The following is a 72,089-nucleotide window of genomic DNA, read 5'->3' as shown; positions in this document are numbered from 1 at the left end:
TCTTTCTTTCTACTTTATTGTATAAAAATGTATCGAGTTACCTTCTCTTTTTTTACCTCAATGTTCCCAAGTTCCTCAACTTGGGAACTAGATCTTTTCCCTACACGCTCACCGCTATTAGGTAAGTGCTGTAGATATAATAAATAGCTCTAAGGGCACCTTTAATCCGGTCTACGCGGGGTATCCCCATGTTTCGTTCGCTAATGAACTCGTCCAGGGATACCTCGGGTCGAAGAGGGGGTGGTTTTAGTGTTGGTAGGTGACCTGGCAGGGATGTCCGTAGGGGGCCTTCTGTCACTTAGTTTTGACACCGTGCCGTCGGCGTATGTCTCTGGTTTGGTTGAATCCAACAGTACTAGGGACACCTTCCCTAGTCGATTTACGAATCTTTCCACCTCATTCCAAAAAAAAAGGTCTCAAATATGTAAACACACTCGGGACAATGGACACACTGGGAAGACTCAGGTAGTATAGTTGCAAACGGAATAGATCGTAGATGTCAAATAAACTTCATTTTAAAGTAAAATAGTGGCTTATTCACAAATTAATAAAATAGTAGGGGAGAGTTGGATAAAACGGGATAGTCGGATAAAACGGGATACCTAGCCTAGAGACCCAACTAGGGGTGCTATCAATCGAACAACGACGGAAACTTGTTATTAGTCGTCATTTAAACATTCTCAGTTCGTTTTACCTCGATGCCACTATTTGATAAAAAGTTGTTGTGTTTAGAATTGTTTGACTATATTTTTTTGATACTTTGTACTTTTAAGTGCGTTGTTTTCTACATTATACTGCCTACATATATAAAAATATAATTTCGGTGACTATTACATTTAATTAAGCAGTCATTAACGAATATTCTCATGTGTAGTCTACCTAATTTTACTTTCACATTTAGGCAGCAGCCATTTTTGTTTTGAAAAATGTCTGAGTTTGACAAAACGGGACACTTATAAGTTGGATAAAATGGGATACAGTTTCTTATGTCCCGTTTTATCTACCTATTTATTTGTTGGCCTATTAATTTTTTAAATAGAGATATTAAACGTTTTCTCATACAGCAGAGAAGAACAACATATTTTTATGTGACTTTTGTTCTGATATAAGTACCTAGTCCTAAATAAAAGGTCTTATTTCCCATTTTGCCATAAAATATAAAAATCGCCTATTTTTAAGTTTCTGACTACTGAAGATATTATTCTTCCAAGAGTAAATCTTACTATATAGTTTAATGTCTAGTTAATTTAGACATAAATTAAGTTTTAGATAATTTTATACAATAAATTAAATATTATAAACCTATCCCGTTTTATCCAACCGTGGTTGGATAAAATGGGATGTGTAGGACTTTAATAAATATATTTTTTAGTATTTTCCAGTTAATAAAAATAGCTAAAGATATATGTTTTGTGTGCTGCAATAAATGTTATACCTATAAAAAATAATATTATGATAATTTCTTTAACATATTCTCCGTAGTAAAAGTAAACAATAATGGTATCCCGTTTTGTCCAACTCTCCCCTATACAGAACAATTAGACCGTCCTATATCGTCGCCCCCGCTAGCGAAATTATTCCGATTCGATTTTTTTGCACAAAAACAGGTCCTTATAACATATCTACAGGGTGCCGGGCGGTGCCGTGGTCGAAAAATTGTTTAAACAATTTTTTTAAACAAATTCACAAAAATATTTTTTTCATTTCAAACAATTTTTTTAGATATGGGCCATTCTGAGCAAAAAAGTCTCTTGTCATTTTTTTCTAAAATATTGATTGTTGTCGAGTTATATGCGATTAAAAGTTTGAAATATGCGAAAATGGCCATTTTCAAGGCCTAATTATATCTAATGTACTGCCCCATTAAAAAATAAAAAAAATAAAAAATACATAAAAATGTACCTACTGCTCCATATAAGATCCAAAGAAAAATTTGAATAGACAACTACACTAGGTTCGCTTTCAAGATGCACTAGAAATAAACAAACCGATACACGTTAAATGTCACTAGGAGCACAACCGAATCATAATTTACAATGTATATACATTGTAAATCCCAAATCATGATTTCAAAAGTTTATACATTGTAAATTATGATTCGGGAGTGCTCCTAGTAGCATTTAACGTGTCTTGGTTTGTTTATTTCTACTGCATCTTGAAAGCGAACCTAGTGTAGTGCTAACTTTGTTATAAAGCTCATTCACAATAATTATTATAAGAATTGACTTATGCAGAATTTAGGAGTATCCCGCTGATAATGTCGAAGCGATATAGTATATTAAGTATGGAGAACGGTAAGGGCCTTATACCGATCGAAGACAATTGTTTGGAGGAGGAGCGGAGCGACGACTCCAATTATTGTCTGAGATCGGTTACCCTTAACGTTCGACATGCTTATAACGTTTTTTGCACGATTGATACCATTATAAATTATAAAATTAAACATTTTCGTCATATTGACTAGTTTCATTCATTTTATCAAGATAGATACTTTGGTTGTTAGGTAGTAACTAGGGTGCATAACAACAATGGAGAATGGAGTTTTTATTTGGTTGTCAATAATTTTAAGTACAATTTTGATTATTATAAATTAAAATATGAGCGAAAGTGAATTTGAAGAAATTGAACGGGCTTGGGAAGAAGGGTGTTCCGCAATTATTCCCGAAAAATCCAAAATCCGTTATCAAAATACCTACCAAAGTTTTAAAAAATGGTGCGAAGGCAAGAATTTAAGAATCGAAGAAAAGACTCTATTGGCATATTTCGTTCAAAGACATAGGCAGTTGAAAGCTCCTGGAAGCCTCTGGGCAGAATATTCAATGATTAAATCCACCGTTTTTCTTTATGATGGCATTGATATTTCCAAGTTTTCAACTTTGATCGCGTATTTGAAGAGAAAAAATGTTGGCTATAGGCCTAAGAAAGCGAGCATTTTTACACGGGAGCAATTTGAAAAATTTCTGATGGAAGCACCGGATGAAGAATTTCTAGTTCACAAGGTAATATAAGCTAGTTTAGGTAAAAGAAATACTCTAATGAAGATTTTTTCATAATTTGTAGGTCGCAATGATATTGGGAATATCTGGTGCCTGTAGAAGAGAAGAATTATATAATATTACTATGAATGACATCCAACAAACCAATGGTTTGATGATTGTAAAAGTACCCAATACAAAAACGAACATCCAGCGTACTTTTACAGTCGTTAATAAACCAGACGATAAAATTCCATATTTAGAAATTCTGCAAAAGTATATAAAACTTCGTCCATACAAGTAAAATCAAATCATTTGTTCTTAAGATACGCCAAAGGAAAATGTTGTGCTCAAGTAATAGGGAAAGGGACAATCGGGGGCTGGCCTTCTCAAATTGCCAAATTCTTAAATTTGCCTAATCCCGAGAACTATACTGGCCATTCGTTCAGGAGGACATCAGCAACGCGTTTGGCTAATAAAGGTGTTGATGTCCTCGGATTAAAGCGTCATGGAGGTTGGCGTTCATCGACAGTGGCAGAAAGCTATGTAGAAGATTCTCTTCAAAATAAAATAGATTTTGCCGAAAAAATATTGTGCAATACTAGTAATACTACTAATGTATGCGATTCTGCAGGAGTTTCTGTTAGAAGTGAAACCACAGCCCAAACAAGTGGGATTTCATTAAATAATTTAACAAATTGTACCATAAGTTTCAATATCAATAAATAATTCGTTAGTTTTCTTTATTCTTTCAAAAATTAAGAGATTTTTCAACTCGACGGTAAGTGAATTACTTACCGTCGAGTTGGAGTACTTACCGTCGAGTTGGATTACTTACCGTCGAGTTGCTAGTAAATGTCACCTACTGACGTAAAATCTGTCACGGTAAACAGTCAAAAATGATCAATCGTGCAAAAAAGGTATTTGCCTCATAGTACCTAGTAGGATTTCAGGTAAATAAGTAGTGAAATGAGCTGGTTTAAGAAATTTTATATTTCATTTGGTATTTACTTAACATTAATTATTTAGTTTAAATAAATATCTAGATAATTAAGGGAAAATACAGAAACTGATAGAGTATTAGAATTAATTAATTATTATATTTTTCTGTGTCGATTCTTTACTAAATATAGACTAGAATAGAATAGAATAGAATAGAATAGAATAGAATAGAATAGAATAGAATAGAATAGAATAGAATAGAATAGAATAGAATAGAATAGAATAGAATAGAATAGAATAGAATAGAATAGAATAGAATAGAATAGAATAGAATAGAATAGAATAGAATAGAATAGAATAGAATAGAATAGAATAGAATAGAATAGAATAGAATAGAATAGAATAGAATAGAATAGAATAGAATAGAAATATTCCTTTTTGTCACTGAAAGTTATACAAATTTTATGGACAAAGTTTAATTTATAAAGTCAGAAAAAATAAATAAATAATAACAATAACAATAACATATACAATTTTCTGAAATTTGATAAATCGTCAATATAAAAAAATACAAGTTAATAAAGTAAAGAAAAAAAAAACAAAATCAATATATTGGAACAATTAATAGAAATTGCAAAGTGAACATACAACAAAGTAAACTACAGACATAGGAACTAATAAATTTAAGCTGCTGCATGTGACACCCAAATATAGATAAGTTTGGTTACTTGTACATTTTACTGTAATTTCTTAGTTAGTCATTAAGAAACTCTTCTACTGAATAATATGGTCTTTTAGATAGATGAGCTTTTGTCATTTTACGGAACTTGGGGAAAGATGTTGCAGATTTGAGTTGTAAAGGGAGATGGTTGTATAGTTTTTTTTGCGAAATATAATATAGATTTCTTTACTAACTCAGAGGACGGGATCGGTAAATAGACATCAAAAGTTGAATTTCTGGTGGAGTAGTCATGATGAGGCCTTGCTGGAAAGACATGCATGTGTTCACGAATTAAGCACACAGTTTCTAAAATATATAAAGATGGAAGGGTTAAAATTCCATGATCTTTGAAGTAACTTCTGCAATGTGTTGTTCTTCTGAGGCCAAACAGATACCTTATTGTTCTTTTTTGTAATTTAAAAATAGCATCTAATTGGGCAGCTGTACTAGAACCCCAAAAAGGAAGCCCATATCGAAGATGAGACTCAAACAAGGAAAAATATGTTAGTTTAGAAGATGCTAAATTGAGTTTTTCGAAACAGATCTTATAGCATAGCAGGCTGAGGCGAGTTTCTTACTTAACAAATCGATATAAAGGGACCATTTGAGGTTGCTGTATAAAAAAATACCAAGAAATTTTACAGAATCAACGGTAGAGATCTGGCTGTTATTAACAAGCAGGGGTTGAAGAGCATTTTTATAGGATAATGCTACTGTCTTATTCACGTTAAAAGAGAGTAAATTAAAATCAGACCAGGTTTTTATCGTAAGCAAATCAGAAGTTATAGTTTCATGAAGAGATGCAATAGTTGAGTTGCTCCGCAAGTGATACTGGTATCCTCAGCAAAAAGAAAAATGTTTTCATCGATTTGAACAATACATACAATGTTTTTGAGACTAGAGTCAGTATCATTTGCTCTAACTAGTTGTTTCCTATTATTCAAGTAAGATTGGAACCAATTTGAAGAAATACCTCGAATTACATAGAAATTTAGTTTTTTAATCAAAATATCGTGATTTACACAATCAAAAGCTTTGGCATAGTCACAGAAAACAGTGGCAGTATAAAGATTATTGTTTAGTGCTTGGTAAACCTCATGAAGCACAGAAAACATGGCATCAGTGGTACATTTATTAGTTAAAAAGCCGAACTAATTTTGGGATAAGATGTTGTTATCAATGAAAAAGGAGATAAGTCGGGTTTTTATGAGTCTCTCAATAATTTTGGAGAGTACCGGTAGTAAGGCAATAGGTCTATAGTTGCAAGCATTAGATTTTTCACCACCCTTATGAAGAGGAATAATAATGGCCATCTTTAGGCACTCTGGAAATTTGCCTCTTTCAAAGGAATTATTAATTAGTGAGACGAGTAGTTCCAACACATGGCCAAATTTCCTTATTAAATAATAAGTCAATAGATGTTTTAGACTTAATACCTATTTTGAATGAGGACCCAGTTGCTGTGTTGGCATCTTTAAGAAGGGCATAACATCTTATAAATTCCTTGATACCTAGCTTCTCTTTAATGTAGTGAACTACTTGAATAGGAGTGTAAATTGGGGTTAAGTTGCTAATAACGACAAAGTGACATTTATTTTCTGCACTTTTTGATTTTTTGACTGGACTAGCTTCGAAATGTTGAGTGTCTTCAGTTTGGGTACTTGAAGTGACATACACTATGTTTCTCTTCGATACATCTTTCTTCGTTGGTATAGCAGGTAGTTTGTTTGAAAGATTACTCATTTAATTAGATATTTCACTTATGTTTGAAGAGAGCCTTTCTAATCCCAATTTTATCTCACATGAATTTGAATCTTGGACTTGCACCTTAATTGTGTCATTGGAACAGCCGAAAAAATCTGACGATGTGTTGAAGATATCTTGTTCCATCTGTCTTATCGATTTTAAAAGCTATTCAGGATTAAGCAGGTTATTCAATTTATAACTTTCGTCAATTTTTTTCGTAATATTCGTAATTTGCCGTCATTTATGGTTAATAAATCATATGTCTGGATGAAAATTGGCAAATTATCAGTCATTTTTTTTGTACCTTGAATTTATATCCAAATTTTGAAAGTAATTAACAATTTTTGTTATGTTAAATAAATTGCAAGTGAAATAATAAAACAGTGAAGGGAAAATTAAAATGAATTAATGTAATAGTAGTGTAGGAAACAGAGTTGAACCTCGCAAAATGGACACAAGTCCGTTTTTATTTTTTTTCTGGTATATCGAGGGGTGCTTATTATGAGACTAACATATTCTTAAAAAATTTCGCCTCGGAACCCCCCTTTTTATCCCTTTAAAGAGGGTAATTGTAGTTTTTGCGAAACGTAGCCCTTCCTGTACGTTTTACAAAAAATTTACATGATAGTAAAATGAAGAGGACTACATTTCCTACCATTTATTTTCCGACAGCATATGCCTATCACCCACCGTTTAGCAAGGGGGACCCACCAAAGTTGACAAATTTTTAAAAAAGATGTTGTTAAAAAAATTATTTTTCCCTAACTGTAATGAAAATTAAGAAGCAACCCTACGGAAATCACAGCAACCCTCTGATACATTTTATGCCATCTGAACCGCCTATGCTAGAGTAAAAGAACTTTCAGCGATTATCCATGTACTGGTGTTGTTTACAAATTTGTATAATATACCCCCATATTTTCCCCAGAACCACCCCAAAAAAAAGGAGAATGAATAAAGAAAATAATCAAAATTGATTTTGAGCCACCACTGTGGCTTTAGGGTGCAAAGAAAAAAAAATATGCATAGGTCATATTGTGTAGCAGATAATGTGTTCTTTTATTTTCCATAAGTACGTTATAAATAAAATGGATAGGTGACGAAAAAAAAAACAAAAACTGGAGCCCGCCAAAGCATTTCTGAATGTTGTTCTGAAGCTATTTCCTTGTGGCATTTTTATAATTACGTATTTTTTATGGGAAATAAGCCACAATTTTACTAAAAAATGAATTTATTAACGTTTCGAAGCCCAAATCGGGTTTCGTTGTCAAAATACAAAATACTATTAAAATAAAACAAACATGTTGTTGCTAAGTAAAAAAATTCTTCTAATAATTTATTTAATCTGACTCATTTATATTGGCAATTCAGACGTATATTATACATTTTAAAGTAGAAGACTTTAAAATGATATCGCCAATATTTATGAGTTGCGTTCCTGGGACGACTTTACTAAAAGACAGTTCATTCGATTACATGAAATCAATCCCAACTCAAGAATATCCGTCGCAAAAAAATCATAGCATGTGATCTGTCTTTAAAAAGACAACCAAATACAACGATGGCAGTAAAATTCTCGCGTTAGAGATTCCATAGTAAATCACGAGGGAAAACCAGGAAAAAACCTCGTGATACTATCCCGACATCGTAAGTATTTGGTCTTACATTTAATCTACCTTCAAAAAACTAATACCAAAATCTGACTTTAATATGTTTAAATTATAAATAATATTAATATTACATAGATATACAATAAGTAATACTAAAATATAAAATTTGTACTAACTCGATATGTTATTGACTTACTAATCGTGGTATTTTCTTTCTATTGACTTCCTCTTTGAGTATGGGTAACCAGATCCTACTGCATTCTACTGAGGAATTTGCTACACAATTGGTTTCATTTAGCATAATTAGAGCCGCTTCTTTGATTTTTCTCTTTTTACTATCTGATTCTTTCAGGACTATACTTGAATCTCTCCACTGGACTCTATGTTCATTATCCCATGCGTGTTGACATATCTGAGATCTATCAAATTCTTTGTTTTTAATATAAGACTGATGTTCACTTATTCTAACGTTTAATGGTCTTGATGTTTCACCTAAATAAAATTGTTCGCATTCACAAGGTATTCTATAAATGCAATTCTTTGTTCTTTCTTGTTCATTGTTAGGTTTAGTTTTAGATAGAATAGATCTCAATGTGTTTGTTGTTTTGAATGTTGTTGAAATGTTGAATTTATTTCCTATCGTTTTAAGTTTCTCGGATAGTCCTTTTATATATGGTATTGTTATTTTCCTCGTATTATTTCATATCAACAAGGGATCCTACAACATTCACAAGAAATAATACGAGGAAAATAACAATACCATATATAAAAGGACTATTCGAGAAACTTAAAACGATAGGAAATAAATTCAACATTTCAACAACATTCAAAACAACAAACACATTGAGATCTATTCTATCTAAAACTAAACCTAACAATGAACAAGAAATAACAATGAATTGCAATTATAGAATACCTTGTGAATGCGAACAATTTTATTTAGGTGAAACATCAAGACCATTAAACGTTAGAATAAGTGAACATCAGTCTTATATTAAAAACAGAGAATTTGATAGATCTCAGATATGTCAACACGCATGGGATAATGAACATAGAGTCCAGTGGAGAGATTCAAGTATAGTCCTGAAAGAATCAGATAGTAAAAAGAGAAAAATCAAAGAAGCGGCTCTAATTATGCTAAATGAAACCAATTGTGTAGCAAATTCCTCGGTAGAATGCAGTAGGATCTGGTTACCCATACTCAAAGAGGAAGTCAATAGAAAGAAAATACCACGATTAGTAAGTCAATAACATATCGAGTTAGTACAAATTTTATATTTTAGTATTAATTATTGTATATCTATGTAATATTAATATTATTTATAATTTAAACACATTAAAGTCAGAATTTGGTATTAGCTTTTTGAAGGTAGATTAAATGTAAGACCAAATACTTACGATGTCAGGATAGTATCACGAGGTTTTTTCCTGGTTTTCCCTCGTGATTTACTATGGAATCTCTAACGCGAGAATTTTACTGTCATCGTTGCATTTGGTTGTCTTTTTAAAGACAGATCACATGCTATGATTTTTTTGCGACAGATATTCTTGAGTTGGGATTGATTTCATGTAATCGAATGAACTATCTTTTAGTAAAGTCGTCCCAGGAACGCAACTCATAAATATTGGCGATATCATTTTAAAGTCTTCTACTTTAAAATGTATAATATACGTCTGAATTGCCAATATAAATGAGTCAGATTAAATAAATTATTAGAAGAATTTTTTTACTTAGCAACAACATGTTTGTTTTATTTTAATAGTATTTTGTATTTTGACAACGAAACCCGATTTGGGCTTCGAAACGTTAATAAATTCATTTTTTAGTAAAATTGTTGCTTATTTCCCATAAAAAATACGTAAAGCATTTCTGAGGTCACTGTGCCGTAACGGTTGTTTATACCAAAAAAATGCATAGGACCTTATTTGTAGAGGAAGTAGTGGTATTTAATTCTGTATAAGTTTTGTTTAAAAAAAAGTGCATAGGTAATAAGAAAATTGTAAAAACATGCTCTCCAAGGGATAGGGGTAGTTTCTGCAGTTTATTTTCAAGAATAGGGGTACTTTCCGCAAGGATGTTGCAATAATCATATATATTTATGAAAAACCCTATTGATGGAGCATATGTCCATATAGGCCAAAAAGAAAAAAAAAAATTCAACCCCTCTTTATTTTTTTTTTGGCTACAGGGGTTGCATCAAGAAATCGCTTTTAGTGTCCACGCATGGGTAATAAGAACGTGCACAAAATAATATATGAAGCATTTTAATAAAGGGCATGGTGTGTGAAGGATTTTCCAAGAAAAAAATGCATAGGACCTTATTTGTAGAGGAAGTAGTGGTATTTAATTCTGTATAAGTTTTGTTTAAAAAAAAGTGCATAGGTAATAAGAAAATTGTAAAAACATGCTCTCCAAGGGATAGGGGTAGTTTCTGCAGTTTATTTTCAAGAATAGGGGTACTTTCCGCAAGGATGTTGCAATAATCATATATATTTATGAAAAACCCTATTGATGGAGCATATGTCCATATAGGCCAAAAAGAAAAAAAAAATTCAACCCCTCTTTATTTTTTTTTTTGGCTACAGGGGTTGCATCAAGAAATCGCTTTTAGTGTCCACGCATGGGTAATAAGAACGTGCACAAAATAATATATGAAGCATTTTAATAAAGGGCATGGTGTGTGAAGGATTTTCCAAGAAAATCACTTTCTTTATTAATTCTCCTTTTTTTTTGGGGTGGTTCCGGAAAAAAATGGGGGTGCATTATAGAAATTTGTAAATAACACCAGTAAATGGATAATCGCTGAAAGTTTTTTTACTCTAGCATAGGCGGTTCAGATGGTATAAAAAGGGGTTTTTTAAAATGTAACACCCTCTAATTAAAAAATTTGCTATTGCCCTTAAATGAAACCTATACCAAAAAGTCAGCCACTTGTTTGTGATTAATTGCCGCTGGGTTTATTCTTAATTTTCGGTACAGTTAGGGAAAAATAATTTTTTTAAAAACATCTTTTTTAAAAATTTGTCAATTTTGGGGCGCCACCCCCGCTAAACGGTGTGTGATAGACATATGCTGCCGGTCCTCTTCATTTTACTATTAAGTAAATTTTTTGTAAAACGCACAAGAAGGGCTACGTTTTGCAGAAACCACAAATTACTCCCTTTAAAGGGATGAAAAGGGGGGTTTTGGGGCGAATTTTTTTAAGAAAATGTTAGTCTCATAATAAGCACCTTGATATACCAGAAAAAAAAATAAAACCGGACTTGTGTTCCTTTTGCGAGGTTCAACTTCTGTTTCCTACACTATAGGTATTATCAGATAATATATTTTATATTCCATGTAAGGGAAGAAAGTGAATATTACAATAATTTTATCATCAAAAATACGACAATATGTCGGCTACGCCGACAAGGGCCGGCGTAGCCGAGTGGTAGTGTGCTAGGCTAGCGTGCCGGTGGTCCGGAGTTCAAATCCTATCGCTGGCAAGAACAACTAGACATTTTTAAAATGTTTATAGGCCCCAGGTCGACTTAGCCTGAATAAAATGAGTACCTTGGGTAAAACCAGGGGTAATAATAGGCGGTTGAAATGTAGCACTGGCCCTGTTACCTTCCTGTATACCGTAGGCCCTAGATATAGCAGACTACCCTGCTATACTCCCAAAGCCACGTGAGCGGTATAAAACGGGAGACTATTATTATTAAAAATACGACAATAACCAACAATTGAATCGCTTATTGTATAAATGGAATAAGTTCACTTCCGTAAGAAATTCAAGTGAGATATACATTTCGTTAAACCAACATCGACGGATCGATGAATCTATAAAGGAGATTTGTATCTCTCACCATACGCGAAATATCGCACGATAAAATTTTTGTTGAGCGTATAAAGGAAACTAGTCCAGGACTGATTACCTTTATGCAATAATTCTTGTGGCGCTACCATCATGTGTGTCATTTTGTTTACAGAGTCGTTTATTTTATTACTTCGGTTAGCTTACGTTAGTTAGTCTTAAGCGAGCACCACACTCTCGGCGAAGTCGATCGAAGTTGAGCAAGTACGACAGTGCAGACATTAACCTTGTGCTACTTCGCTGCGTCTCGGTCTACTTCCATTCGGTGGCGGTATTGCGATCAAGTTAAAGGAACGAAGTACTTATTGCCCGGCGTGAATGTGTTCCTCGCGAAGTAGAACGAGTGTGTAGTGACGGGTATTTCGGACTTCGGTCAACTTTGCCGAAGTAACTTCGCCGAGAGTGTGGTGCTCGCTATACGATGTATTTTAAGCCTACTTATTTTAAATGAAACACCCTAGGGATTTACAGATTTTTCGTATATCTCAAAATTTAAGATGTTTAGGACATCTCAAATAAAGTTTTCTTCTTAAAATAAACCCAAAGATCGCCCCCTTAAATATTTTACCTTACTTTTAAAACGCTGTGTATATAAAGATTACAGTGGAACCTCGATAAGTCGGATTAATCGGGAGCGCGGCCGACCCGGGTTATCGAAAATCCGGGTTGCCGTAGAATATAGTAAAAATTAATAAAATACGATATCCTTAGAGATAAACTCCATTATAATGGCAAAAACATGAAATACATTGTGCACAGTACATGTGAATTATGTACAGTTATACAATACAGTATTGTTCATTCCTTGGTAAAAATTTCAGTCAGTTTCGGTTGTCAATATTACGTTTTGATTGTTGAAATGTTTTTCTGATGAAAATCGGTCAGGGTTAGCCGGACTTCCGGGTTATCGGAGGCCGACTTAACGGGGCTCCACTGTAAATTTTATTTTTTTATTTATTTATTATTTATTTTATTTTAATAAAAACTGGAAATAACTGGAAAAAGAACTAGTCCATTCTTTCACGGTTTTTGCTCTAAATTTTAAAGAACCGCTTGGATTGACATGAAATTTGGCATGCGCATAGCTTACATGTCAAAGAAAAAAAGTGATATTGTGCCGATGTGTGCTTTTGCCCTGGGGGTGACTTTAACCCCCTCTTGGGGGTGAAAAAATATATGTCCAAAATAAGTCTGGAAATGGGTAAATTGACTAATTTTAAGTAACTTTTGTTCTATAGAGCTTTTTCGCCAAGTAAACACTTTTCGAGTTATTTGCGAGTAAATATGTTCATTTTTGAACAAAATAACCATATTTTTAGACGATTTTTCGCAAATAACTCAAAAAGTAAGTATTTTGTCGAAAAAAACGTTCTTAGCAAAAATATAGCTTATAAAAAAGAAAAAAAAATGGTGTACGCGTTAGGTCTCTGGATCTTGTAGAACTAGAGTCATAGTCAATGAAAAATAGATTCATATTCACCAAATTTCAAATAGAATATTTCGACGTGAAATATCCAAAAAATTAAGCACTTTTTGGGGAAGACCCATTATAGCTTTTTTAAAGTGATTTAAAAAAGCTTTATTTCTATTTTCACAAAAAGTCCCTAGCATTAAATTTAAGCAAGTTACGCTCAAAATAAAGTTGGTCCCTTTTGTTTTTGCAAAAAAAAATTGGGAAGACCAACCCCTAATTAGCAACTTAAATGAAAGTAATCGTTACCGCTCCACAAATTACTTTACTTATGTTGTGTTTATATGATCTGTAAGTTTCATCGATTCAAAGTGCTTATTTTTGAAAAAATTTGGTTTCAAAGTAAAATTTTTAAAAATTTAAATTTTGAAAAATATGCTTTTTTTTCAAAATAACTTAAAAATTGTTAGAGATACCAAAAATCTCGAAAAACAAAAAAAGTCAGATTTGCTTTTCTGAATATTATGTATTTTTTTGTTTTTCTGTTAGACAAAAATTGATTAAGATTTGGTGTTTCTAAATTTGCATACATTCGTGATAAGTGACTCGTTCAACCCCTTTTAACTACAGCCTTTTCAATAATAAGGACTTTGAACCGATGAAACTTACAGATCATATAAACAATATATACAGTAGGAAAAATGAAAGAATACCCATGAACGAACATATAAAACACGCTGTATTTTCTTGTCACCGTGTCACACAAAAAATTGGCCGGCGCAAGTACATGTAATAATTATTGTTACATGTACTTGCACTGGATTGCACATGTACTTGCACAATTGTGATACGGTGACAGGAAAATACAGCGTGTTTTATATGTTCGTTCATGGGTATTCTTTCATTTTTCCGACTCTACACGAGTCAAGAAACTTGTGAAGTCGTAACGATTAAGTTCATTTAAGATACTAATTAGGGGGTGATTTTCTCGATTTTTTTACCAAAACCAAAAGGGAGTAACTTTATTTTGAGCGTAACTTGTTTAATTTTGATGCTAGAAATTTTTTTTATAAAACAAAAATGAAGCTTTTTTTAAACACTTTAAGTAAGTTTTAGTGAGTTTTCCCGGAAATGTGCTTCATTTTTGGTTATTTCACGTTAAATTAGTCCATTTGGAATTTGACGAATATGAACCTATTTTTCATTAGCTATATCTCTGCTTCTACTAGGTGTAGAGACATGATGTATACACCATTTTTTTAAATTTTTTTACAGGCTATATTTTTGCTAAGAATATTTTTTCGACAAAATACTTACTATTTGAGTTATTTGCGAAAAACCGTCTAAAAGCGTGGTTATTTTGTTGAAAAAATGAACATATTCACTGCCAAATAACTCGAAAAGTATTGACTTAGTGAAAAAACTCTATAGGACAAAAGTTACTTAAAATTAGCCAGTTTATCCATTTTCTGACTTTCTTTGGACGAATATTTTTTCACCCCCAAGAGGGGGTGAAAACCACCCCCAGGACAAAAGCACATATCGGCACAATATCACTTTTTTTCTTTGACTTGTTAGCTATGTGTATGCTAAATTTCATGTCAATTCAAGCGGTTCTTTAAAATTTAGAGGTTTTGCAATATTTTACCGTTAAAGAACGGACTAAACTGGAAAATACTGGAAAAAACCAATGAATTCAATATCGACACATACCATCTTTTCGTAGATTTTAAATCGGCCTATGATAGTGTCCTAAGAAAAATTGTATGAAGTCATGGATGAATTCAACATCCCTGATAAACTGATAACTGATAAGATTGGTTAAGGCTACAATGCGTAGAGTTGTTTGCAAAGTCGAAATACAGGGTGAATAATCATAGGCGTTTGAAACGCATGTTGGGCTGCGACAGGGAGATGTGCTGGCGTGTCTTCTTTTTAACATAGCTTTGAAAAAGGCGATCAGACATGCCGAAATAGATAACAGAGGAAATATTTTTAATAAGTCATCCCAAATTTTGGCATATGCAGATGACGTGGACCTAGTTGCCTGCACAACACGCAAGCTAGAAGAAATGTATACCACCTTCTCAAATGCCTCAAAAAATATGGGCCTGGAAGTAAACGAGGAGAAAACTAAGATGATGGCATCAACACCCAACAATACAGTCAGAAACAATGATCACCAATTCACGGTTGATAACTCTACCTTTGAAGTGGTGGACAAATTCACATACTTAGGCTCCCTGATCACCAAGGAAAACGTCATGACGGAAGAAATCAAGCAAAGGATAATCCTAGCAAACAAATGCCATTTTGGACTAAGTAGACATATGAGAAGCAAAAATTTAGGCTAAAAAAGCCATATACACAACCCTTATACAAACAGTTTTGACATGTGGATCGGAGACATGGATCATCTTCAAGGCAGATGAAAACCTTATGCTTATATTTGAACGAAGTATCCTGAGAGGAATATTCGGTGGCATCTGTGAAAATGACATTTTGAGGAGGAGGTACAACTACGAGGTATAAACAAAAATTTGGAGGTAAAGACATAGAATCTCTTATAAGCATAGAAAGACTAAGATGGGCAGGGCATCTAGCAAGATCACAGCAGAACAACCCTCCTAGGAGAGCCCTTATGTCACAACCTGTAGGAAGTAGAAATAGGGGTAGGCCAAAACTCAGATGAAAGGATGGTGTAGATGAGGATGGGAGAAAAATAGGCGCAGCAAACTGGCAACGGTTGGCAATGGATAGGACTGACTGGCGTAATACACTTAAGAAGGTCGAGGCTCTTTCATAGGGCTGTAGCACCATTGATAATGATGATGATTATTTATTATATGTATTTATTACATCAGGTAGCTTTTATTTATTTTATTACCTTGTATCTTAAAATTTAAGACGTTTTAAACATACGTTCATATAAAGTTTTTTCGTAAAATAAACCAAAGAATCCCCTTAAATAGTGTACCTTACTTTTGAAAAACCGTGTATATTGACTAACATCTGTTTAAGTGTATCTAAATTTGTGAGTTTTATTGCTAAAAAGTACGCTAAAAATGCGCCTGATCGATCTTTTCAAATTATAATTGTGTCTCCCGTTTTTTGCTAAGCTTATTAATTTCCACAGCCGGTCCAGTAAATTTGACTAGATAGATCTTAATAATTTTAGGGGCATTTTCTTCGTTGAGACTCAAACTAATGAGAGTTTTTTGAAATTACGCATGAATGATAATACATATGTATTATTATTTTTGATCTGATGATAATATGTATATTGTACCTACACTTGACTTGGCTATAAGCCGGTCCTAGCAGCTTGGGTAACTCTGATAATTATACAACAATAGAGTAGGTATTTACCTTTACAACTGTTATTAAAATAACTTTTTGTTTTACTCTTGATTATATATTATTTTTTCTAACAAGTTTCCTTCAAATTATCAGTGCTATACGATATCATATCAAACGAATCATATCGTTTCCGTAAACGTTTGAAGGGCACTACAGTTTTAGGTAAAATTGGAGCTCCACATTATATGGTGTGAAACTTTTTTTGTTTACGTACAACAAATTAGACGCTTTGACAAAAATGCAGAACAAACCTAGCACTAACTTGTGGTTTATTCAGATTTTCTCTAATCGTTTGGATTATATATGGGGCAGTACAGCTTTACGTAAACTTGGAGTGCCACATTATATCTTGTATATCTTTTTTGTTTATGCAGAACAAATTACACGCTTTGGCAAAAGTGCAGAACAAACCTAGCACTAACTTGTGGTTTATTCAGATTTTCTCTAATCGTTTATATTCTATATGATGCAGTACAGCTTTACGTAAACTTGAAACGCCACATTATATCTTGTATATCTTTTTTGTTTATTCAGAACAAATTACACGCTTTGGCATAAATGCCGAACAAACCTAGCACTAACTTGTGGTTTATTCAGATTTTCTCTAATCGTTTGGACTCTATATAGGGCACTACAGCTTTACGTAAAATTGAAGCGCCATATTATATGTTGTATAACTTTTTTGTTAATGTAGAACAATTTACAGGCTTTTGCAAAAATGCAGAACAAACCTAGCACTAACTTGTGGTTTATTCAGATTTTCTCTAATCGTTTGGACTCTATATGGGGCAGTACAGCTTTACGTAAAATTAAAGCGCCATATTATATGGTGTATAACTTTTTTGTTAATGTAGAACAATTTACAGGCTTTTGCAAAAATGCAGAACAAACCTAGCACTAACTTGTGGTTTAGTCAGATTTTCTCTAATCTTTTGGATTCTATACGGGGCAGTACAGCTTTACGTAAACTTGGAGCGCCGCATTATATCTTGTATATCTTTTTTGTTTATGCAGAACAAATTACACGCTTTGACAAAAATGCAGAACAAACCTAGCACTAACTTGTGGTTTATTCAGATTTTCTCTAATTATTTGGATTCTATATGTGGCAGTACAGCTTTACGTAAAATTGGAGCGCCACATTGTATGTTGAATAACTTTTTGTTTATCGGAAACTAATTACTCGCTTTCACCTGGAGGTAGAACAAACCTAGCACTAAGTGGCTATCTGTTTGAATATTTCGGAAAGTTTTTGTTTTCGAGTGAGCCGTACAAGTTTATGTAAAGTTAAAAACATACTTTTTCAATAACTCTTTTATTTTTTTAGAACAAACTTCAAAATTACAGAACAAACTAGAACAAACCTAGTACTAACTGCTAAAGTTGTGAAAAGATATATTGGGAACTGGGGCAATACAGGTTTACAGACATCCGGTGGGCCTAGATATAGCAGACTACCCTGCTATAACCCCAAAGCCGCGTTAGCGATATAAAACGGGAGACTATTAATATTGTTATTTTCCGATTGGTCAGGAATTTAGACATTTTTTAAAGAAACGTTCGATATTTCCTTTAACCTAGCCACTGCCTGGAAACGAAAAGTAACTGTACGGAAATGTTATTTTCCACCTACCTCTACCGAAAGTATACTTTTCCCTTTTCCTAACCTGATTGTAGGGAGCAAGGTGGTACTTTTCCTCCCTAGGGAGTAAAAGTAAAAGTGACGTCATGATATATCATTGATGAAATAACTTATTGACGCCTTAGGTATACAATATTCTATTATCTATTACGTAAGTATCTATACATTTTAAAGTTTATTTGTAGAACACCCTGTATTTTGCAGAATGGTAAAAAACAGTAAATTTTTATTTTGGTTTAACAATGTTTACATTAATAATTTGACGTATATTTGACAGTTGACATGGTCTACTGTACTTACTTGTTAGTTTTAGTTCTCTAAGAAATTTTGTTAGTTACATAAATAAATTATTTAAAAATGAAAAAATTACTTGTTATTTGAGGAAGGTGGAAGAATCATATATATAACATGGGAGTAAAGTGCCTTTTCCTCCCTTAAATGATTATGTACTGCCCTCCGCTACTGCCTTACAGTAAGGAATAGCTATTTGTATAACAAGGAAGGAAAGTGCTACTTTTCCTCCCGAGCAGTAATCATTCAAGGGAGGAAAAGGCTTTTTACTCCCATTTTATACATATGATTTGTCCACCTTCCTCAAATAACAAGTCATTTTTCATTTTTAAATAATTATTTTATGTAACTAGGTAACTAACAAAATTTATTAGAGAACTAAAACTAACAAGTAGGTACATTAAAACTGTCAACTGGCAAATATAAGTCAAATTATTTATTAATGTAAACATTGTTAAATCAAAATAACAATTTACTGTTTTTTTACCATTCTGCAAAACACAGGGTGTTCCATAAATAAATGTTAAAATGTATAGATACTTACGTATTGGATAATAGAATATTGTATAAGGCGTCAATAAGTTATTCCATCAATGACATATCATGACGTCACTTTTACACCGAGAGAACAATTTCTTTTCTCCTAAAACACTGATTTCTTTGAGCTATCGTTCTTAAAAGTTAACATAATGTTATGTAACACCATCCATATGATATTATCATATTAACTTAAACATACCGGTGCACACATAAAGAAACGAGTTTTTTAAACACAACTCAATAATTTCTTACAGATAATTTCTTCAATAATAAGAGATGCAGTAATGGTTAGGTACATTTAATTTTCTTATCCTAAAGTTTTTGTTTCTTAAATTGAAAACTACAAATATTGCAGTATAAGAAATATAATGTTAAGTTGGTCCATATTTAAATTTGTGAACAAGAAATTTTCTTGTAATCAAATAAATATTTTAAACCACAAAGCATTCAGACCATTACCTAGTAAGAGTGACATGCATGAGAAACTGGGGTGCGACCGGGAAGGGAAAAAGGAAAAGAAGGGAAGGTAAGAGAAAATACAATTTGACCCTATTGAAAAGTGAAGAAGTAAAAGATAAATATAAAGAGAAAATAGAAATAGAACTGGCAACATGCGCACAAGAAATGGAAATCGAAGAAAGATGGGAGAAAGTAAAAGCATCAGTAATGAAGGCAAATGAGGCAGTTCTAAACAGTACAGTGAGAAAAAGAAAAGTAAATGACTGGTATGATGAAGAATGTGAAAAAGCAGCTGAAGCAGTTAGGAGAGCTAGACAAATAATGCTATTAAAAGAAAATGAGAATAACAGAAATGTGTATAGGGACGCAAGAACGGAAATGAAAAGGCAATGTAGGAGAAAGAAGAGGGTATCCAAAGAAGATAAGCTAAAGGAAATTGAAAAAAAATTTCAAACTAAAGAAATAAGGTCATTTTACCAAGAGGTTAAAAGAATGGACAAAGGATATCAGAGCCGAAGCATCTATAGTAAGAATGAAGAAGGATTACTAATAAGTGAAACAGCGCAGGTGCTAGAAAGATGGAAAAATTATTTCGAAGAGCTATTAAATAATGTTGAAGAGGACGAGATGGACATAACACAGAACATGGAAGAAAACGATACGATAGTGGGGACGACAACAAAGCAAGAGGTAATGAATATAATCAGCCAACTTAAAAACAACAAAAGTCCAGGAGCGACAGAAATAACAGCTGAAATGTTAAAGGCAGGAGGAGAACAACTGTACGAACAACTATATTGGCTGGTGAAAAAGATGTGGGAAGAGGAAAAAATGCCAAATTACTGGATGCTGGCTAGAATCTGCCCCATACATCCAAAAGGAGATAAACAAACATTTGAAAATTATAGGGGAATAGCACTCCTAGAGACAGGGTATAAGATAATAGCACAATGCATACGTGGAAGACTGAACGAATACATGGAGGATGCTGTGGGAGAGTACCAGGCAGGCTTTCGATCCAACCGTTCGTCAGGGTCGGCAGGGTCGGCAGTGCCGACCCACACATTTATAGATATAATTTTTTTTAATATTTGTATCTGTGAAGTAAAAAAATCTGTCAGATAATACAGACTAAATTTTATTCATGGTTTTTAAAAGAATTTGATCAATCCGAGCATTAAGTGATCCCTGCGCATAACAGACTTCTCAAAAAATGAATGATCCGAGCCATTCATCTGACTTTTCGGCTAGCCGTACCTGGCCGTACCCAACTCGTCCGTAGCTTGTCGATTTACACGTAAAACTTAACGAAATAACAAGTCGATGAGCAAGCGAAAGCGAACATACATACATTCTCTCCGTGGGCTTAAGCGGCCAGGTACGGCATATTTAAATCTGCCGGTCTTTGTTTCATTTGGAGCATCGCATCGGCAGAAATTGTCAAAAATAATCAAGCCGTTTTACGTCGTTTGATATTGTATTTTTTTTAAATTGTCATTTAGTGGACATGATGTATCGAAGCATTTGTTAAGAATCAAAGTAATTATAGAGAATTAATAAAATTGTTTTAGAAATATTTACTTTCTGATTCGAAGTGTATTCGTAATACAGCATGAACTAATACATAATATAATCAAATAGTTACATTTTGAATAACGTTATTGAATCTGAGATTTAGAAAACCATTTGCTTTTCGCTGGAAGTAGATGAAACTTCTGATTATCATGTCATTCACAATGATCAATTATTGTTGTTCGATACGCGTTACGTGGTAATATTTATGAGAGGTTTTTAGGTTTTAGAGACGTGAGTAAAAGCAATAAGGCAGAATATATTATTGGTGTTTTAAAGAACAGATTAAAAATTTTTGATATCAAAAATAAATTGGTAGGGCAAACTGGGGCAGTCTATGACGGCGTTGCTGTGATGTGTGGTGAATTGAATGGTCTCCAGGCAAAAGTTAAAACTATTGCATCACAAGCTTTATTTACTCACTATGAACTATGATGCGCATATAATAAATTTAGTTTTGCATGATACGTGTAAAAAAATAAAGAATATCTTCTTTTCTTGCCAGTTTAGCTCACCTAAACGGATTACTGCTTTAAAACAAATTTGTTTCGAAAAAACAGCGAACAGTTTGTCAGACGCGATGAAATTTTAAATCTCGGTTAGTTTTATCTAAGCAGATAATCTCTAGTAGTTTTAGTATCTTTAGCAGATAAGGCGACGATTTTGAAAGTGGCGATACCTCGATCCGTGAAGCAATCGGTTTGAGAACTTTATTAAATGGTTACTCTTTTAATATTCTTTTAAATATTTTTAAGACAGAGTTGGCCCAAGATATTCATTGTTGTTCAAAATCAGTCAACTGACATTATTAGTTCCAAAAATAGAATACGAAAGCTGGTGCAAAATCTCAGAGATTTCCGTAATGATAGTTTCCAATATATGCGCAGTGACGTTTTGGATTTGCTTGATATTTCCGAACCATCCCAAAAAAGACACCGACATGATACATATCTCTAAAAACGAGTAGGTATATCTTGAAATTTTAGATACCTACTATTATATGGAAAATTTGCAAATTTTTGACCTCTTTTACGATTCAAAATTTAAAAGTTCCCTTTGCCAAAAAATTTCCAAGATATTTATTACTACAAGTTAGGTACTTAAAAATTATTCTGATCCAAATATTTTCAGAAAGTGGGATAAGTTACAAAATATGTATGTATAATTCTATGTAGTAAGCTAGTAAGTACTGCAATTCATTACAACAAACTGTTCATCAATTTTCTTATTAACACCAATTTCTGCCTCAAATAAACGGGATTTATCTTGTCTCAAAAGAATCAACACGTATTGTCGAAACACCATGAAACAAGAGAGAATGTCAAGTACATCAAATAAAAAAAAACAAAAAACAACAAAATCTCCTATGATGATTTAAGCCTTTTAGTTTGATGGTATACCTATATGAGGAGACAAAAAAAAACCTTGCCGACCCTGTCTCCAAGGCCACGAGTCGCCACTCGGTAAGAGACCAGATTTTCACGCTAAAAGAATTACAAGCAAATTGCTATGAGTACAAAACGACCCTGTATGCGCTGTTCGTAGATTTCAAACAGGCATATGATCGTATAAATAGAAAAGAAATGTACCGTGCTGCCGTGCTCTGAAACAACTACAAATCCCCAAAAAATTGATTAGCTTGATTGAAATGACGTTGGCAAAAACGAAAAGCGAAGTAGTGTGGAAAGACATCTCAGAGGACTTCGAAATCAAACAAGGACTCAGGCAGGGTGACCCGATGTCAACCACGTTGTTCAATCTTTTTCTTGAAGTAATAATGACGAATTGCAGCATAAACATGGAAGAAACCATATTTAAAAACGAACATCAATGTATTGCTTTTGCGGATGATCTAACAATATTAGCAAAATCAAAGAAAGAATTGAAGAGAATTGTGAAAAAGATAGAAAAAAAGCAAATAGGTTTGGTCTAAAGATAAATGAAAAGACAACTAAATACATGATAATGGGTGATACACAGCAAGACAATGAAGAGTTTATAAAAATACAAGGGGAGAAAGATAACATATACAGTTTTGACAGAGTGGAAGAGTGTACTTACCTTGGTGTGAAAGTAAAGGAAAATGGACATGAAGATAAAGAAATAGAATCCAGAATTACAAAAGGCAACCAGAAATACGGACTGCTGAGATCCTTAATGAAGTCGAACTTTGTTTCAAGAAAAACAAAAGAAAGAATTTACAAGACAGTGATTAGAGCTACGGTTGTATATGGAGCTGAATTATGGGTTTTAAGAAAGGCAGATGAAGAAAGATTAGAAAGATGGGAGAGGAAAATTCTCCGATCAATTTACGGCGGCATAAATACACAAATGGGATGGAGAAGAAGGACAAATAAAGAGTTGGAAGAGCTGTATACGGAACCAAAAATCACCGCAATAATAAAGGCGCATAGAATAAGATGGCTGAGACATGTGCAAATATTGGAAAACTATAGAATGACCAGGATGATATTGAACAGGAAACCAGTAGGGAAAAAAAGGAAAGGAAGACCCCGAAAAACATGGTTTGACAGCGTCCAAGCAGATTTACGAGAATTAAAAATAGATAACTGGAGAAACAAGGTATTAGACCGAAAAGAACGGAGAGGAGTGGTAAGAAGAGCGCAAGAGAAATTGTAACAGAAGAATGTGCCATGAATTTTAAAATGAGAGCTATATATATATATATATATATATATATATATATATATATATATATATATATATATATATATATATAGTTTAGTTATTTCCTGACCGTAAATTATTTAATAGAAACTTTTTAATTCCTGGGTTTTCGGTCTGATAAAAATAAAACACTTTGTTATGGCTTAAACGTTTCGGCTAATTGCCATGTTCAATAAGCACTTTAATGAATAATTATAAACATTACATAAAAACAAAACAAAAGACTAAAATTTACATGGCTTGGCGTTTTGTTGTGGAATGCGAGCTTGACTCTTGAAACCATATGGCAGAATTCAAAATTGACGTCCGTTAAGGACCGTATTTAAAATATTTGCCAAATTGTACATTTATAAAAATTAAATCAATTTATTAAATTATGATATACATTGGAGAGATCCTTGATGTCAGTTTTATTATTTATGCAATTTTGGTCTTTCTTTACATGGATCATCTCCAATATACATCTTTTGTTGTAGTTTTGTTCTTTTTCTAAAATTTGTACATTTTCAAAATCAAAAGCATGGTTATTTTCTATGGAATGCTTGGCTAATGCTGTAGTGTTTACTTTGTTGGTTTGTACACTATGTTTGTGTGCAACCATCCTTCTATGTATATATTGATGTGTTTGCCCAATGTATGTCGAATTGCAGTCTTTACAATTTACTTTATAAACAACATCTGACTGCTGGTCCTTAGTAACAATGGGTTTAAATTTTGAAAACATTGCCCCGATGTTTTAGGCGCTTTATGTCCAACATTGATATCATATTTTGCAAACATTCTCGACATTTGTTCGGAGAATCCATTTATATATGGTAGGGATATATAGCGTTTATTTGGGTTGGTGATATTACTATTGACATTGTTAGGTGAAATTTGGATTTGATTTGGAGTGGTATTGGAATTTGATTGGTTGTTGATGATATATTTTCTTTTTTTAATTAGAGGGTTGTAAAATTCTGGCGGATAATTATTTTTTTCTAAAATATCTTTTACTCTTTTCAGATTTTCGGAATGGAATTGTGGGCTAGATAGCTTAATTGCTCTATCCGTTAGACTGAATATAACACTTCTTTTGTGACTTACCGGTGCGTTGGTATTGTAGTTTAAATATCTTCCAGACCAGACATCTTTTGTAAACCAGTTGGTAGTTATAAGTCGGTTATTGCTGTTATACTCCAAACTTAGATCGAGAAAATTAATTTTGTTGTTTTCTTCCATTTCATAAGTAAATTGAATGTTATTATGGAAGTTATTGAAAATTTGAAGGGTATACTCGATTTCATGATCCGGTATGCAAAGCAGGCACTCATCTACGTATCGTTTGTAGAAGTGTATATTGTATTTTAATTTAGAGATGACTGTTTTCTCTAATATTTCCATGACCATGTTTGCTATTGGTACTGATATAGGTGAGCCCATAGCTACTCCAGAAATCTGAGAATAGTATTCATTTTCATGTTGGAAGAATGTTGAGCTAAGGCAGAATTTTACACCTTCTAGATATGTATATATATATATATATATATATATATATATATATATATATATATATATATATATATAGCAGGTATATAATATTTGCTGAACAGTTAGGAAACAAGGCTGAAATATTGGGGTAGCAGCAATCTCAAAGAAAACTCTTTATAATAGTTCCAAGCTTTCGAAAATGTTTATTTTCATCATCAGGGAAACTACAATCATAAATAGACAGTATTTAACAAATAGGCTAACTGAAATCAATAATAATTGCTATCTTTGTGTTACCAAAAATCCAGAACACCATAGTTTCCTCTCACTAAACCAGGTGTCGAGGATCCCCAAAAACACAAAAACAACAAAAAATTGTTTTGAGAAATGCAGAGTCAATACTTTCACTAAAAACACTGCACATCACAAAACAATCTTACTAAAGAGTTACTTATATGTTTGTACTTACATTATTTGAGGATGTTGAGCCTAGTTGTTAAACACTGACATATAAAACGAAATTTTGTCCTGGTACAAATCGTATATAAAAATTAAAATTAAAAACTATATATAAAAAATTGTTCTAAAAATATAAAATATTTTATATGTCAGTGTTTAACAACTAGGCTCAACATCCTCAAATAATGTAAGTACAAACATATAAGTAACTCTTTAGTAAGATTGTTTTGTGATGTGCAGTGTTTTTAGTGAAAGTATTGACTCTGCATTTCTCAAAACAATTTTTTGTTGTTTTTGTGTTTTTGGGGATCCTCGACACCTGGTTTAGTGAGAGGAAACTATGGTGTTCTGGATTTTTGGTAACACAAAGATAGCAATTATTATTGATTTCAGTTAGCCTATTTGTTAAATACTGTCTATTTATGATTGTAGTTTCCCTGATGATGAAAATAAACATTTTCGAAAGCTTGGAACTATTATAAAGAGTTTTCTTTGAGATTGCTGCTACCCCAATATTTCAGCCTTGTTTTATATATATATATATATATATATATATATATATATATATATATATATATATATATATATATATATATATATATATATATATGTATATATGTATATATTTATATGATGTATTTTTTAAATAGACAAATTAATATTGTATATTGTAGATATGTATAGTAAAAAAATGTAATTGTGTTTTTCACGCCCAGGGCCTACATGGCCTGTTGAGCAAAATAAATAAATAGTCCATATTTAAATTTGTGAACAAGAAATTTTCTTGTAATCAAATAAATATTTTAAACCACAAACCACAAGAAATAATCCTTCAGAGATACCCTCTGTAATAACTGTGGTTATAAAATAAAAACTTTATTATTAAGCCGAAATGTTACTTGCAAAGAGATTTTCTCCCACAAATGAATTGCGCAGATTAACTATTTATGATTTAATCGTCAGTATTTGTCAAGATGGCGTGATATTAGTTCATGTTCATATAGATGGATTTTGGATTTATTGATGTTTTTTAAAAATTAACGGATGTTTTGAAGGTACGTACATATATCGCTACCTACATTCCAATACCACGTATGAGTAAATGTAACATTTTTCAGGAGAGCCAAAAAACTGATTTTTTCCTTTGTAGCATACATTCTAAATAGTTTTATTGCATATTCATTTATAACATACTTGGTTTTTATTGTTTGTAATAATAAAATGCCTGAAGATTAGCATTTTTGCATTTTAGGTCACTTACGAAGTATTATAATCATTATAACTTTATTTGATACGTGGTATTTTAGGCTTGTTTAACGTTGGTCTTATGAGTGACATGCATCGATATTAATACTGAATGTGTTATAGAAGCCTTATATGTAAGAATAAACATAAAAATAGTAAAAGTAATACAGTAAAATAGTAATAGTAGTAAAGTAACTTAGGGACCTATGTACTTATATAATACCGAAGGATTAATATTATACCCAAGATCCAGCCAAATACCGCCCAATTACTTGTCTTCAACTTTGTATAAATTGGTCACATCCTGTGTAGACCGGCGTATCTCCAACACTGTGATCTAAAGAATATCATAGAGCCTCAACAGACAGGATGCGCTAAAAGGTTCCATGGGCTGCAAAGAACAACTTATCATCGAGTAATTTCTAACCAGGCATATTCCAAAAAAGGAACCTTTCATTGATTACAAGAAGGCCTTTGATTGAGTGTCGCATGAATGGCTTATAGATATTATATATTAAGAATATAAAAAGTCGATGATAATAATAGTGACCTTTTTAAAACATATATATAATAACGTACCTAGTGGAAGACTAAAATTCACCTTCAAATACCTGGTGAAAATCACATCTAAACTGAAAATATCGCAATCAGCCGGGGCCTGTTCCAAGGAGATTCGTTGAGTCCACTGTGGTTCTATCTAGCTATGAACCCACTATCTCAGCTATTGAACCCCACTGACTCAGGTTTTAGCATGAAAAATAACAACAATGTGGTGGCGAAGCTTAATCATCTGTTGTGTTTGGATGATTTAAAATTAATGGATTCCACTCGAAACCAATTACATAAATCAGATACTAAAAACCGTAAATTCCTTTTCTCATGATATTAGTATGCACTTCGAACTAGACAAGTGCGGTGTTTTAAATGTCAGAGGAAAGGTACATCCAGGAGGATCCGATATTCAAAATAACCAGAACTTTGGGGCAATGGGTGAAACGGAAATATCTTGGAGTAAAGCAAGCGCGGAAAATTGACCATGAGCAAATAGATAACTACGGAGTTTATATGAAGGATCAAATAAGTAGCTGCTTCGTTCATACCTTAACAGTTGATATTTATATAGATCAGTACTACACCTACGCATGTTATTCACTTAGCTATACATTTGGCATTGCTAAATGGACAAAAATGAGGACTTTGCTATATATAAATTTTCAGAGTATTACATTTTGATAATAAAAGATTTTGTATGTGCTTATTTATGGTATTTGTATTTATTTCCTTTTCCTATTTTATCCCGATAAGGATCAACTAAGAGATACTGAAGCCACGAGAAAGGATAAAAGACCAGGGCGCATCTGTAAAAATATTAGTACATTTGGACGTTGAGAGGTGACTCAAATTTTTTTGCAGAAATTGCTTGAAAATAACACAAATGATAATATTTGAGTTATCCTTTCTCTCAAAAAGGTCCGGAACATTATTTAAATAATCAAAATGTCAAAAAATTAAGGAAAAATTCGATATTTTTCTTCGTTTTTTGATTTTAACTTTAAAAGTATTCATTTCCGAGAAAAGTTGTACTGACATAAAAGTTGTGTAATTAAATTTCCTACAATATAGAATTGATTATAAATTTAAAAAATAGTCACCCTTGTTGCAAAATAGCAATAATTGCAACGAAACCACACAAAAACAAGTATTCGCATTTTACGTTTTTTTAACCATTTATGCTACACTTAGGACCTTCATATTTCACCCAGAAAAACTTTATGATACAGTAAAACAATACTGTAAATTTCATTAAGATCGATTAATAAATTTTGCAATCCAGCTTTCGCAAAAAAATCATTTTTTCAAAATGTTACAGGACTGAAAATAAAGCAGATAGCAAGTTGAAATTTTTTTTTGCATATAGAAGTGTACAGTAGCTTTCATTTGCAATTTGCAAAATTAAAATCGATTAACTACCGCGCGGCCAGGAATTTTTTAAATAAACACTAATTATTGGTGCTACGCGCAGGACAGCGGATAGTTTGCTCTGATTGGGCATTCCAATGACCTTTGATAATGATTGATACATTTTAATTTTTATTAAATTTCGGTATAAATAAATCAATTTGTTTATTGCACACATACTCTATCCTTTGAAATAGCACTTGTTTTAGCAAAAACGTTCTTTGTTCATATTAACTTTAAACATATGCAATTGTTTAAACAATATTTCACAAACAATAATATAATTAGTTTGATTTTTGTGGAATTAAAATATTAAAATACAACAAAATATAGAGTAAGAAAATAATATATTAGATAAAGATTGGAAGACATTTTGGTGGAAATCAACTTGTGTGAATCGAACACCGCTGTCCTGCGCGTAGCACCAAAAATTTATGTTTATTTAAAAAATTTCCTGACGCCGTGGAAATTAATCGATTTTAATTTTGCAAATTGCAAATGAAAGGTACAGTACACTTCTATAAGCAAAAAAAATGAACTTGCTATCTGCTTTATTTTCAGTCCTGCAACTTTTTTAAAAAATAATTTTTTTTGCGAAAGCTGGATTGCAAAATTTATTTTGCAAAATCTATTGAACCGATCTTAATGAAATTTACAGTGTTGTTTTACTATGTCATAAACTTTTTCTGGGTAAAATATGAAGGTCCTAAGTGTAGCATAAATGGTTCAAAAACGTAAAATGCAAATACTTGTTTTTGTATGATTTTTTTTTCGCAATTATTGCTATTTTGCAACAAGTGTGACAATTTTTTAAATTTTTAACTGCTTCTATATTGTAGGAAATTTAATAACGCAACTTTTATGTCAGTACAATTTTTCTCAGAAATTAATAGTTTTAAAGTTATAATCAAAAAACCAATAAAAAAATCGAATTTTTCGTTCATATTTTGACATTTTAATTATTTAAACAATGTTCCGGACCATTTTGATTGGGAGGATAACTCAAATATTATTATTTGAGTTATTTTCAAGCAATTTCTGCAAAAAAATTGAGTCACCTCTCAACGTCTATCTCAAAACAGATGCGCCCTGGACTATAAGTGTAACCTAAGATAATTTAGTTATTTTTTTGTATGACAAAAAGGCAAAAAGAATAATTAATTAAATAAATACTAATTATTACAAAAGTAAGAGAAAGCAGAGCATAACAGTATATATGTGAAAAAGTTAAACCGATCTGAATTTTTTTTCTGTGTTTGAAGAGGGATGTCTATTAAGCTAGAATGACCATTTCATAAGGGAGCCATGAGACACACCCCATATTTTTTTGCTAATTTATTACGCAAATTAAAAATTTATTGCTTCATCCCCTTCAGAGAAACAGGTGGCCATTCCAGCTTAATATTAAGCTAGAATGGCCAACATTCATCTATCCGGAACGAAAGTAGATAGAGAGTTGCTTCCGGTGGCCTATTTTATTGCTAACTAGCTGACCCGGCAGACTTCGTACTGCCTCAATAGATAAAAACAAACTTTTGTATACAATAAACTTAAAATAAACAAATGGAATTCGTAATTAATAAGCAAAAAATGCTCGATGTGAATGAGGTTTTATTATTATTTTATTAATTACACATGATGTTTGAAATAATAAAGTTTAGTTAGAAGTAACAAAATAAAGTTTGTAGTGCAACAGTTACAATCTTAAATTTGTTTATCTTATAATGAATATAACAGGTTTATTATATCTACATTCAAAACAACCCTCTATTTATGATTGTGTTCGGGGAGATTCCAAGTCTATAGGTGTTGATTAAATAAAATTAAATTCAATTAAAATTAAATAAAAAATAAATGAAGTAAATTAAAATGAAATGAAATTGAATAAACGTAAATAAAAATAACTAAAACTGAATAAAATTAATTACAAATAAATAAATTAAAAAATAATAATAAAATTAAGTAAAAGAAAATATAGTCTAATAAAAATAAATAAAATTTAATAAAATAAAATAAACGAAAATAAATAAAATACTTAAATTAAATAAAATTAAATAAAATTAAACAAAATGAATTAAAATTAAATAAAATTTTATAATTTGCTGCTTGTTCTTTTCTTGTGCTCAGAATTTTTCTCCTGCTTACGGTTCCGTTTAGAGATATTTTTTGAAAATTTCGCAAGATTAAAAAATTCATATTTTGCCCAATTTGAGTCCCAAAGTTAAACTGTTCCACTTATGGTAGCTCCTAGCTTCTGAGCTACCTCAGATAAGTAAGGGGTGGTTACCCCCTACCATAAGGGTTGATGAAATAACTCGTATCACCGTAGATGCATTTATTTTGTAAGTTAGAGTACTAACGGTAAAGAGCTGGTGGTACGTTAGTTCTCAGTAGCTGTGATGTTTTCCCTTTGGGATCTCAAATATTAATGACTTACTCTTCGCAATGGAATTAGAAAATAATAATTAGTCTTCTCCTGTTTATTGTTTTGGTACATAATGAAAGTAAGATTGTTTTGGTTAAAAGCGCTGAGTCGACTAGGTTATAAAAATAATGAATACTATTGTTATTTCAAACCGACCTTGGTCAAACCTAAACTGTTACACCGATATGTGCTAATGTAGGTCGATCGTATTTACTATCAACAAACGTAGTTGTTTTGCTAAAGACATTTTAGTAGTGTAACAGTACCGATTCCCGCTCACTTCGTGGTGGAGGCGCAACATCGTGAGCCAGAATCGGCATACCGATTCTCGCTCACCGTGGGAAAATTCTGGGCCAGAATCGGCATACCGATTCTCGACCATCGTGATACCTATCCATCAGGGTCCTTGGCTCGTTGAATGTACAGGTTGCAACGACCAACAATGACCAGAGGGTCGTAAGAAGATTGTTGATTTTGAAAAGGCAAGAGGCAACATGTGAAGTACATGACAATGGCCAATCGGAAAGTATATAAAAATACTATATAATCATCATCATGACAATGGCCAACACTGAACATGTATAAAAATGTGAAATGCTATACAATTATCATATATAGGGTTGAAAATATAATATTTGTACAAAATTACGAAAAATCAAATATTTTGAATTATTTACAAAAATAGTTTAAATAACAAGTTGTTGTTTATCAACATTCCGGATGTGGATGGTTGATAAGAAAAGAGTGCAGACGATATTTTTGCAACAACAGGAAACCGCTAAAGATATGACAAACCACAATGCTAGAAGTCCGGATGTAGTCAGATGATAACATGTAACCACAGATATTAGTATTATAAACTGTTATCAGTTTCCGGTAACCACAATAACATATTTTTACAGGAAATGTGTTATCGTGGTTAACGGAAAAAATATGTTATTGTACGGAAAAAATATGTTATTGTGGTTAACGGAAACTATTTTGCAAAAACAAATCCTTGACATGTGATCACGCTCTGCCTGCGTGGGGGGTTTCGCCTATAAATATAGAACCAAACAAGCATACAACACAGTCGACATCTGAAAGTCTTACAGTAAGTCATAACATAAGTTCGCAACGCAGTGAAAATAGTGAAGCAAGGTAAGCTATTTGTGCTGTTTATTTTTTTAAATATGTATTTGTGAATGTATTGTGTACCTGTTTTCATTGTTAAATATTTTTATGTATTTATTATATCCTTTTTCATTGTTCAAAACATTTTCCCAGCCGGTATTTTTTATAAGCATTGTTTTCCTCTTTTCGTACTTTGATTTCACGTAGTATAGTGTTCCTCTCTTTTCATATTCTGATTTCATTCAGTATTTTATTAAAAAAAAAATGTTTACTTTTTCGACTTCATGTAGCGTCTAACATAATTCACAGCTTTTCTCTCTCCTCCGAATCGTTTAATGCATCTTTACATTTTCGTTTAAAAAAAAAATAGAGAAAAATAGAAAGTTTTCGTATTTTTGCAGATGGATCTAACCAAAATAAACAAATTCTCGCTTATTGCAGAGAGAAAGCCAGTCCAAAATTTGAGGGACCTACCTGTCGACACTCCATTTATAATTTACTCAGCGAAAATAGTAAAAAGCAAGTTTGGGGAGGTTGTATTGCTTGAACTAGAAGAAAGCGTGGTTTTCCTACCGGACAGAGTGACAGAAGACTATAAACCATTTGTGCAAGAATTTTCTAGCCAAAAATATTCCCTAGTCTACAAAGGCGCCATCAATATTGGAAAGCAACATCCTGCATCATCTTTTGAAGTTATTGAAAAGTAGAAGCAGTACACCATCCGGACAACAGTCTAGCTTTAGAGGTATGTACTCTTCCTTCTCTTGTGCTAAATATTTTTGCTAATTATTTTTCCAATTCCGTTTTTGTAATGTATTTCATACTATCTTGCAAAATGGTTTTATTTTTCCTATTCTCTTTTTGTCAATTATCTTCTCTCCATCTCAGACGGATCTTGTCAATTTATTTTTCCATTCTATTTTTTGACAATTATTATTTTTCATTTCAATTTTGTCATCTATTTTGTTCTCTTTTGCTAATTATTTTTGCGAAATATGTGTGCTATTAATTTTATTCTTACAATTCTGTTATGTTATATAGATTATTATTCAATTATCTTCTTCTATTCAATTTTTGTCAAGTATTTTATTCTGTGCTGGCAATTATTTCATGTTGAATGCATTTGACTAAAACAAATGTTATTGTAGGTACATCCGCTGTAAACTAACCCTCAGCAAAAACTTCAAGCTAGCAACAATCATCTGGAACAACATCATAGCATCTCTCTGAATCAACCTCAAGCTAGTAACAAAAATTGGTGAGTTTTCATTATTAAACTTTATTCAATAATTATGAGTGACATAGGTGATTTTAGTAGCGACATTGTACAAAATTTGGTTAAAGCGCGAGACATTCTGTTACAAAATTATACACCGCAAGAAGCAAACATCTGGCTAAAACATATTAAGAGGCATTTAACATTGTTTAATAAAGCTATTCGGTATGGAGACTTGGACGTACCAAAATTACGACAATTACAAACAAACGTTGGGCATTTAAAAACAGTCAAATTAGAAATTCAAAATTTTTCTCAACACGTGGGTGGGGGCCTTAATAAACATAACAAAGTTAAATGGGAGGAGGTAACTTCATCGTTTGCAAGTCGGGTTAGAACGGGAATAATTATTAATTTGGCTCATAAGGACGTAATACAATTTTTCGGTGATTGTTTTAAGCTTTTTAAAATTAGAATTAAAAATATTTTTAAAAAATTTAATGTAATAAAATGTAATACCGCATTTTGTGGAAAGTTTATAAGAAAAGCAAATCAGGGGGAAAATAGCGAATTTCAATATTTTAACACAAAAAATGAAATCATAGACGCAGGAACAGACTTAACTTTGTGGTTCCACTCGAACGTAATTGATAAAATTATGGCGAAACTATCAGAGTTTGAGGAAAAGGGTTCAGGGTGGGCTTTTGAAAAAATAATATCGTTGGAGGTTAATATTAACAAGTATGAAATCGGAAATGGGGCTTCATCCTTCATGAAGCTACCAGAACAAATCAGAAATAAAAACGCGTGTATCAATATAAAAAATAATGATGAGGCGTGCTTTTTTTGGAGTATAGTGTCAGCGCTGTATCCTGCAAAAGCGGATTCAGATCGGACTAGTTCATATCCACATTACACAACAGTCTTAAATGTTGATGGTGTGGAAACACCAATGACTATTGGAGGCATTTCAAAATTTGAGAAACAAAATGGTATCTCTGTAAACGTTTATGGGCTGGAAATGAATGTCGCTAAAGAAAAAACATTTTACGTAACAATACCGTTAAGGTTGTGTAAAATTAAATTAACTAGACATGTAAATTTGCTGATGGTACAAGATAAATATTTACCAAAATTAAACGATTATGAGGCGCCTATTGAGGATGATGAAATTGTAGATATCAAATACCATTATTGCATGATAAAGAATCTGTCTCGGCTTTTATCTAGTCAAGCAAGTAAATATGGACATAAAATATTTGCATGCGATAGATGTCTAAATTATTTTAGAAGTTTTGACAGACTAAATGATCATGCAAAATATTGTGAGAGAATCAACGACTGCAAAGTTTCATTTCCACCATATCAACATGTTGAATTTAAAAATCATGTGTATAAGCAGACAACGCCTTTTGTTTTCTATGCAGACTTTGAAGCAATGCTACAAAAAATTAAAAATGGACCGCTTAAAAGTAAAACAATTAAACATCAGGAGTAAAAAGCATTTAGCGCCGGGTATTATGTCAAATGTTCTTACGATGAATCATTATCTTTTTATCGAAGCTACGCAGGTACGGATTGTCTAGACTGGTTTGCGAAGGAAATGTCTGATTTGGCAATGTTTGTACATGGAAAGATAAAGCATATTGAGCCCATGAATATTAAACCAAACACTAATGGAGCAACTGATTGTCATATTTGTGAAAAGCCATTTTTAGAAGCGAAAAAAGGAAGTATCAGCCTTCTCCCAATAAACAAGGAAAGATATATTTCCTTTACTCTGAACGATACCGAATCCAAAGTTAAGTTGAGATTCGTTGATTCATTGAGATTTTTGAATTCCTCACTAGATAAACTGGCAACCACATTAAATACAGAAGATTTAAGGTACTTATGACTACGCGCCATAATAAAACGGAGTACACTTTGCATTACCGTAACCTCAAACAAGCTCTCAATGCGGGGCTGAAACTAACAAAAATTCATAAAGTTTTGAAATTCCAACAAAGCGCCTGGCTCAAACCATATATCGATCTTAATACAAAACTACGAACTGCAGCAACAACGGCATTTGAGAAAGACTTATACAAATTAGCTAACAATGCTATATTCGGTAAAACAATGGAGAACATACGCAAACACCGCATAGTAAAGCTTGTTTCTAAGTGGGAGGGGAGATATGGAGCCAAAAATTTAATTTCCAGCCATCGATTTCACAACAGAACAAATTTTGATGAAAATCTAATGGCAATCGAGCTAAATAAAACAAATCTAACATTCAACAAACCATTGTACATTGGAATGTCTATTCTAGACATATCTAAAGTCTGCATTAGGGTGGCCCTTAAAAATGAAATTTAACGATTGTTACTTCTCACCCCCTAAAATTGTTCCAATTATGGAGAAACTTAAAAATATAAATTTTTATTGAAATCTGAAAATATTTAAAGGTGGCCCCGGGCCCCTGAGACCCCATGCAATTGAAATTAGTCATGTACTACGAATTTCTGCCAATAATGTAAAAGATAATAATTAATCGCCTATCAGTTACAATTAAGCACAGGAAAAAAGAATATTAAAATTGGTGAAGGTTAAATGGACTTGGACAACAATGATGATGCTAGCGTTGGTGCGGCTGCGACTTCTGAAGGTGAAACCTTACCTAAAAGAGCACGAATCAAAATCATGACTTCTGAACTTTCGTCTTCCCTCGATAGAACCCAGGTATTATACAAGACAGCCACATTTATTATTAGTGATGTAGTATCCAGTCTTGGTCATGATGTAAGCTCGTTAGTCATCAATCGCAACTATATTCAGCGCGAGAGAGAGATAACTCGATTCAAGATTGCAACCAAATTAAAAAAAAAAGACTTTTTAATTTCTGGACCTGTTATTGTTCATTTGGACAGTAAGCTAATGGAGGACTTAACTTCCAAGAAACATGTGGATCGCCTTTCTGTTGTTGTGTCAAATGTCAATCGTGGATATGAACAGATGCTGGGTGTTCCAAAATTACACAATGGAACGGGAATTGCCCAGGAAAATTACATTTTTGAATGTTTGTAGTAATGGGGTATTGTTCATGAAATCGCAGCTCTATGTTTCGATACTACTGCATGCGACTCAGGGCCGAAGTCTGGAACACGTACCATTCTTCAGCATAACTCCAGAAAGGACTTACTTTTTTAGCCTGCCGCCACCACATTTCGGAACTTATAGTTGGATCTGTGTTTGATGAGGTAATGATTAGTAAATCATCTAGCCTCCAAATAAGTATTTTCGAAAGATTCAAGACAGCTGTTCAATTATAGACAAAAGTACTTTTGAACTTTCTTCCAACTGGTTCGTTTCTATTATCCTGGAGCCATGCAGAGGCGAGATGGAGGTCTAAAGTTATCTATGCTATAAAGATGTGGTTGCTTCACAGCCAATTAATCACAGCTTCGGAGCCGAAGGGAATTGTAAATCAGCGCTCTTCGCAGTCAGCGTATACTTGAGGGACTAGATACAAGCACCATTAGCTATTGAAGCGCCATTCAATGATTTCGACTTAGGAAACAGCTCCTTAACGAAAGAAGTGCCATCGTAACGAGCCAAAAACTTCAAAAACACTTATGATATCTATCTGAACATCTCTTTCCGATGAGTCTTTTTGATTCCAGGATACTTCCAGAATCCAAAAGATTAATGGTTGCAGCTATGGAGAATGAAGCTGCTGAACACCCTCTAAAACGTCCTACTGATATGAAATCTTGTGCATTTTTGGAGACCAAAGGTCCGGAGAAGTTTTTACTGTAAACTCCAAACAATTCTTCAACATGCTTGGACTTCCTGATGACTTTTTAAAAAGAGATCCGGTTTAATGGAAAGATGATGAAAGTTTCAAGGCAGCTTAAAATATGGTGAAGAATTTCGTGACGACAAATGATAGGACAGAAAGAGGAGTTGCACTAATTGAAGACCTTAACAAAAACTCACTAATAAGGGAGAACAGTTACAATACCTCTTGCAAGTAGTCGCGGAGCATCGAAAAATGTTTCCGGACTCTATAAAAATCGAAATCTTGAAAACAAAACAACATAAGAAGTAATAACTGTAGTGAATCTTTCTTATAGGTGTTAAAGATCATAGAAATTATTTATTTTTATTAATAAATTACTAAAATTATTTTATATATCCCATTATGTTATAATGGCAATATACTAACATGAATAACGAATATACGAAACTTGCAGACCCAGGGCCACCTCTAAATATTCACCGATTTTCATGAAATTTCGCACGTTTAAGTTCGATGTATAATGGAACACTTTTGGGGGGTGAGAGGGTGAAATTTCAAAATTTAAATTTTCTCACGTATGTTAAGGGCCACCCTAGTCTGCATGTATGATTTTCATTATAATTTCATGCTACCAACTATTGGAATTGAAAATTTACAGCTGATGTATGGGGATACAGATAGTTTTGTCTATGAAGTAACATGTGATGACGTTTACAGGGATATCATTCAAACAAATCTATCTAAATTCGACACATCGGACTATGCCGAGGGTAACCCCTATAACATGCCACAAGTCAATAAAAAAGTGCTTGGCTTAATGAAGGATGAAGCTAATGGGCGGATCATTACTCATTTTGTAGGACTTAGATCGAAAATGTACTCGTTTAAACTGCAATACACAAACGAGGAGCGGCAGACCGTGTGGCAAAAATACAAGAATACCATGGATGATGCTGCTATTGAAAAATTGTAAATAACTTGGGTGTTACGAAAAAATCTAAAGGGGTTAAGTATTCGGTAGTAAAAAATGCTATTTCGTTTGAGGATTACACAACATGTTTACCATTATGCAAGAAAAAATTGCATTAAGTCCTTATGATGATAAACGATGTTTACAAAAGACTCATATGACACTTTACCTTGGGGTCACTATGCCACTACAATGATTGAATAAACTGATAATAAATGGAAAACTTGCTTATTATCCGTATATAATTTTTGTATATTGTTCAATTATTATCAATTGTATACCTTATGTAATTCATAGTAATAAAACTGTGTACACATATATGTTTTGGTTTTATTTAATAAAAATAAAAGACAACATATTTAATAATACCATTTATTTTTTACATACAATCTGTTAAATCATTTACAAGCCTAATTTTATAATAAAATACATATTCTCTTAAAGCTAAACTTAACAAAGTATTTGGACAAATAGCGCAATATGCGTTAAAGGCTTCAACTGGTCCATACAAAGAGTCTTTGACACACAAATTTTTCTTAATGAAAGTTGAAATGTTTATATAGTATTCGCGAAATTGTAAACTCTTCAACACCATCACTTTATGGGACATCATGCTCTGGTCTGCTTCTAGAACTTGATTGACCTCTCCTTCCCATAAATAATATTCGACTCCAAATTTCTCAATGGCTACTAACTTTACATTCTCCATCACCAATTGTCGTAGTGTGTAGAAATCGCCGCACTTTAATTCGATTGGATCATACTCATCGGCAAAAGTAGGCAGGTCTGCTTGGAAAAAATCAACCTGTCTTTCTTTAAACCACTCAATTATGGTTGCCCACTCGTTTGTGTGTAAACTGATTTTGTTACAAGTACCATGACGACACAGCATGATGGATGGTGAAAAATCTCGAGCTGGAGATAATCCAATTTTGATGTTGAAAGAGCTCATTGGATAGGTAGATTCTAATAAATAATATGGCTCATTTGTGGCAGCTTCTTCAAATTTTGCCAATACTCGATCTAATTCAGCGTCAGGACTGGGTGGCTGACTGTCATCATCATCATATTCTACGCTAAATGATTGACTGTCGTAGCCGCTATCTTGAGAACACATGGTGTTGTAACTGAATACACTGCTGTCTTGAGAACTCATCGGGTCTGTTGGAACTACGTATGCCGGTTCGTTGTTGAGAGAATTTATACTGTTCCCTTCCCCCTCTCTTTGCGGTTAATTGTCATCCTCTTCCAAAAAATGTATTGCTACGCGGCGGATTAAAAGGTAGATCCTTAAACTACATCTGAACTATTGATCCAACTGTTGTGTTTGCTATCCAGTCCTAACCATTTAACATACATCTTGGTACCTTTTCGTCTAAGTACTTTTTCAACCAAGTAAATGTCGGGATTTTTCGTTTTATGCAATTCTTCTTCGTAAAACCCACCGCTAATCGGCGCACCTTGCATGTCTTCTAGCAAATACGTTATAGGGTTTGTTATCTTCACTTGTACAATTTTAAATAATTCTGTAATCCAATTGGGTGTGTAGGCCTTTTCAAAGAAATGTTTTGCCTTTAATACACGTACAATATCACCAACTTTAAATTTTCGTGGGCCGGCAATCTTTAAGTGACTATAACTTTTGTGTAAAATGGCTTTTTCGTTGGATGTGTTGACCTGAGATGGCTTGTATCCTGTTTTACTGTGCTTCGTATTGTTGTATTCCTCGGTGATTATCGGTAGGACATCCAGCCATTTGTATGATCTATGTAAACTGAAATATTTGTACAACTTTGCTTTCAACGTTCTAATAACTCTTTCACAAATGACAGCCTTTTTAATCGTGTAGGTGCTGTAATGATTAATTTCGTGTTTTTTCATTAAATTTTGAAAGCTTCTGTTGTAAAATTCGGTTCCCTGATCAGATTGTAGGTTTTTAGGCACTCGTTGAGTATGGGCGAGAATGTCCGAAAATTGCCGAGTAATTTCCTCACCTGTTTTAGTCTTTAGATGGCGTGTCCAAACAAACTTTGAAAAACAATCAATTACAACTAGTATTAGTTTGTAATTTTTATTTTGGTGTGCATAAGGACGCATTTCAGCCAAATCCATCTGCCACAAGTCATCGAGTCTTTTGATGATTGTTCGTCGACGAGGATAGTTCCTTCGTGCTGGTTTATGCAATTCGTTCACCACCTGTTCTTTAGACATTCTTATATACGACTTTCAATTGCTTTTAGACGAGTATCTATATTCATCGAATGAAGGTTGTCTACTACACCCTGTAATGCCGCGTTCATTTCTTTTATCGTCTACTCCATCCGGTCTACTTTCAACGAATTTTTTGCAACTTTATCTGCAGCCATGCTAACGTTTTTATCTATATCATCCGAATTGTTGATGATGTCTTGTTTAATTGTAGCAAGAGTACCATTAATTTCGTTTATTTTAATTTGCATCGAAGCGTCATGTGTCTGTAGAACGGGAATTGTAGTTTTATGAAGCTCTTTTCTTACTTCATTAAGACCGATGGTTAAATCCTGTATATCATTAGTTTTTTGCTGCAACAACTTATTTACATTATTCTCCGTATCCTTTTTTACTGTATTCAAATCATCTTTGATTATTTTTTGTAACTTTTGCTCGAGAAGTGGGATTGTGGTTTCATGAAGCTCTTTTCTTACTTCATTTGGTCCGATGGCTAAATCCTGTATATCATTAGTTTTTTGCTCCAATATCACACCATGTGTTTGAATTAATGGCAGGTGTACGTTACGCAACTCTATTATTTGTGTATCAACCTATTTTTGCGTTGCAGCATCACCATTTTCCGATGGATCCTTGACATTGCAAATTTTTACATGTTTGGCATTAATATTTCCGTCAGAAGTATGTGGAAATGTAACTCGCGTCACCTTTTGAGTGCTACCACCATCAACACCACGAGAATGATTACCGAATTTGTCGACGCTCATAATGGAAATGATGCTGTCATTCCCAGTTACTCTATTATATTAGCTTCTTTTAGTTCATTGATGATAGCCACGATTTCGTTGTCGTGAGATGTGTTGCCGGCGTCTTTCGAAGCCACCAAGAGTTTCAGCCGATCAACTAACTCATTGACGTCATCCCAATAAATATACTCTAAGGGTGCAGCGTTGTATGTTAAACGAGAGTCATACAAACCCGTTCCTGTGACCGTAAATGAAGATGCTGACCGAACTGTTTTTTGCGTTCTGTGTTCGAGTTCTTTTTGTGATCGAGTTGCATGCTTTTTCATTGTTGTATCAGGTGGTTTGAATAGAGGTTTAATAATAGCATAGTATTTTTCTCCGCTGGAACCTTTAAGACGTCCTAAAGTGTCCAGATGAATCTCTGTGTTAATCAACAGTGTTTTATACTTTTGTAAATCCTCATCATTATACTGTTATGGGTTTGGGTTGGCATAAAATAACAGGTGATATAGGCCTGGCGTACCACATAACCTACGTTCTTCAAAATCACGTTCTCGAATTATTACTATGTCTCCATTGTTTTTGTCAAAGTTTATTCGACGTTTTCCCAATATCCAGCCACTAATAGTATCGTAAAATGGACCATAGTTTCTATCGATTTTATCGTCTTTCATCAAATATTCTTTTATGTACTTGTGACTTATTGGAGGATAGCGGTCGATAAATTCTTCTGTGCCATCCATCGGAATCTCGTTAGAACCGGAGATTGGCTCTTGAATAATGTTTTCATCAGGTGTCGCTACATCGGGTGCATCAAGAAATACATCCTCCTCATCCTCCTCCTCCTTTTTCACCTCTTCTTTTTTAACTTGTCTAAACTTGTTATCGATAGCATGATGTAACGTTTTTGATGATTGAGCAATATCCTTGAGAGGCTTCGAGATTGGTTTAAAAAGTTTATTTAGTGACTCATCTCGTTCTGTCTTGCCTAATTTCAATGTCAAATATTTCTTGCGAATTGCTCTAGCTAACTCGGCGACTTTCTTCTTGCGCATGGCAATGGCAACCGTATCATCTGACATTTTGTTGACGACTAAACAATTAGCTTACAATTTTATATATTTATCAAATCCTTTGCGGTATCGGCCATTGTTGAGGGCAAAATCTTTCATAATTACCAGCGTGCCATACCTGTCACGCCAACATTCTGAACATATTTTTTTTAATTCATCAAATGACATGTCTGGTGATACGTGTTCATCAAATATATGTTTTAAACTTATCTCGTCTTGTTTGAATAATACAATCATGTTACAATTGTCTCTTATTAGCTGCTTCGGTATTTTTTAATGTGTTTGACATAAATAAGCGGCATCGATATCTTTATGTCTACACATGGAATAATACTCGCGAATCTTCTGCTGTCCATCACATCCAACATCGTCAAATAAAAACACAGAGTTTGGTTGAGCTTCGTTGGGATCAATAATTTCTTCATTGTCTTTGAATGGAAAATACCCAACACCTTTGACTTGTGCTATTACATCTTGCAGTAGTTGGTATTTCGGTTGAAAGAGGGATTTCGAATAAACATAGACATTTTTGAATTTGGCACCATTTGGATTAAATAAAAGTGCTAGCATGACGTTAGTTTTTCCGCATCCACTTGGACCACAAATAATGGCTCTGAATGAGTTTGGTAATAATTTTCCATGTTTACTGGTTGTCACTTTCTAAACAATGTCCAGATTATCAATTGGCAGCGTCTGCTCTTGTTGAACGACCTGCATCGTGTGACAAGTGTAGTAAATAAGTACGGTAATATATTCTTGATGTCACCACTTGCATGTCATCAGTCCAATGTTGGTTGTCAAAGGAGAAGGTCTCTTGAACACTCTAATTAATAAACTACCGTTTGGGCTTCATATTCCTGGTGGTTATCAGTATTGTGGACCTGGAACAAAACTAAAAAAACGCCTTGCACGCGGAGATCCAGGAATTAATCCATTAGACGCAGCTTGTAAACAACACGACAAGGCTGATAAAGAATTGGAAGATAGGGCTTGGGAGCGATTCAAGTCTAAGGACGCTAGCTTTGGTGAAAAAAGTGCTTGTTTACTTGTAACCGGTGGAATGAAAACAAAAAGAAAGTTGGGAATGGGACTACGTCGTGGAAGAAAGGGACGTTATTCTTTCAATCGAGATGTTGTCTCAAAAATCGCAAAGTCCATGAAAAGAGGAGCATCGTTACAAGATACTGCTTTGACGGCTGTACGAATAGCAAAATCGGTAATTAAAAGACTTGGCGGTCGCAAAGAAATTGATGTTCCACGAGTATTGCCACTAAAATCTGGAGGTTTCCTGCCCCTCATACCTCTATTTGCAGATCTTTCTGCTTTGGGAGCTTTAGCCGGCGGTGCAGCAGGGGTGGCGAAGACTGTTGTTGACGCAAAGAATGCCCAAAAGAAATTGGATGAAGACATACGTCATAACAAGGCTATGGAACACATCGGCTCAGGTCTGTACCTGCGTAAGAAACCCAGAGGCGGATTCGGCTTGTATTTGAAAAAAACTTCCAATAAAGCTACCCAATCGTCCGCTGTACGACTTGGATATTGCACATTATGCAAACATGCTTAAAATACCACATTTTCGAGGAGTTTTCATGAATGACACTCTGCCTAGAGACGGTCCTCGACAACGAGAATGTGCAATAGTTAACTTGGATGTGTCAACACATAACGGAACACATTGGGTAGCATATAGAAAGATAAACAACGACGTGGAATATTTCGATTCATTTGGTAATCTGAAGCCGACCAAAGAACTTGTGAAATATCTGGGTGCACGTGCCAGAATTTTCTACAATAGCATCAGTATCAGACGTTCAATTAAATCACTTGTGGACATTTATGCTTAAAGTTTTTATATAATGGAGCATATTAAAGGCATGGAACTGCTTATGGATCATATGTTTCACAAAAAACGTTTTGAAGAATTCAGTGAAGAAGAACTACAATTAATACCGCTAGATTATATTATACGAACTGTAGAACCTATAGAATTGTTATGTATATGGCATAAATTGCCGGGGGAATATCGAGGAGAATGGAACTTGCAGATACTACTTCCGTGCTTCGTACATTACAACAGGCCAGATTGGAGGACTCACTGGGATGGGCCAGCCGATTCTCAAGCATCTTGCCATTTATGTAAACTTGCTTTGGAACAAATAAAAAATATGCGAACATAAAATTGATTTTTATTCCGCTATATAACCTATTAATCCTTTGACTTCAATCAGTCGTCATGTCGCAGTTGTTGAGAGTAGTTAGTACCAATTATACATTTTCATTTCAACCTTCCACACCAATCGTGTTGGATCCGAACAAAGATTATGAAATAGCTCTTCGTGTCTTTCATTCCTACAACAGTATACCAAACATTGAAAATAACAAGTTTTATTACTACAATGACAAAAACCAATTGACAAAATTTGATTTTCCCGACGGATGTTATGAAATTGCTGATATTGAAGAATACATACAAAAGAAACTGGGTGCTGACAATGAGCTTAGACCGGAAATGATATTTAGCCTAAAACCTAACCACAACACGTTGCAGTGTCAGATATTTAGCAAATATAAGATTTCGTTTAAGCAACCAGATAGTCTTGGTACAGTATTGGGATTTTCTCCAGCAATACTCAATTCTGGAAAGACGTATTCTTCGGATCTACCTGTTAGGATTATTAAAGTATCTAGCATACGCTTTGATTGCAACTTTAGTACCGGAGCCTTCGACGTTAACAGACCTGGTCACACGATCTACGAATTTGTCATACAATCGAATCCTGGGTACGCAATTGACGAAACTCCTCACAATTTGATTTGTAGTATTTACCCGTTGTGCCACAGCGTGAACTTACCAATATCACAGTCTTGGCTCTCGATCAAGAAGGACGGCCTGTCAACTTTAGAGGAGAAGAGAGCACATTGGTGTTGGAACTTAGATCACGAGGGAAATGGGATTAGTAATAAGACCATCTACTGCTCAAAGAACATCATTAGTTGTGCAGCAGTCTAAGCGGCAACATCTCACGTTGGCAAACAAATTGTTTTTACAATCACTTGGTTTTAAACTAAAAAAATGACAACAATGTATGGAAAACGAGCACGTTCAGACAGCGTAGTAATGCCTCCAATATTCGATATTTATCGTAAACCAATATTTGATGAATCAATTCGAAAGGCTGAATACCGAACATAAGCACCATTCATTAAATCATTCAACTGCAATGATATTGTTGAATTTAGCATTAATCAAGTTGACTCGTTTTTTGCAATGAGCGAAACCCTGTTATGCATTAAAGGATCACTCGAAATAACTGGAAATGGTGATGTCAAACTAGCAAATAATGTGGGTGCTTTCCTTTTCGATTCGTGTACGTACAGCGAAAACGCAAGGGAGATGGAAACAGTGCGGGATCCTGGCATCGTAAGTACTGTACGTGCCATGACATGTTATACTCAAGAAGATTCTAATTATATGGTTATGGCTGGATGGAATTACCCTAAGGATCCAATTCTAAACGCTGCAGATCATTCATTCAGCATACAGATGTCTCTTAAGCATATTTTCAATATTTTTAATGATTATCCATTGATTACGTGTGGCCGTCAAACAATAAGACTAGTTCGAGCTCGAAATGACAACGATTGCATAGTTATTAAAGAAAAACAAAACGCTGACAAAACTCCAACTGTTACAACCGCTAAGATTAAAATTACCAACATTGAACTCAGAGTGAAGCACATATTTCCAAATGACGAAATTAAAATGGAACTCATGAAATCCATTCAACAAGATCAGCCTATAGTTATTCCATTTAGAAAGTGGGAATTGCACGAATTGCCTGCCATTACCAAAGGTGCTAGGCGTGAAGTTTGGGCTGTTAAAACTAGCACATCCGTTGAAAGACCACGTTATGTCATTGTTTTCTTTCAAACAGGCAAAGGTAACACAATCACATCTGATCCCACATTATTTGACAATGTCAGCATCCAAAGTATTAGATTATCGTTAAATGGAGAATACTGGCCAAACGAGAGAATGCAGTTGGATTTTAGCAAAACTGACTACAACGAGGCCTATTTCAACTATACAGAATTTTACCCAAGCTACATACATTCCCAACAAAAACGACCTCTACTCGATTTCTTAGCTTTTAAGAATCGTGCATTGTTCGTTATCTATTGTTCAAAACAAGAAGAAAGCATGAAAGCATCCACCGTTGACGTAAAACTCGATATTGAAGCGAATAACGGATTTCCCGACAACACCAAGGCCTATTGTATTATTATTCACGACTGTGTAATGGAGTACTTCCCTCTCACCGAAATTGTAAAAAGTCTAACTTAGACGCATAATGTGTCAGTAGTACACGAGCAGTCATCATGAGAGTAGCATTCGTAGATATTCAGGGATTCGATGTGGAGGGGTGGTTTGTTCCCAAAGAACTTACCATCGAAATAGGTTTTAAACGAAGCCATTACATCTTTTTACCTCCGAAACCATTCAATGCTCTAAGTAATGAGGATAAGAAGACTGCATCATACGTGGAGAAAAAACTGCTTGGTATTCGATATTCTGATGGAGCAGTAGAATTGTCCAAACTAAATGAAATACTTGAAACCAAGTTGTTGTATGCCGCTGATTACATATATGTCCGAGGAGAACAAAAACCTGAATTTTTAAGCAAGAAATGTCACATTTTTGGAGTTTTTCCCCTTATTATTGATGTTTGCAAGTTTGATGGTAGGCCTCTTGCTACTGGAAACGTTGGTCCTGCTACAAACCCCTGCCACGCTGTTGGACTATTTTCATGCACCGAAAGAAATGTGGATCGTCTACGACACTGGTTTTCTTCTACTGTAATACCGTTGTAATTTTTCTATGTATAAATAAATAATTTAGAGATTTTTTTTTGTTTTTATTTAAACACCTTATTTACTGATCAAATCTTATATTACATGAAGATTCAAATTTTCTCTTTACAATTTCAAAAATAATTTTTAAAATTAAGATAAATACAGATGCTAATATTACACAAGACATTGCAAAGACATTGTCTATTTCACTTTTCATATTCTCGCTGTTGGTGTTGTTGCTGGCCCCCATGGTGTAGGCTGAATACGTCTTAACGGATATGTAGCTTGTGGTAGTTTTCTAAAGGCGTAAAGACCTTGCTGCTGCTCTTCAGACCTCCACGGTTGCCCCTCAATAGGCAGACTTTAGAATTGCCTGTTAATTTGTTTTAAATCTTCATATGATTTAATGTCTTTATTTAACAGGTTGAGTTTACTTTGAAATTCCATTACCCTATGTATGTACTCGATGGGATTCATACGGAATGGGACGTTTCGATGCCGCCGGTTCATCGCCGGCCGTTTCGATGCCGCCGGTTCATCGCCAGTCCATTTCATCGCCGTCATATCTCGCATTTCCTAGAATTCCTAATTAATACTAAAAATAACTAATAATTGTAACTGTCGAAAATTCGGAAATATATCAGATAGCGATTAATTGACTGGCGATGAATCGGCCGGCATCGGCATCGAACTGGCGGCATCGAAACGGCGGCGATGAAACGTCCTAGACCCGATTCATACTAGTACTGATCATGTTCTGCGTGAAATGTCTCAATAAATTCCAACTTTGGAGCACACCTCCTGCGTCGAATGTCGTGTAAATGTTACATCATTCACGTTCAAATGTCACGTTAAAGAGGTACACTGTTAGGATGGTTTAAAGATAAATAGCCTATACCATTAGGGAATAGAGTGTAGCAGAGACCATTAGAGGCCATTAGAAGCCATCAGGTCACGTTATTCGCGTCACGCCATTCACGTCACGTCATTCACGTCACGTCATTCGCGTCACGTTATTTACGTCACGTTATTCACGTCACGTTATTCGCGTCACGTTATTCACGTCCCGTTATTCACGTCACGTTATTCACGTCACGTAAATGACACGTCATTCACGTAACATCATTCACGTCACGTTCTGTTAGGCACTATACGGAAAAGAAGAAGAAGAATTGACAGTTAATGTTGAACGTTGACAGAAGAAGAATTGACAGTTGGCTTCTGTGTCGCCACCGCTTTCATTTGACACCCCATACGTCAAAATCGGATCATTAGCAAAGAAGATATGCTGTAATGCCGTTTTGGCAATGTCTATGTGTGGTTGATTTTGTCTCAACTTATTTTCCGTACAATAACATATTTTTTCCGTTAATCACGATAACACATTTCCTGTAAAAATATGTTATTGTGGTTACCGGAAACTGATAACAGTTTATAATACTAATATCTGTGGTTACATGTTATCATCTGACTACATCCGGACTTTTAGCATTGTGGTTTGTCATATCTTTAGCGGTTTCCTGTTGTTGCAAAAATATCGTCTGCACTCTTTCCTTATCAACCATCCACATCCGGAATGTTGATAAACAACAACTTGTTATTTAAAATATTTTTGTAAATAATTCAAAATATTTGATTTTTCGTAATTTTGTACAAATATTATATTTTCAACTCTATATATGATGATCGTATGGCATTTCACATTTTTATACATGTTCAGTATGGGCCATTTTCATGATGATGATTATATAGCATTTCACATTTTTATACATGTTCAGAATGGGCAATTGTCATGATGATGATTATATAGCATTTTTATATACTTTCCGATTGGCCATTGTCATGTACTTCACATGTTGCCTCTTGCCTTTTCAAAATCAACAATCTTCTTACGACCCTCTGGTCATTGTTGGTCGTTGCAACCTGTACATTCAACGAGCCAAGGACCCTGATGGATAGGTATCACGATGGTCGAGAATCGGTATGCCGATTCTGGCCCAGAATTTTCCCACGGTGAGCGAGAATCGGTATGCCGATTCTGGCTCATGTGAGCGGCAATCGGTATGCCGATTCTGGCTCATGTGAGCGGGAATCGGTATGCCGATTCTGGCTCACGATGTTGCGCCTCCACCACGAAGTGAGCGGGAATCGGTACTGTTACTCTACTCATTTTTAATTATTAAAAGGATTTGTTTTAATAAGAAGATTACTAAGAGATGCCGTGTATCCCAACACATCTTCCTTTCCTTCCGAAAATTTTCTGACTACGGAAAAGGAAGAAAATTTTCTAATAGTACCACCACCTGCTTACTGCGTTTTAATAAATACAATATATACATTTTTTATTTCCTATAAATAATAATTAAATACAAAAAAAATAAAAATGTTCGTTATCGACATTGTTCCCGTTTCACTTGTCACTCACTGTGTTCTCGGATTGTAAGCATATAATCTATTCTTATGTATTTCCCTGATTTTATTGTTTTCCAATCTGATCTTACAATTAACATTATTTACCTCTGTTATTGTGAAGGGGCCTATATAAAGACTATCAAACTTACCATTCTCTTCCCTTTTTACCAGGACTAGGTCTCCTATTTTAAAGTGTTGTGGTGTTGCTTTGCGCTTGTTATTTTCTTGTCGCTCTTTTTTGTGTTTTAGTAAGAAGGTTCTAGCTCTCTCGTGTGCGCTTTGTAGTTTGTAGCGTAACTCATTGTAGTAAGCATCTATATTGTAACATGGTTGAATCTCCTGTGTAAGGTCTTCTGGTAGGTTAACCTTCCTGCCATATAACAGTTCAAACGGTGTGTAACCATGATACGCGTTAGGGGTTGTATAGTAGCAGTATGTGAACATCCTGCAACACACATCCCAATTTTCTCTGTCTTCGTCTATGAATGCTCTTACGTACTCGTTTAATGTTCTGTGTAGTTTTTCGCAACTTCCAATGGACTGTGGATGGTATGCCGTTGAGAAGTTGTGCTCTATTTTTAGTAGCTTTGTTAGTTCCTGCATTACTTCATATTTATATTCTGTGCCTTGGTCTGTTCTTATTTGCTTCATGAGTCCGTATGTTGGTATGAAATGATGAAAAATTCCTCGGGCTATTGTCTCTGCTTCTTTATTGCACACGGGTATATTGACCGCGTATTTCGTAAGCTCACATAACATTGTTATACAGTATCTATTACCTTCGTTACTTTTAGTGAATGGACCTATCGTATCTATGTATACTATGTCCCATGGTTTGGAAGAAGTGTCCGATATCACGAATTCCTCGACATGTGTTCTTTTCGGTTTGTTAATTTGACATTTATGACATTGTTTAACGTATTTTCTTACGTCTTTTTCCAAATTTTTCCATCTAAATCTTGCTTTTAGCTTCTTTATGAGTCTGTTATTTCCTACGTGTCCTCCAAACATCGGATGATTATGATATTCTTCTATTAACCTGTGTTTTTCTTTGTCATTTTATATCGTTTCTGGTACTTCACATATGTATATTTCTACATTCTTCAATACAGTCGAACCCGCTTATTAGAATACCGGTTAAAGGAATATCCCGGTTTAAGGAATAGAAATTTGAGGTCCCAAAACGTTTTCACTAGGCTTATATGATCGGTTCTTAGAATATCCCTGTTATAGGAATACTTTTTCTTGGCACAACGGCTATTCCAATAAGCGGGTTCGACTGTATTTCGTTTCCTTGTTTAATAAATTCCTCAATTGTGCACACTTTAAAAATAATATCGTTTACGTATATTTTTACTTTACGTACTGCATTCTCTACCGCCAGCTTATCAAGCTGTGCCAACATTTGGTTTAAATCGAAATTATTGAATCCTGTGGCTATGCTCTTGCTGCACTTTATTTTGTTTTTGACCCTAATGCTCAGTCTTGGTGAGATTAGTTTTGCTCTAAAAGACAAAATTGGTAGTCTATGCGCCTCTAAATTATTTAGTACCTTTCTTACTGTCTGTTTGTGGGCTTCTGGCTGTAGTGCGAGTTCACTTTCTGCCTTCGTTTGCCTTGCATCCCTTTTCTTTTCTCTTGCTTGTGCTCGTGTTATAGCTAATATATGGGTATTATCTATGTATAAGTCCTTTAGTTGATGTAATGTTATTCTTGAAAGACTATCTGCATAGCTATTTTTCCCTGTTATATACTCTATTTCGAAATCGTATTCCTCTAAATCTAATCTGATCTTTGTAAGTTTCGAAGTTGGTTCTTTCATTGCGAATAAATGTGTTAGTGGTTTATGATCCGTTTTGACTAAAAATGTTGGTGCTCCATATAAATAACATTTGAAATGATTAATTCCCCAATGAATCGCTAGTAATTCCTTAACGATTATAGGTTTATTACATTCTCCTTTATTGAAACTTCTTGATGCGTATGCTATTGGTAGGTCTATTCCGTTATAATCTTGACTTAAAATTGCTGAACAAATCTCGTTGGATGCGTCTGTTGTTAGTATGAATTGTTTATTGAAATCTGGATATTTTAGGATCGGTGGCGTCATCAGAGATGATTTAAGCTTATTGAATGCTTTTTCACATTCTTCTGACCAAAAAAATTCTACTCCTTTTCTCGATAATCTATTGAGTGGTCTGCATATTTCAGCAAAATTTTGAATAAAACGTCTATAATAGTTACAAAATGCTACGAATCTTTTTGTTTCTTCCGCTGTCTTAGGTGTCGGGTATTGTTCAATCGTTGCATATTTCGCTTTGTCCGGTGATACTCCTTCCTGAGAAAGATCATGTCCTAAGTATGTTACTTCTCTTCTAAAAAATTGACATTTTCCTGGGTTAAGTTTCAAATTGAATTTTCGACATGTCTCGAATGTCTTTTTCAGGTTGTCTAGGTGATGTTTTTCGGATATTCCTATTACTACTATATCGTCCATGTAAAGAAATGCTTTGTCCGGTGTTAATCCCGAAAATGCTATTGACATCATCCTTGAAAAGCTATTTGGGCTTACATTTAATCCAAAGGTAATGTGGTAAATTGAAATGCTCCATTTTCTGTGCTAAACGATGTGTATTTTCTCGATGATTTTTCTAATGGTATCTGGTGAAACCTGACATTAAGTCTATAACTGAAAACCATTTTGCTCTTCCTAGTTGATCTAGTATCGAGTCTATCCTTGGTAAAGGAAATTTGTCTGTGACTATTTTCTTGCTCAGTTGTCTAAAATCTATGCATAATCTCCATGCTTTATTTCCATCTATCGCCTTTTTCGGTACCAGCACTACTGGGCTGTTGTATTCTGATGTAGACGGTTCTATTATTCCTTGGTCTCTCAGTTTTTGTACTTGTTGGTTTAATTCCTCTGTTTGTGCATGAGGTGTCCTATAGTTTTTAATGTATACCGGAGTTTGGTCTTTAACTCTCAGTTTCTGCTCGTAGAAGTTGTTACATGTTAGCATGCCATGCCTTAGGGCGAATATACCTGAATAATCTTCAAATAAAGATACTAACTTATCGCGTATGTATTCTGAAATGTCTAACTTCAATGATTCCCGTAATTCCTTTTTCCTATCCTTGCTGTCGTTGATCAGTCTATATATGTTGAATAATTTAATGTCTAATGTTTTGATTGCGTTTGTCTCTACTTTTACTGTTTCGTAGGTTGTGTTCAAAATTTTGATGTACGGATTATTACTTGAAATAATTGCTCTCGCTATGAATATTCCTGGTTGTATTTCCTGTTGTTCCACTATCCTGTCATTCTTCAGCATTTGAAAAATTTTTACGACTCTGTAAATTTCACATCTAGGCGGTATTATTATCGTGTCATTATCTATATTATCCAAAATGTTTGTACTAATGTAAAAATCGTTGTCCTCTTTAATGTGCATTTTAAGGTTAGCGTAGTCTAGTATGCATTGAAAGTTTGAAATAAATTCTCTCCCAATGATTCCTTCGGTTGGAATAGGAAAGATAGGTTCCACTAACTGAAAGATATGCTCAAATCGAGATCCTTTTACTTCTAGCGTTGTTTCAACTTCTCCCATTGTTTGTAATTCTCCTTTAGTTACTCCTTTTATTTTCGCTTTTGTGTTTGGTTTCACATGTTCCTTCATAAAATCTTGTGAACATTTCAGTATTGAAATATCAGCTCCTCTGTCTATGATAAAGGTATTTGTGTTTTCTAAGATTCCTGTTTTCATTCGTACAAAATTCGTTAGGTTTAAGTCGAAGTTGTAAATATTATGTTCCACTTCTAACTGTGTACTTTCCTTGTTTCGTTCATTCAAAACCCCAACTGCTGGTTTTCTGGTTCCTCTTGGCTGTTTTCTAACTCAAGTAGCCTTACGTTTCTGTTACGTCCTCCTCTCTGGTTCCCTCTGTACGTTTGGTTGTTGAATTGTCTATATCCTCTGTTGGAATAATTCCGTTGGTTTCCTGTTTCTTCTCCTTCGTTCCGTTGTCCGAAGTTATTTCTTCTTCCTCTGTCGTATTTGTTATGGTATTCTCTTCTGTATTGCTGTTGTCCTCTCCTATTTTCATAATTCGTCCTATAATTGAACACTCTTCCCTGTGTGTTCTCCTCTGTCGTATCAATCGATAAAAATTTAGATACTACTTCCTGCGGTGTTTTGAAATTATCTGCCTCCAGTATTAACTTAGCTCTATCCGTATTAACATTTCGTTTCATTGTTGCTACGACTGTTTCCGTTGTGTATTTTTTCGCTAGCTCCAATGGCATTCCTTCCGCTATGTATGCTACCTTCAACTTTTCCGCTAATTCCTCTACTTCGGATGCGTACACTGCTGCATCTTTGTTTCCTTGGCTTTTCTTTGCTAACTTGTCTATTATCGTTTTCGGATTGTCGCCTCTTAATTCCTTCTTCAGTGCCGCTGCTATAAGTGGGATCGTATCCTCTGTGGTTATCAGGTTTCTAGCCTTATTAGTCAATCTCGTTTTTATTGATGTTATCGCTGTTTCTTCATGTCCTTCTGCTATTTTTCCAAGTAACTCTAATGCGTCCAAAAATGGTTGTAGTTTCCCTGCGCTTCCATCAAACTCGTTGGGCAATACCTTGCTTGCAATATTCAAAAATTCGTTGATTGTCAGAGCCATGATTAATATTTTTATATCTTGTTTTATGTCGCTTTTTCCCTCTTTTATTTCCTCGCCATTTTTTTCCTCTATCTCCTCGTCACTTTTTTCCTCTATCTCCTCGTCACTTTTTTCCTCTTCTACCTCTTCGTCGCTTTGTTCTTCCTCTATTTCCTTGTCGATTGGTTGGTGTATTGAACTTGGAACTACTGTTCTTAAGTTTACAGCTTGAAATGAGCGTATAACCTTGTCTCTTACTTTTCCGAAATATTTGTTGCACGCTTCTCTTTGTTTGGTTGATAGCGCTTCCCAATTTTTCTTCGTTAAATGTGTGAATTTGTTATACAATTTAATTAGCTGTGTCGTTACTTCTTCTTGTATTTCCTTAGATTTAGGTACTTTCTTCTTCAAGACCCTTCTTCTTTGTCTTGTTACTTCTTGCGTAATCTCCTCAACTATTTTTACGAAGTCTTCCCTAGTAACTTTGTTGCTACTCATTTATTCATAATTTTCCTTATTCCTGTACCCGCAACGAACGCATAAATTTGACAGTCTTACGAGGTATAGTAAATATATATGTATATAAAATGTTATGTCAAAAATAGTAAAAATATAGTAAATTGTAATAAAAATTCATTATATCAATCAATATAAATCACCATAAAAATTAGTAGACCAATAAAAATGTAATAAAAATCAGTAAGTAAAATAATAAATGGATAAAAGGTCAGTAAAGATAAAAATATATGCTAGTAAATATATAAAAATCAAATAAAAATCAATATCAAATAAAAATGTATCATTACGTCCTATAAATAACCATAATATTTGTAAAAAAAAATTCCTTATAATACCAATAAGGTAATTAAAATAAACTAGGTAGATAAAAATAGGTAAAACTTAGATTATGTATCTTAAATTACGATTATATTACGTTATTAAATGGTTATACGAATCAGGAGTAATATCGTGGAAATACCATAAGAATAGCTAATATGGACTTACCACTTTTACACGGTCTGTGTTCGTATCACCCAAAAGTCCTCGCTGCACGTTCCATAGCATTGTCCATTATCCCACGATTTTCCATCTCCATACCAAGTTCCATTTTCCATACCATTTCCATACCAAGCTCCGTCTCGGGCCTGACGTCTCCATCCTTTTTCTATATACCACACTGTTCTAGGGTGGTCGAGGTGCCAGAACATTGACGTGTTTCTCCATACTCGTCCCGTTTACCAGTCCTGTGTTCTTCCCTGGTCTTGGATCGCCATATGGTGGCTACTAGCTTCTGAGCTACCTCAGATAAGTAAGGGGTGGTTACCCCCTACCATAAGGGTTGATGAAATAACTCGTATCACCGTAGATGCATTTATTTTGTAAGTTAGAGTACTAACGGTAAAGAGCTGGTGGTACGTTAGTTCTCAGTAGCTGTGATGTTTTCCCTTTGGGATCTCAAATATTAATGACTTACTCTTCGCAATGGAATTAGAAAATAATAATTAGTCTTCTCCTGTTTATTGTTTTGGTATATAATGAAAGTAAGATTGTTTTGGTTAAAAGCGCTGAGTCGACTAGGTTATAAAAATAATGAATACTACTGTTATTTCAAACCGACCTTGGTCAAACCTAAACTGTTACACCGATATGTGCTAATGTAGGTCGATCGTATTTACTATCAACAAACGTAGTTGTTTTGCTAAAGACATTTTTAATTATTAAAAGGATTTGTTTTAATAAGAAGATTACTAAGAGATGCCGTGTATCCCAACACACACTTCTCTTCTATGAAATTTGTATCTCGTTTTTCTTCTGTCCTCAGAATATTGCTACGGCTTGAGATATTGTATTTCGGACACCGATTGTGCTAGAGAAAAAAATTTAGTACGGTTTTGCTCGGAATTCAGCAAGGAGTCTACCTACTTAATTTAATATTTTCACATCATTACCCTAATGACGTACGGGTATGAAATATAGACAGCAACCTACTCCCAGTCCAGTCCAATATACCTGCAAAATTTCATAAAAATCGGTCAAGTCCTTTCGGAGGAGTATGGTAACAAACACTGCGACCGGAGAATTTTTATATAGATGTAAAATATTTAAATGGCTATTAAAAAATAACGGTCCGAAATAGAAAATTGAAAATTTAGGATTATATGTATCTTTTGCTTCTTCATCTCATAAAAATAGTAAATAACGGTTTTTCCAAAAATTAAAAAAATATATCAGGGGGGCAACCCCCCTTATGACGTACGCGTATGAAACTCCATATTATCCTATTCCCAGTCCGCTCGAATATGCGTGTAAAATTTCATAAAAATCTGTTCAGTCGTTCTCGAGTTATAAATGGTGTAACTAACATAACCTCGACTTTCTTTTATATATAATATATATATATATATATATATATATATATATATATATATATATATATATATATATATATATATATATATATATATATATATAGATTAATTGCTAATTTATTCCGCAAAACAAAAATTTATTGCTTCAACCCCTTCAGAGAAGCAGGTGGCCATTCCAGCTTAATATTAAGCTAGAATAGCCAACATTCATATTTCCGGAACGAAAGTAGATATAGGGTAGCTTCCGGCGGCATATTTTATTGCTAATTAATTGCTCAAAGATTGAGTATACAAGAATTTACAAACTCACCCCTTCAACCCCTACCGTTATCATCATTCCCCGGAATCCACAAAAAGTGAAAATAACCAGTTTAAAGACCTAAAACCAAGTACATATTTTTGCTTATTAATTGCAATAGGTCTAAGCCAAAAATGAATGTTTTGCTTCCTTCTCCTAACGAGCCACAATGGCTACTGCGGTTTAATACTTATGGCTACAATACTCAATTCTCCTATTTCAGTAACGAAAGCAGATAGAGGGTCGCTTTCGGTGGCCTATTTTATTGTTAATTATTTAATACGCAAATTACAAATTTATAGCTTCAACCCCTTCAGAGAAACAGGTGGGTTTTCCAGCTTAATATTAAGCTAGAAGAGCCAACATTCATATTTCTGGAACGAAAGTAGATACAGAGTAACTTCCGGCGGTATATTTTATTGCTAATTAATTGCTGAAAGATTGGGTATACCAGAATTTACAAACTCACCCTCTCCAACCCCTACCATTATCATCGCTCAACGGATTTCACAGAAAGTGAAAATTACCAGTTTAAAAACCTAAGACCAAGTGGGTATTTTTTCCTAAGCAACTGCTGCAGGTCTACGCCAAAATCGATTTTATCGCTTCATCCCCTAACCAGCAACAATGGCTAGTGCAGTTGAATACTTAAGCTACAACAATCAATTCTCCTATTTCAGTAACAAAAGCAGATAGAGGGTCGCTTCCAGCGGCCTATTTTATTGCTAATTAATTGCTAATTTATTATGCAAATTGCAAATTTATAGCTTCAACCCCTTCAGAGAAACAGGTGGCTATTCCAGTTTAATATTAAGCTAGAATAGCCAACATTCACATTTCCGGAACAAAAGTAGATAGAGGTTAGCTTCCGGCGGTATATTTTATTGCTAGTTAATTTCTAAAATATTGGGTATATACAATAATTTACAAACTCAACCCCTTCAACCCCTACCGTTATCATTATTCCCCGGAATCCACAAAAAGTGAAAATAACCAGTTTAAGGACCTAAAACCAAGTTAGTATTTTTTGCTTTAATTGTTACAGGTCTAAGCCAAAAATGAATGTTTTGCTTCATCCCCTAACGAGCCACAATGGCTACTGCGGTTTAAGACTTAAGGTTACAATACCCAACAGTCCTATTTCAGGAAAGCAAGCAGATAGAGGGTCGCTTCTAGCGGCATATTTTATTTCTAATTAATTGCTGAAAGATGGGGTATACCAGAATTTACAAACTCACCCCCTCCAACCCCTACCGTTATCATCGTTCCCGGATTTTACAAATTGTGAAAATAACCATACTCTGGGCTAATTAGCAAAATTCATGGAAAAGTTATTTATCAGCAATTTTATTGCTGGAATCGAATTATAAGATTCTATATATTAATAACATAGGTATGCAAAGTCCGCAGATAGTGTGCTACTTTTTTTATAAACAAAATGGCGCCGACAAATCTTATTTTTTTCAATTATTGCTCTATAACTCCGAAGATTTTAACTTTACACCAAAAACACTTAAATAAAAATTCACCCCAATTTAATTCTACATAGAAGCATGTTTTTTCCGATTTGCTCCGATGAAAATTTTCCTCGGAAAATGTGGGTTTTCCCAACAAAATCTCGAATTTTCAAATAAATTTTTTGGGCCAGTAATTATTTATCAATAATTATATAGTTTGGTGAAATAAAAGCTTTCTTGGTATAGATTATAAATTCAGAAGCCGGTGAAAATGAAACGAATATTTTAGCAACAATTCAATTTTTAATTAACAATTTACAGTCGCTATAACAACCAAAATAATCATGAGACATTGATCAAACTTAAAAAGATTATAAAGGTGTGATGCCTATTTAATATTTTGTCGATAAAATCTAAATTTTTCATTTTTTTTGCATAATCTTTAAATGTTTAAAAAAAAATTGTTATAAAAAAATTAACATTTCTCAGAAATTGTTTATTATATTCTAATTTTATAAAATACTTAAAATGCGTATTTCATAGGTCTTGAAAATGAATGCTTTAAAAAAATTTTCCAACCATTTGCAAAAAAGTTATGAAACAGCAAAGTAAATATACAATTTCTCCGTTGTTTATAATTTGTTTTAATTGTTTCAGAGCTAAAAAGTGAGTCTATGGTACAATCTAATTACTCACAAAGAATGTCAAAAATTAGTGCAATGGTTATATTTTAATCAAAGATTAAAAAGACTTTTTTTTGTAATTTTTAGCGCAAAAGTAGGCCTGATACAGAGTCGGAGCTAAAATGTTCACTCGAAGCGACTGACACGCAGCATACATTATTTATAAAAGTATACGTCTCGCGCGGCCGGTCGTCGCTTCGAGTGAAAATTTTAGCTACAATACTGTATGATTCTACTTTCGCGCATGTAAATTACAAAAAAAAATATATTTATAATCTTAAATTAAAATATAACCATTAAACTGATAATCGATATTTTTTGTAAATAATTAGCTTGTACTTTAAACCAGGCCCGGACTGGCCCGCCGGCCCACCGGCCCTCGGGCCGGTGCGCCTTTTGCCTTCGTTAGTATTTATCCATAAAAATATAAACGCCGAAAAAAATTTTTTTTTAACCTTTACACAAATATGATGCAGCTACTATTCCCCTAAAAAATGTTTTGCTTCTTTCTGATTTCGCCGTTTAGCTCCGAGGGCGCACCAGAAACCTTCATAAAGAAGCCAGTATCAATTTCAGCTGTTTCTATTATAATAAATAGCTTGAATGAAACGAGCGGCGCCCTCGAAGACAATTTTTACGATTCGGGCGCCTTTCGTAGGTATCAATTTCAGCTGTTTCTATTATAATAAATACCTTAGATGCGACGCGCGGCGCCCTCGAAGATAATTCTTATCTACGTTTCGGGCGCCTTTCATAGGTATCAATTTCCGCTGTTTCTATTATAATAAATAGCTGAGATGCGACGTACAATCGTCCCTCGAAAACAATTTTTAAAATTTGGTCGCCTTTCGTAGGTATCAATTTGTGCTGTTTCTGCTGTAAAAATGCTTTTCGAGGGCACTGCGCGTCACATCTAAGCTAATTGATTATCTGATACCTGATATAAACAGTTTTACATCTTTGTAGGTAGGTAGGTGTAGTTTTTTGCTCTCCATAACTAAATTATACATATAGGATTGTTGTGGCCCAGAATTCTAAATAATGAAGGCCGACAACGAACAAAATACAACTTGTCAACTTACTTGTATTAGGTATCAGATAATCAAATAGCTTAGATGCGATGATCGGCTCCCTAGAAGACCATTTTTGCAATTCAGGCGTCTTTCGTAGGTATCAATATCCGCTATTTCTATAATAATATAAGAGTGTTACATCTCAAAATATTGGCTTAAAATATATGAGTGCAGTTTTCTGCGCTCCATAATTGCATTATACATATAGGATTATTGCGCCCTCCTACATAATGAAGCAAGTGGCTACAACAAAATTCAATTCGTGTCAGGTATCAGATAATCAAATGCTAGAACACATAGCTCGAAAAAGGCTTCCGGGTTTTATGTTAATACTAGATGCCACGCGCGGCGCCCTCGAAGACCATTTCTATGATTCGGGCGCCTTTAGGTATCAATCTCCGTTGTTGCTGTTTAATGCCACCGCTGCATTGGCATTAAATTAATGTACATGTGCAGTTTTCGGCGCTCGTTCATTCGTTCTTACAAATCTCCTGTTTGCACTCTTACTAACCTCTTGCACTCCTTTCTTACTCTCATACAATTTGTCCTCAGATATCCATGCCGCTCATTCCACCAGTATCGTTGTTTCCTTTCATACCTCCCATTTGACTTTACACAAGCCAACTTCGGTGCCGCACTCAGACCCTCGATCAACTTACATCCTCGCGTCTCGAACCAATCAAGCCTAAGGCATCCACCTCCTTATTTAAAAATCTCTTTAGATTGATATATCTATCTTTCTGTTTTTTCCTTTTGCTCGTTATTTCAATAATCACATACTTATGTAAGCTGAGCGATTCTTCTTCCAAAACAGTCTAGCTTATGACCCTGTTTAGAAGTAACGCTGAAATCAGTGAGATGTCCACAAAGGATTTACTATTACCTCTCACGAGCCTAGGTGCATTACCGTCATTTAGCACAGTAAGCCTCACGGCGTAGATCCATTCTGATAGGTATTTCTCTCTCCCATCAGAGCTCCTATCTTTAATGATTTTTTGTCGAGAGACCAACTTTACATATGGTTCCTGAAATAGGATCAAGCCATTACCTTCCCTTCGTGAAAGTGCCTCTGCAACGTCGTGAGCGGCCCTCGTCCTTATCACCATATCACTTCCCACATTTATTTGAAGGAACTTCGTATTAGATAGTTTTTTATCTCTCTAACTGACTTACCCGTACGATGTCTGATTCCTGGTCCTAGGTGCTTTTATCCACTCTTTCCTCGTCAGTTGTGGCAGGGTCTCTCTTGAGGCTCCGCTTTTCCGGGATCAGTTTTTTTTACTCCGGGCACTGTAAGCTGTCAGATCTGTGACCGGACTCTTTACCAAACGGACCAGTCAGTCTCGTGCCTGGTGCCCTCTTGCCACATTTGTAGCAGGAGTCCGCCCTGTTTTCTACCTTGCAGTCGGTTTTACTACGCTCGAATTGCCTTTTGCTAAACCATCCACAACTTAGTCACGGATTACCTAACACCATGTGGTTGTGGATTTTTTATCGAGGTTTACTCTTATATTATATGGAGTTTTGGAGCGCTCTAAAAATTTGAAAAAATTCAAAAAATTCTGTTGAACACCGATCATCATGATTTTTGTTAAATGTTTTTGGATCCAGTAGGTCCTTCTGTAAAAGTATTGGAAAAATTACTCAGACTTTTCAAAAATTTGTTTGGAGTCTCCAGAGAGTACCTACCAAAGAGTGTAACGGAATAAAAGGGATACTGGGAAACTGAAGCTATATTTTTGTCTCATCTTCATATAATTTACTACATACTCCCAATAAAAGTAGTCAATTACATAATGGTTTTAACTTAAAATTAAACTTAAAAAAATTAACAAGTAATATTGATTTACTTTTGCATAAAAAGTTTGATGCAAAAACTTACGAGGGGTCTAGCGCCTTTGTTTAGAGATTAGGTTGGCGCCTTTGTTTAAAGATTAGGTTGGCGCCTTTTTTAGAATTTGGGTTGGCGCCTTTTTCATGAGCCAGTCCGGCCCTGCTTTAAACTCACTTCTACGCTTTGAAAGAATTAAAAAAAAATTATAAACATCGTAGTAATCGTATGTTTACTTTGCTGTTTCATAACTTTTTTGCAAATGGTTGCAAAAAAGTTTTAAAGCATTTATTTTCAAGATATTTGAAATGCGCATTTTAGCTATTTTTTAAAACTACAATATAATAAAAACTTTCTGAGAAACGTTAATTTGTTTATAACTATTTTTTTAACATTTAAAGATTATGGAAAAAAATAAAAAATTTATATTTTGTCGACAAAATGTTAAATAGGCATCTCATCTTTATAAGATTTCAAAGTTTGATCAGTGTATCATAATTATTTTGGTTATTATTGCGACCGTAAATTATAATTTAACAATTGAATTGTTGCTAAAATATTCGTTTAATTTTCATCAGCTTCTGGAACTATAATCAATCCAAGAAGGCTTTTAAGTCACCAAATTATTTAATTATTGGTAGATAATTACTTGCATACTTGCATTGTAGTCTACTTGCATAGCCTCTTTGATAAGGGGTAGAGACCCCGAAACACGGTGTCAGAGGATGGCAAGAGACTCGAATTGAATCAAAACGAAAACGATTATTTTCTTTTCTTTTTCATACCTTACTCGGTTTAGAGTACAAAATGACCACGTTTCGTTAAAGTATTCTGAGACGCATTGTTGGAGTGCTCCTCCTAGCAGCGCCGCTTGGTACTATCGTATCTCGGTAAACAGAATCCTGACTCGTGGTCGAAATTTATTTTTATTTATTTTGTCATTCCCCGTTAGAGGACAGTCTAACCACACTCTGCTGCAGATATTTTAATATATGCAGTTCTTCTTCGTTTCGAGTTGATTCAATTCAGTCTACTTGCATAGCCTCTTTGATAAGGGGTAGAGACCCCGAAACACGGTGTCAGAGGATGGCAAGAGACTCGAATTGAATCAAAACGAAAACGATTATTTTCTTTTCTTTTTCATACCTTACTCGGTTTAGAGTACAAAATGACCACGTTTCGTTAAAGTATTCTGAGACGCATTGTTCGAGTGCTCCTCCTAGCGGCGCCGCTTGGTACTATCGTATCTCGGTAAACAGAATCCTGACTCGTGGTCGAAATTTATTTTTATTTATTTTGTCATTCCCCGTTAGAGGACAGTCTAACCATACTCTGCTGCAGATATTTTAATATATGCAGTTCTTCTTCGTTTCGAGTTGATTCAATTCAGTCTACTTGCATAGCCTCTTTGATAAGGGGTAGAGACCCCGAAACACGGTGTCAGAGGATGGCAAGAGACTCGAATTGAATCAAAACAAAAACGATTATTTTCTTTTCTTTTTCATACCTTACTCGGTTTAGAGTACAAAATGACCACGTTTCGTTAAAGTATTCTGAGACGCATTGTTGGAGTGCTCCTCCTAGCGGCGCCGCTTGGTACTATCGTATCTCGGTAGACAGAATCCTGACTCGTGGTCGAAATTTATTTTTATTTATTTAGATAATTACTTATCTAAAACTTTATTTGAAAATTAGAGATCTTGTTGGGAAAACCCGCATTTTCCGAGGAAAATTTTCATCCCAGCAGATCGGGAAAAACAAGTTTCTATGCAGAATTTAATCACGGTGAATTTTTATTTGAGTGTTTTTGTTGTAAAATTAAAATCTTCGGAGTTATAGAGCAATAATTGAAAAAAACACGATTTTCGGGCGCCATTTTGTTTATAAAAAAAGTAGCACACTATCTGAGGACTTTGCATACCTATATTAATAATACATAGGATCTTATAATTCGATTCCAGCAATAAAGTTGCTGGTAAATAACTTTTCCCAAAAATGGCCTATTCTCCGATAATCAGCCCAGACTACCAGTTTAAAGACTTAAAACCAAGTGAATATTTTTTTCTAATTAACTTGTGCAGGTCTACGCCAAAAACGAATTTTTTGCTTCATCCCCTAACGAGCAACAATGGCTACTGCGGTTTAATACTTACGCTACAATACCCTACACCTATTTCAGGAACGAAGCAGATAGAGGGTCGCTTCCAGCGGCATATTTTATTGCTAGCTAATTGCTGAAAGATATGGTATACAACAATTCACAAACTCACCCCCCCCCTTCCGTTACCATTCGCCGGATTCCACAGAAAGTGAAAATTACCAGTTTAAAAACCTAAGACCAAGTGGTTATTTTTTTCCTAAGTAACTGATGCAGGTCTACGCCAAAAACGATTTTTATGCTTCATCCCCTGAAGAGCAGCAATGGCTACTGCGGTTGAATATTTAAGCTACAACACTCAACACTAATATTTCAGGGACGAAAGCAGATAGAGGGTCGCTTCTGGCGGCATATTTTATTGCTAATTTATTACGCAAAATAAAAATTTATTGCTTCAACCCCTTCAGAGAAACAGGTGGCTATTCCAGCTTAATATTAAGCTAGAACAGCCAACATTCATATTTCCGGAACGAAAGTAGATAGAGGGTAGCTTCAGGCGGCATATTTTATTGCTAATTAATTTCTGAAAGATTGGGATACAACAATTTACAAAATAACCCCCTTCAAGCCCTACCGTTATCATCATTCCCCGGATTTCACAAAAGGTGGAAATAACCAGTTTAAAAACCTAACACCAAGTGGGTATTTTCTTGCTAGTAATTGATGCAAGTCTACGCCAAAAACAAATTTTTTGCTTCATCCCTTAACGAGAAAAAATGGCTATTGCGGTTGAATACTTAAGCTACAAAACTCAACACTCGTTTCGATTTCAATTCCCAAAATAGCTTGACTTTCAGGTCCTAAAAAACGAACAAAAAGTGGTTTCAGAAACATGCCCCTAAATTTCAAAAAATCCACAATCTGTGACAGAAATATAGAGAATTTATGTGAAATTACTCATATATTTTATCTTCTTCTTACGGTGCCTTATCCTTAAGGACGTTGACCATTACATTTTCCCATTTAATCTTATTAGCAGCCATCCTGAATAGTTCTATGGAGGTCATATTCGTCCATTGTCGTAGGTTTTTAAGCCAAGAGTTGCGTCTTCTTCCTGGTCCCCTTTTGCTATTGATTTTGCTTTCGATTACGTTCGTTAAGTTGGAGCAGTTCATACTTTTGATTTCTTACGATGAAAAAAAAATTGTATTTTCCGTTTTTTTAATATAAGCATAAGCTCTGTTTCCTTGTTCATCCTTCGAAAGACTTCCGCATTTGTCGTATGGCTTATGTAAAAGACATTCTGAGCATTTCACGGTAGCACCAGAGTTCAAATGCCTGGATTTTTTTGTGTTATTTCTGTCATTGTCCAGGCTTCAACCCCATAGAGGAAGATGGAGAAAACATAGCACTTATGTATTCTAGTTCTCAATGAGATATCCAGCTGGAGGTTGCATAGAACTTTTTGCATTTTGTAAAACACTGTACGTTCCTTTTCCAGATGTGTTCTTACTTCCAGTGAGTGGTACAAAGTTTCATCAAGGTTGCTTCAAAGGTACGTTATTCTTGTTACTCCTTCACTCCTTCCAGATCTGTTTCGTCGATATTGACCTTCACACTTCTGTTTAGGTGCTTGCTGATGACCACACTTTTTGTCTTTTTTGTACTCAATTTCATTCCAAATTCTCTACAGGTATTTTATAAAAAACAAAAGTTAATTAATTGACATTCATTGCAGGAGATGTTGTGGTTTTTCAAGTCTATAATGAACATGAAGAAATTAACACCATACCATTAAAGACACTCCATAAAAATTTAAACATACCCCACGACGACGATCATCAGCTAGTATTAATGGGTGCTATCGGATACACTGGTGTAGAAGGAACCAGTTTGTCTGATTTTAATGAAAATCGAGGTGGTCACTACATAACCTATACCTATCGAAGAAGAAACACATCTTGGATGGGCTTCGATGATTAACTAGAAAAATCATTTTTCGTTAAAGAAACAAAAAAAAAGCCCAGATTATTAATGTAAATGTAAAATTAAAGATAAAATAAATCAAATTAAATAAACAACACTTGCTTTAATTTTTTGGTAACTATGCTTAAATTCTTTCGCAGCTTATTAGCACGCATAAATGCAAAAATTATGGTCAACTATCTTATTCGTTTTTTTGAGGACGTTGCATACTTTATTTTAACTGTACAGATTTTAGAGAATCTGCAAAAATTACCATTTAGTTATTAAAAAACGAGATACAAAATCTGAGTATTGGGTCACGTGCTACAGATATGTGATAATGGATATCGACAATTTAACATGGACTCTAAAGTATAAAAACTCTACAAATCAATATTGAACTGTACAGATATCCTTAATGAGCATTTAAGAAAATTATAAATGAAATATGAGTGTTGGGTACTGTGGGTTTATTATAAAACTGCAGTAGCCATTCTTGTTCGTAAGGGGATGAAGCAAAAAATTCATTTTTGGCGTAGACCTGCAGCAATTAATTAGCAAAAAAATGAACACTTGATTTAAATCTCTAAACTGGTTATTTTCACATTTTGTGAAATTAAGGATATGAAAAAAACAGTAGGGGTTGGAGAGGGAGTGTCTGTAAATGCTTCTATACCCCACCTTTAAATACACCCATAGCACTCCATGGGAGCGTTAAAAATGCTACTTTAAAGCACTAGTGACTAGTGCTTTAAAAATTTTAAGGCACTGCAGTTAAAAGTGAATTGTCAAATTGTGAAACGTCAAAATATTTATATTTCATTTGTTAACATTAATATTAATCATAGATATATAATACTCTAGATTGCGCCCTGCGATCTTAAAATGGGTGACGGTTGCGACAGAGATAAATGAGCCTATTTGGTCGGTAGTCTCTTTTTAATTTAAGGGGAATATCGACGACGTGAATATCCCACTTTATCGAGTAATATGTGTTGACAGTTGGAGCGGGTGGTGACGGGAAATGGTCTTTGGTCTTCGGACCAAAGAGGTATTATATATTAACATAGAAGGAGCCTACCTTCCGCGCTTCCTGACTACAAGATCTCATGGACTGGTTTGCTGCATCTCTTTCTAACACATTGTATCGAAAATCTATGATGACATTCAGTGTGAATATAGGCACGGAAGAGGAGGACAACTGTAGCAGCTTTACTATGCGTAAGAGTGAAACAGCACTAATCCAAATAAAAAAGATGGTGTCGTCACTTCGCTCTGAATTACACTCTCTCTATGCTAATATATAACTCTATGCTTCGGACGTGGATAATCGTGGTTCGAATCCCATACCAATCTTTACTTTTTTTATTTTTATTTAATCAATATTGTGTTTATTAGATATTTTTACATCTGAAAAATGGACCTAAGTAAATCTAGCAGATAATAAATGTATGTATAGTAAGTTAATATTGGAATACATAATTTGTGAACTGCATAGTAAAATAAAAGTCATTCGTTATTAATATAAATTCGTCCTTATTCGAATGATGTGAACGTTTGTTTTGCTTCTACTTTTTTTTAAAAAATTGTAACAATAGTTTCATAAATAAAAATAATGTCTAATTACTTATAATTGAATCGGTCATTTCAAAAACAGCAAAGTCCACAATTTTCAGAAACTAACTTTTTGAGAGGAATAGACTCCTTTAAGATAAACGTTGTGTGCAAAAACGCAGTCCAGTAAAAACATTAGGAACAAAACTACAATATAACTCTGAATTTTGATGTCATCCATTTCATCCATCTTTCGACTATATAGTTAGTTTTCTTTGCTCTTCTGCAAAATTAGCAATATGTGACTCATGTTGTTTTTGAAATGACCGATTCAATTAATAAATCGATGGTACATTATGTTGATATTAATTATTGGTAATTTTTTACGAATATTTTTAACAATTACTTTATACTATTCTACAATTAACTTATTAAAAAAATAACATTGGCTTTTATATTTTTAAAAATCTATAGGTACCTACACAGTTTTTCTTATTTGTTATATATTTCTTTGCATAGATTTATTTTAGAGATGTAATAATATCTAATAAACGCAATATTGATTAAATAAAAAATAAAAAAAGTAAAGATTGGTATGGGATTCGAACCAGGATTATCCACGTCCGAAGACAAACGACCAGTTTCCGTCGCCATCCGCTCGAACTGTCAAACCATCTAAAATACTCGACAACAGAGTAGGATAGTGACGTCGTCGATACTCCCCTTGAATTAGAAAGAGACTACCGACCAAATAGGCTCATTTATCTCTGTCGCAACCGTCACCCATTTTAAGATCGTAAGGCGCAATCCATAGAGTTATATATTAGCATAGAGAGAGTATCATTCAGAGCGAAGTGACGACACCATCTTTTTATTTGGATTAGTGCTGTTTCACTCTTACGCATAGAAAAGCTGCTACAGTTGTCCTCCTCTTCCGTACCTATATTCACAGTGAATGTCATCATAGATTTTCGATACAATGTGTTAGAAAGAGATGCAGCAAACCAGTCCATGAGATCTTGTCTTCAAGAAGCGCGGAAGATATGCTCCCTCTATGTTAATATATACCTCTATGGCGCAATCTAGAGTATTATATATCTATGATATTAATAGTACAACTTGCGCAATTTAAAAAGATGGTTTAAAAGGTTTTTTAAAATTTAATTGAAAATGTATTATTGCATTTTTAACACGTTTGTAGAAAAAAAAAACCATTAAAATTTGTTAGAATATACAACAATAAAAGTAAGATGTTATTTTATAGTCGTTAGGATTTACGTATTGACAGTATAGGCAGTTTTGATGTACCTAATGTCAAAAAAAAATATAAGAATGTAATGTCAGTCAAGTTCAAGTAAAAGTTTTTGTAGATATTGTCCTGTAATTGAGAATGAATAAATTATAATTGTCGATATATAAGACTTTTTTAGAAAAAATATTGTATGATATACGTGTTAAAAAGTACATTTTTAAGGCACTCATGTGAAACTTTCACATGCGTGCCTTAAACGTGTACTTTTAACACTTATATCGTAAATAACTATTATCTTAACACAATGATTTATTTCGCTGTGTGTAGGTAATATCACTTTATTTTCAAGAAATATTAACTTAATTCTAAATATACGATTATATCGGGGAATATATTTCTTAACATTAAATACATTAATTGTAGGAGTAACTGAGGGAGTAACGACTAGACTAGTGTAAGGACGGGTGTGGGAGAGACTGATAATTTCATGTGAAAGTAGGATTGCACCAGGGCTCGGTGCTTAGTCCGTATTTATTCTCATTAGTTTTGGACCAGATAACAGCGAAACTAAAGGGTAACATTCCATGGTGCTTAATGTATGCTGATGATGTCGTGTTAGTAGAAAATAGTGAAATAGACTTAGAACAAAAACTGGAACAGTGGAGACAAGCCCTGGAGGAAAAAGGTTTAAAACTTAGTAGGACAAAGACAGAGTATTTGCAATTTTCATTTAAAGATGGAGTTACTACAAATAACATGGTATCTTTGGATGGTGAACTGATTGTAAAAAGCAATAGTTTTAAGTACCTGGGATCGGTATTACAGAGTAATGGAGAAATAGATGGAGATGCATGCAGTAGAATTAGGGCTGGATGGATGAAGTGGAAGGAAGCTAGTGGTGTGCTATGTGACAGGAAAATTCCAATGAAGTTGAAGGGAAAATTCTATAAAACAGCCCCAAGACCGGCTATATGATGCACGGAACTGGATGTTGGGCAGTGAAAAATAAAGAGGAATAACGAATGCATGTGGCGGAAATGAGAATGGTTAGATGGATGAGTGGAGTGACAAAAAAGGATAAAATTAAAAATGAGTATATTAGGGGGAGTCTAGGTGTGGCACCAATTGATGCCAAAATGAGAGAGCATAGGTTGAGATGATTTGGTCATGTTCAACGCCGAGACGCTGATCACCCAATACGAAGAATTGCTGAAGTGCAGATTCCTGCAAGGAGTAGGAGAGGAAGACCAAAGAAGACGTGGGGGATGATTAGGCAGGACATGTTGGTAAAGGGGTTTAATATTGATATGACTCAAGATAGAATTGTATGGAAAAATGCAATTAGGGAAGCCGACCCCGTATAGGGATAAGGCAAAGAGAGAATGAATGAATGAAAGACATTAATTATTAATAGTAAGATAATAATATTCCTTACTAAGAAATATTATTTCCCAGAAAGAATAGTTTTGTAATGTCAAGAAAAAATATTATTATGACTAGTAAAATCAATTAACATCAAGTGTAATTTCTTTCTGATTAATGGGTTTGAAGTGTGCCAGAAAGTGATAGTTCCATCATGTTTAGGATATATTTCTTTGGCTGCAGTAAAATTTATTTGAAATATTTTAGAAAATTATATATTACTTACAAAGATATATTTCTTAGGCACTATGCCAAGTCGATCTTTTTTAAATATAAATAAAGTTTCTTTATGTCAATAATTTTTTTCTCTCGCTGTACTTTTACTCCCTATAGGGAGGAAAAGTACGACTACAATCAGGTCAGGAAAAGTATACTTTCGGCAGAGGTAGGTGAAAAATATTTTTTCCACCTACCTCTACTGAAAGTATACTTTTCCGGACCTGATTGTAGGGAGTAAAATTGTACTTTTCCTCTCTAGGGAGGAAAATATTTTTCCTCCCTAGGAAGGAAAAGTACACCGAGAGAAAAAAATTCTTGACATAAAGAAACTTTATTAATATTTAAGAAAGATCGACTTGGCATATTGCCTAAGAAATATATCTTTGTATGTAAGATATAATTTTCTAAAATACTCCAAATAAATTTTAGTACACCCAAAATAATATATCTTAACCATAACTGAACTATCAGTTACGTGCAAATTGCAAACCCATTTATCAGAAAAAAATTACACTTGATAGTAAATTAATGTTATTAGCCATAAGAATATATCTTCTTGACATTCCAAAACTATTCTTTCTCCGCTATAATATTTCTTAATAAGGAATATTGTTGTCTTATCATTATTAAATTAATATCTTTAACGTTAAGAAATATATTTTGCATAAATAGCTTATGAATTTCCGTCAAAAATATTTCTTAATGAGAATCTAAAATGTTTTATGTCGACAAAAAAATATTTATTAATTACTAAGTAATATCTTTGAGATACATAATATATACTTTTTTCTTCAAACGTCAAATAATGATGACATTACTTATCTAACTTGATCCTGTCAAAGTTTGATGTCTCCGCCGGCAGCAGTTTTTTTCCCATTTCTTTACGGCGGAGGGAAAAATGTTGTCATGGCAACAATATGAAACATGTCACAAAGCAACAATACAAATGTCATTAACAACAATTAAACATCATTTTTATTTATAGTGATATTAAAAGTACAATTAGTTAATGAGGCATTTTCAAAATTGAAACCGTGCAAAAATGTTCCCGACTCTTGATACGCATTGGTAATTGTTGATGATACTGATGGTCGAGCACAACTTTCAGCAATCATTCCCGATGTTGGCGAATCATGAGGGTTTAAAATTTTTTGAGCATTATCGTTCTTATTTCTTATTGAATCCTCTATATATCCTTCGGCAACCGTGCTTGATTTCCAGCCCCCATGTCGTTTGAGGCATTCTAGATTTCCGCCTCCATCAATTAAAAGTGTTGCACTTTGATAGTTGTCACAGTTAATTTCGAGTAAAAATAGCGTATGAATTGTACTATTTATGGTTGAAAATTGCTACGTTTGAAGAAAAAATAGTATACTTTATTCGGCAAAGAAGCGACTTTTCTTGACTTGCCCTCTATTACGCGCCTCACTTCGTCCGGCGCGTAATATCGGGCGCGTCAA

General features: G+C 34.0%; 1 protein-coding gene across 1 annotated transcript; it reads left to right on the top strand.

The window, feature by feature from the left end:
* The first annotated feature begins 45,753 nt into the window (after positions 1–45,753).
* LOC126885470 (uncharacterized) lies at positions 45,754–46,830 on the top strand. The gene has a single exon (XM_050652043.1). It carries the CDS (start codon positions 45,754–45,756, stop codon positions 46,828–46,830), a length of 1,077 nt encoding a protein of 358 aa, XP_050508000.1.
* The last annotated feature ends 25,259 nt before the right edge of the window (positions 46,831–72,089 follow it).

The sequence above is a fragment of the Diabrotica virgifera genome, chromosome 5 (assembly GCF_917563875.1).
Source record: "Diabrotica virgifera virgifera chromosome 5, PGI_DIABVI_V3a".
NCBI lineage: Eukaryota > Metazoa > Arthropoda > Insecta > Coleoptera > Chrysomelidae > Diabrotica > Diabrotica virgifera.
The sequence above is the reverse complement of the archived record's forward strand: the minus strand, read 5'-3'. Positions and strand labels throughout refer to the sequence as shown.

Bases quoted from the DNA above. Each gene is read 5' to 3' on its own strand.
- LOC126885470 (XM_050652043.1), top strand. From the start codon at position 45,754: ATGAGCGAAACCCTGTTATGCATTAAAGGATCACTCGAAATAACTGGA.